Source organism: Rhinopithecus bieti, unplaced genomic scaffold (genome assembly GCF_001698545.2).
Source record: "Rhinopithecus bieti isolate Rb0 unplaced genomic scaffold, ASM169854v2 scaffold_65372, whole genome shotgun sequence".
Classification (NCBI taxonomy): Eukaryota; Metazoa; Chordata; class Mammalia; order Primates; family Cercopithecidae; genus Rhinopithecus; species Rhinopithecus bieti.
The window spans coordinates 225,179-288,611 of NW_016825415.1; the positions used below are offsets into that span (position 1 = coordinate 225,179).

The window sequence follows — 63,433 nt, forward strand, 5'->3', positions numbered from 1 at the left end:
TCCTTTGTAGGGACATGGATGCAGCTGGAAACCATCATTCTTAGCAAACTATCACAAGAACAGAAAACCAAACACCGCATGTTCTCACTCATAGGTGGGAACTGAACAATGAGATCACTTGGACTCGGGAAGGGGAACATCACACACTGGGGCCTATCATGGGGAGGGGGGAGGAGGGAGGGATTGCATTGGGGAGTTATACATGATATAAATGATGAATTGATGGGTGCTGACGAGTTGATGGGTGCAGCACACCAACATGGCACAAGGGTCAGTTCTTTCAATTATCAAAAATTCTGATGTTTTGTGATTACAAAACAAACCAGCTTTTAAAAAAAAGTAAGCCATTCTGAAATTTAACCATTTACCACATTTTAAATACTGTTGTATGATGAACATATTTGTAAATTTATAATGCTAACTTTATCTCACAACTCATATCACATAAAGATTATGACTATTGGCTGGGCATGGTGGCTCACGCCTGTATTCCCAGAACTTTTGGAGTCCAAGGTGGATTGACCAACTGAGATCAGGAGTTCGAGACCAGCCTGGCCAACATAGTGAAACCCTGTCTCTACTAAAAATGCAAAAATTAGCTGTGCATGGTGGCACATCCCTGTAATCCCAACTACTTGGGAGGCTGAGATGAGAGAATCTCTTGAACCAAGGAGGCAGAGGCTGCAGTGAGCCGAGATCATGCCACTGCATTCCAGCCCAGGTGACAGAGAGATGAGATGCTGTCTCAAAAAAAAAAAAAAAAAAAATAGATTACAACTATTGGCAGGTCATTGTAGCAATGCAATCTGCATATCTTACTCTAAATTACAATTTTTGTTAGAAATCTGTTCTTGAATCATAGCAAACAGAACAAACTGCATGCTTTAGGATGTAATGTCATGATATGTCATGCCATTCACAGTGGCCAGTGTGTGTGGAGGGAACCCAGGGATCTACATGGCTCTTCTGTCACTGTTCACTGTTCCAAAATTACATGTAAGCTTGAAAGTTGTTGAACATCAACCCCATCGTTCTCCTCTCGCTTAGTATTCAATTTGAGTAGAAGTAGCGTGATAAAGGAAGATGGTGATAAGGTTAAAAAGTGACTTAACATGAAATATGAAACAACTTCTTCAAACCTGGCATTCAAATGTAACTTCCAACTATAATAATATTTGGCAAATATTGTTATATTTGCTATTTATGGCTACTTTTGATAACCTCTAAGCATGGTAAAATTCTTTATGCTACATTTCTACTTGACTTTCAGTTCACACCAGAGGGTATACTATGTACACACACATTATATATAAAATATATATAATACGTATATCCATCCATCATATATATATAATATATATATATATAAATTAAAGCAAACCAAAAATAACAAAATCATGTCTTTCACAGAAATCATCCCATTTCACCTTTGAATGGGAATACTGACAAATTGCTTAAATGAAAATGCTGAGTACAGAGATGCTTTTTTACAAAGTGCTTCATCAGTCATTTTCCCCAGAGCATGTATCACCACCACAAGGCTTTGAGGTGAATCAACATTTTCAAATACAAGGGCATTGAGAATTATGTAATAGCTGGTAAAATACCAATCCATAAGGGAAAAACAGTGTAAGGAAAATGGCTGCACTTTAATCAGGAGTAAGCTGAGGTGGTGCTGCAAAACTGAATGGCCTTAGACATACTAACTGCTACCCAAGGAGGCACCTGTATCCTTTTAGGAACACAATGTTGTACCTTTATCCCTGACAATTGGCACAACATAACAGCAGCTCTGCAAGCAGTCTCATGGGAAATTAAGGTGGTTGATGGCCCCTTGCAGAGATGGTGGACATTCCTGGGCTCTGGCCTATGCTGGGCCCTAAAAGTCATAAGTAGTATAGCTGGGATCCTAGTAGTGAGCTGTTGCTCTCTGTATTGTTGTGTGTTATGGATCCAGGGCTCTGCCCTATGGGCATGTATCCCTACCTGAAAGATTCCCCTTGGCCTAGGGTGTAGAGTGTAAGGGAAATGGTTGTGCTTTAGTCAGAAGTAGGCCAAGGTAGCCTTCTGGTGCACCATGACCCAGCAGGTTTGGAGCACAGGCACACAACTCCAGACATTATGTAACCCTGCCACATGAGGCACATTAGGTGACCACTCACATGAGCTTGTGCTTGGCTTGGAGTCACTATTGTCTGTAAAAGGTACAACAATCCTGCTGATGCTGTACATATAGCTCGCACCCAGAGAAAGAATAAAGCCATGTCGAAACTGCCTATGATTCCTTGAGTGTTTTTCCAGCTACCGACCACCTGTCCACTGGCTCCCTCCGGACCTCAGCTTGGGCTAGAACCTGACAATTGATGCGGTGAGCAGGATCATGAGGTGAGTGAGCCTTTGGTCCCTGCTGATTCTGGGTCGGCCATGTGGCCAGAACATGGGCTGTGGTACCCAGTGGCAGCTGTACTGCTCGGATGGGCTCTGTTGGAAACCTGGGCAGTGTTAGATGGGTCATGCTTCAGGGCGTAGAGAAGGCACTGAAGCAGCTGGAAGCACAGAGCACCAACAAGGAGTGAGGCTTCGAGGCCTGGGTCTGTTGTCTTGGCTGAAGATCCTCACTCAGTCTGATACCGTGGAAGAGGGACCTCTGTTGTGGACTTGCTCAGTGGTCCATCAGAAGGTAGATCATGAACAGCCATTGGGGCCCCGAGGGTGGGCTCAGGGACCCCCTCCCAGAGTGGTAACACAACAAAATTCATATATTGCCTATACCCCAATGAGTTGCAGGAATTAGGCAAGTAGGGCTGCCAGCTTCCAGGGGAACCCCTGCCTACCTGGATGCTTCACTTGTGGGATGAGGGAGCAGATAGTATCTCCTGTTCTGCCTCTGGGATGGAAAAGCTGGCCTCCATCATGACTCGCCTCCATCATAACTCCTCTCCCTCCTTCAGTGGTTGCAAGTGAGCAGGTGGTTAGTGGCAGGGCAAAGTGACCACACCCTGATTGAGTGGCTTTGGGCAGCCATATGGACTGTGTGAAATGACATTGGTGAAATATCTGAAACTGTGAGTAAATGGCAGTCATGTGCTGATTTGGTGCAAGTCATCTGGGCAGTGGTTATGTGGTAGGCTATGTGTGATCTGAATATCCGGGGCCAGATGATGAATGTTTACCTCTGTATTTCCGAGTGCCTTTGGCTTCCTAGCTGCTGTCCTCACCCTGTAGGGAGGGCACCACATAAATGAAGTGACCACTGCTATGGCTGCTCTCTGGGAAGCAGAAGGCTGTCGGTGGTACTGAGGGATCCACATCATAAGGAAGAGGAAGGTGCCCTGTCCACAGAGGGCTCCCCCATGGGCAAAGAGGGGGCCCCAGTGAGTGACATGCTCACAGATGTGGATGGATTTGATTTTGGCCAGGGTTGACTAAGAAAAAAATCAATAAGCTGCCCAATGAAGTAGTCTTAACTTTGTGGAGACAGTTGTCTCCAGAGAAGCAATTCTGGAAAACACCAAGGGGAAGAAGGACATTGCTGCGTGACCCATTCCCTCTCAAGTGCTCCAACTCAAGGACTACTTGCTGCAGCCAGGTTGAAATGTAGCGCCTTTCCTGTTTGATTAGGGAACTGGCCAAAGTGCCCAGCTTGGGGGGACACCAGATGACCGGTGGCCACATGTAGAATTAGCAATTCACCGGTCCCCCACTAACTTAGAGCAGGTGCCAGTGCTGGTAAATATTGGCACAGATTGTAGCCTTGTGTATGGGAATCAGGTAAGTTTCCGGGCAATGCTGTTACATTGATGGTTGTGGAGGCTGGTCACTGAAAGTGAAACCTGTGTCTCTGTACCTCGGCACTGGTCGCTTGGCTCCCTATTTATATACTGTGTATGTCTCCCTCAGACCTGAATACATCCTGGGGGTGGACATTTTACATGGCCTGACGTTACAAACCCCGGCCAGGGAATTCAGACTTCGAGTGCATCTGGTGAAGCTGGTGCTGCACAGACATAAGCATCACCAGCCTCAGGTCCTGCCACAACCCTAACTGGTTACTTCCACCCACCAATGCCGTTTGCTGGGCAGGCATACGAAGATAACTGAGACAATTAAAAAGCTGGAGGAGGTGCAGATAGTGTGTGGCATCGACAGCTCCTACAATTCTCCAGTGTGGTCAGTTAGAAAGCTTGATGGAACTTGGCAGATGATGGTAAACTATCAGGAACTGAATAAAGTAACACCCCCTTTGTGTGCAGCTGTACCATCAATCATGGATTTGATGGAATGCTTGACAATGGAACTGGGACAGTATCACTATGCAGTGGACTTGGTCAATGCATTTTTCTCCATCGACATTGCTGCAAGAGCCAGGAACAGTTTGCCTGCACGTGGGAAGGGCAACAATGGACTTTTACAATGTTGCCACAGTGCTATGTGCATAGCCTCACCATGTGTCATGGTCTTGTTGTCACGGATTTAGTCACTTGGCAATGTCCAAAAGGGGTCCGCCTATTCCATTATATGGATGATATTATGTTAACCTCTGATTCTCTTGTAGATTTAGATGTGGCGGTGCTCCTCTAGTGACAACATTTGGCAGCATGCAGTTGGGCCATCAATGAATCCAAGGTCCTAGGGTCTGGATTATCTGCCAAATTCTTGGGAGTTACCTGGTTGGGTTAGATGATGGCCATACCAGAAGGTATTACTGACAAAACTCAGGCATAGCTCTGGCCCACCACAGTGAAGCAGTTGCAAACTTTTATGGGCCTCCTGGGGTATTGGTGAGCATTTCTACCCCATTTAGCTCAAATAATAAAACCGTTGCATGGTTAACAAAGAAGGGAGCTACCTGGAATTGGGATGATATGGCTGAGACTGCTTTCCTGGCAGCCAAGCAGGCTATTCAGCAGGCACAAGCCCTATGGGTAGTTGACCAGGGGCACCTGTTTGAGCTGGATGTGCATGTGACCACAGATGGTTTTGGTTGGGGCCTGTGACAGCACACAGAATGCCTGAGAACATTAGTAGGCTTTTGGTCCCAACTGTGGAAAGGAGCTGAGCTCCAACAGTCCTTGATAGAGAAACAGCTAGCAGTTGTATATGCTGCACTTCAGTCTTGTGAGAGTGTGACAGAATGGGCTACAGTCATAACATGGATGGCTTACCCAATAGCAGGATGGGTGTATTCATGGGTAATGTCCCCCTGGACTGGGATGGCGCAGACATCCACTTTGGCAAAGTGGGGCACCTACTTGGAGTAGGTTTGCTGAGTACAAGACCCTTAGCAGCAGAGTTGCAAGAGGTCTTGGAACCCATAGACCTAATGCAAGAGGCTGCAGGGCCTGAGGCACCCCTAGACCCCAAGCCATCACTGTTTAAGGAAGGGTAACCCCCATTCCCCATGGGGCATGGTACACAGATGGATCTAGTCAAGGAATCTATGCTGCCTGGGACCCTACTGCTGCAGTGCAACCCTAGTACAGACACCATATGATTGAAACCGGGTATGCAAAGTAGCCAATGGGCCCTGAACTTAGCAGAGCAGTATACGATGGTGATCACTAAGGGAGCAGACATCTATGGTAATCCTGTACCAAATAGTTCTGGGCAGCTCTCTCTAGGCTTAACCTTGTGGTTCTAAGCTAAACTTGGAAAATACAAATTGGCCTAGTCGGCCACTCACCTATGTGGAGGCCAAGGTGATGTGGACAAGACCACTCGGGAAATGGATCATCAGAAAAGATGTAACTATTTATCATGGTGTGCAGGTCATATGCCTTTGGCCCCTCTTGGTAATGTTGAGGCAGGCATGTCTTGACCAAGGTCCCAATGGTTTAGTCGCACCTACACAAGAATGTGGCCCTTGTGTCTACACAAGAAACGGGACATGCTGGGGGCAAAACTGATGTACAGGGCAATAAGCCCATGTGGAGGGTCCTGTCCCTGCCGGATGCACAGATATTTGGAGGCTCATCAGAAATGCCCAGCATGCTAGCTCAGTCCATCACCCTAGATGTGGACGCATCCTGCCCACCTTGTACACAAGTGAACAATAGGTGCGAGTTGACCTTGACCGGTGGTAGGTAGACCTACGTTGGGCTGCTGTCAAAATTGCAAGGAATACACATGTGCTAACAGCTGTGGACATGGTCACAGAACCTGCCCTGGTACATCTACCCTTGCAGGGTGGCCAATCAACAGCACCGGGTCTTGCAACACTTATGTACCCTGTATGGTTGCCCTCTGGCTGTAGAGAGTGATAGGGGAACCCACTTCACTGGACAACGGGTACAACAATGGGCACAACAAATGGACATAAAGTGGGGATTCCATGTGCCATACAATCCACAAGCTGTGGGTATGATTGAGTGATATAAAGGGCTCTTGAAGAATGGGTTATGGTTGCATGTCACACCCCTGTCTTTGCAGAGCTGGAGTTCCAAGCTGGACCTGGCGGTTCAAACCTTGAATGAATGGCCATGGAAAGATGGCCCAGCCCTTGCGGAGGCTTTGTTATACTGGGCCACCACCCCTATTCAGTTGCAGATACACACTAAGGATGACCTCCTCCGACCAGGTATGGGGACGAACGGTAACCTTTTGTTGGCTGCCCCAACGTCCCTGAAGGGAGGGGAACAGAAAACCTGGCTGTGGCCATGGACCCTCCAGGCTCCCCTGCTGGTGGTTGACCATTGTAGCTCCCTGTGGGGAGGGCCTACAGTATGACTTGCATGTCACTCCTTGGGCGTTCAATGCATGTCATCCTTGGTTGACTGTTCTTAGGGCAATGGCCAGGGAAGAAACACTCCTCTGGGAGACATAAGTACTGTCTGCATGGCCTACTATGAGCTCCTCCTTGACTTTGCTTGACTTTGGCATAGACACTGGACCCATAGGAACCATGAGGAGCTGAGAAGGTGTAGTACAATCGCCCAGGGCAGAAGCTCTTGGCAGCTGCATTGTTATCCATGGATGAAAAGTTAACCTGTATTTTGCCTGAGGGACATGATTTACCTGTTCGCAGCTCTGCCTGCTCTACCATTTTGGCCATAGGTTAACATGCTCCAACTGCATTGTAAACTGCACCCACACCTATGCTGAGGTGACCAATGTTTCCAACTTTTGGGTCTGCACTGCCCTTCCAGCAGCAGCTGCAGATGACTTGCCTTGGCATATACATTCAGTGACTGCAGAGAACTAGACCTGGCTGGAGATTTGGGGTCCCATGGTTGACAACTGGAATGCAACGTGGCAAGCTTTAGACAAAGGATGCTGCAAGATCCATGGTGCTCCCATTACCTGACTGGCCCACAGCATTTATGATGGCTGGGGCTGGCTAGTGGGGGAACATGTAGTACCCCCAGCCCAGGTGTCACAGTGCATAAAGCAACTTTGGGCTAACACTCCTGTGGGATGGGTACCCATCACGGCCTGTGTAAACATAACACATGTCACCATATTGAAGGTATGCTGGAACAAGCAGCCCCACCAAGGTTGGGCCCCAATGGACTTTGTGCCCCCGGCAGTTCATGGGTCTGTGGGGACACAGGGTGGCCTTACCTACCAGTGAACTGGACTAAATGTTGGACCTGGGGGTGGTCTTATGTACCTGCCACTGTTCTGTCCACACTGCCCAGACACTGCGTAACTGGGAGGTGCTACACTCTCGTTTCTGAGTGCGACGAGCCCCTTGGTGGTTCTACCCCTTGACAGTGACTATCCCTGGAGTGGGTGTCACAACTATAGAAGCACAAGTTACCTCTCTTGCAGAGCACACCACTCAGGCTCTGAATTACACCCAAGTGGCCCTCGTCCTGTTAATGGATGAGGCTCATCAGATGAGAAAGGTGGTGTTGCAAAACTGAATGTGCTTAGACACAATAACCTGCTGCACAAGGAGGCACCTGTGCTCTTTTAGGAACCTTTATCCCTGACAATTGGCAGAACATAACAGCAGCCCTGCAAGAGGTCTCATGGGAGATCAGGGTGGTTGAGAGCCTTACTGGTAACCCCCTGCAGAGATGGTAGACATCTCTGGGCTCTGGCCTACGCCGCGCCCTAATAGTCCTAAGTAGCATAGCTGGGATCCTAGTAAGGAGCTGTTGCTCTCTGTATTGTTGTTGTGGGTTATGAATTCAGGGCTCCACCCTATGGGCACGTATCCCTACCTGAAAGACTCCCCTCAGCCTAGGGGATGGAGTATAAGGGAAATGGCTGCATTTTAGTCAGGAGTAGGCTGAGGCAGCCTTCTGGCACAGGATGACTCAGTGGGTTTGGAACGCAGGCGCACAACTCTACACATTATGTAACCACGCCACCTGAGGCACATTAGGTGACCATTCACAGGAGCCTGTGCTTGGCTTGAATCCACTATTGTCTGTAAAAGGTTTAACTACCCCGCTGATGCTGTACATATGGCTCGCGCCCAGAGAGAGAATAAGGCCATGTCAAAACTGCCTACGATTCCACAAGTTTTTCCAGCTACCTGCCACCAGCCCACCAACTCCCCTTGGACCTCAGTTTGGGCTAGAATCTGACAAACAGTAACAAATAATTCTTTTTTCTTGAGTTCAAACCATGAATAATTATTTACTCTGCATTGTAATTATAGGGTTGTCATTCAGAAGACAAATTCTAGGTAAGTCGCAGGTATCTTCTAACGAAAGCATTTTTAAGTAATAATGCTCAAATATTTATAGACATTGCTGGCAGACTCAGGAGCTGTTATTTTATTGATTTTCATTTTGTTATTTTCTTATCAAATGTTTTATTTATAACACTGTCGTCTTTTTTCTTTATTCCTTTAAAAGGTGTATTTTCTCAGGAAGGAAGGTTTAGGATTAATTGAAAACTCCCATTTGGCAGGTAGATGATGAACTGAGGTAATGGTTAAGTGACTAGTTATAAAGTTTAACCCAGTAGAAGTTTCCAAAGTCTCTCTGTGAACTGCATTGTTAGTTATTTATGAAAATCATGGTAGACAAAACATTGAAAATAAAACTGTGAGGCCACAGAACACCTTCTGGTTATAAATACTTGAACTTTATCTGGGGTTATTTTGTGTGTATGTTTTCATGCCAAGGGAAAAACTCCACATTCCTAATAGATGGAGTTGTTTTCCTACTAACCATATATCCAGTAACGGACTTTACCCTCTTTCTTCTTTTTGATACAGATCATTTACACACACATATGTGTGTTGCTTCTGAAAAGATCATGCACCTTGCTTCCTGCAGATTGGGTATCCACGGATACTGCAAAGTTTCCAAAGAAACGCTGCCTAGAATTTTCAGCATGCCAGCCTCAAAGGCCTTCAAATGGAAAGTGATATTTGAATTAAAGGGACAAGCATCATTGCTCCACACCAAAATCTGTGGCAGGTTTGTGGAAATCGTATTCCTTTTTGCACTATTCAATGTAAGAGCAGATGGGGTGGATTATTTATCCTATGAAAGGGAGAAGAGAGGAAGAAATTGGGTTGATATATTCCCTACCTAACTCTCAATGACCCCAGTTCCTATTTACATTTCTTACAATCAAGCTCTCAAGATTTATAAGTCAGGGAGAAATATACAGAGGAATACAAGTTGCATTTTTATATGCCCCAGTTTATATCTCTAAATGACAAAAAGTACTGGAAAGAGGGGCAGAGCCTATTAGTAGGTTTACAAGCCTATGATTAGGAGTCTGAAGCAGTCTGCAGTGAAATTCAAAATCTGGCTCAAGAGAGTGAATCTGAATAAGGCAGCAATTTCATCTGGGGAGAGAATACATTACTAGTACATTTTCTTTTCTGGATTCTTATCACTAAATCAGCTGAAGAATCTGTTCTTACAAGCAATCATAATGAAATTTTCTATTGTTCAATGAATCTGGCCTTTGGGGATATTGGTAGTTAAGTCAGAATAAGATGATTTTAAATCTCCAATAAATTTTAAAACTCCAAAGTTTTAGGTGTTTAATATTTATTTATTTAGTTCATAAACAGGCACTGCCCCCTCCAGTCTTCATCCATGGCACTTTCGTGACCGCTTCCTGTTCTGTGGCTTCTTTTAGTGCCCAAGTTATATCACATTTCTTGCTGAAGTCCAGACAACTGAAAACAAACAGACTCACATCTAGGGAAATCAAGAGACCAACAATGGCAAAACACAATACAATGAAATGGAAAAATAATGGTGTTTACAGGAATGCAGCAATGTAGAGAGTGTCTCAGGAGTGTGGCTCACTGGCAGCTGCAGCTATGTTAGCGTTTCTTTCTGCCTCAAGTTCAGAAACAAGCTGGACTATCTCAGGGTGATTGAATTTTCCTGCAAAGCAAAAGAACAGCAAAAAATACATTCCCATATTGACAAGAGAGTACATTCATTTCCCCAGCTTGATCCCAGGGTTCACTGGGGGCTCTAGTCTGTGATCTGACCCATGCTTCACTCCAAAGCAGAAGGAGACTGCAGGTCCTGGGAAGCGGTCGAAGGGGACCACTTGGCATTTACGCTCTGTCACCCCAGGTGCAACTGAGAATAAGGATGAGACTCAGGCAACGAATCATCAATTAGGTAGAGCTAGGGGAAACTTCACCAGGCTCCTGAGTGCCTCTACCAGGAAATATGGGAAAACTCAGGTGTGAGAGCTCAGAAAGCTGAAGACAATCTCTGCCCATCCCAAACCTGTAATTAAGTAAGGAGAATGAAGCACCTACATATGAAAAGGCAAGGAGGAAGATCAGAGGGGCTAGGCCGGCTCAGGATGTAAACAAGGATGTAGGTGTCTCTCTTGTAAACACCTCTACACTTCAGTTGGCTGATCTGTACTGTCATCCCTGCTCCTCAGACCTCCCCAGATTTCTGCTTTGGTAGCAACCAAGCTCTAAGCTATCATAGGTCCATGACGGCTAGCATGGGGGACTGTTCACCCCAACATCTCTTCTCTCACAGTCTGTTCTTGCCTGTGTTTGTTGTTGCTTACTGTTCATTCCACATTAAACTCTATTCCATTTATTTCCTGTCCTCAACCTCTTACCCGAATGTTTCCTTCCCTTTGTTTTTAGATGCTCCACGTGAAAAGGTCAGATAAGGGTACTAACAGTGGGTTTCCCTAATGTTAACATTGGTCACTACACTGAGTAAGCCAAACTAAAACGGACTCCTGTTGAAAATGGTGTTAAGTACCTGCTGTGGAATCATAGAAGTCTTGCAGTCTTCCAGGTTCGTGTTCAAGGTCTTCATATTCAGATGCTTGAAGAATCATCTCACATTGGTCTAGCTGCTTCACAAATTTGGCTTCTGCACTAGATTGAGTCTCGTACTCCTAAGTAAAGGGACAATTAAAGCAGCATGATTAGCACTGCATAATAGGGTATCCTGGGAAAATTCTGACTCTGGTACCAGAAATCAGAGTGACAGCTACAAGTACATTCTGTATCGGCCCCATTTCTCTACTGTTTAGAAATCCTTCAGAGACACTTCTGTAATTTCACAGCCTAACACCAGGACTCTATACAAGAAAGATGTGCTCTCCATTCTAAGTATTCTGCCAGAAGCCGTGGAAGTCTCATATATTCATCTTACATACTTCCAAGATCTTTTCTTCCTGTTTAATACCTGTCTTCATTTTAAGATCGTTATTCTTTAGTCTACCTAAGTAGTTTAGATATTTTTGACTTCAAGCTGATGTTTCATCTTATGCCTCTCAAACTTGTATTTCCCTCTCCATTTCATGTCAGGTTTCCTTGTCATTTGTAAATGAATTTCTAGCTTTATCATTTACTTTTGGTTACCACTTCACCTGGGAATCTCTTTGCTTACTTTCCACATAGGGGTAGATTTAATTAAGTTTCTCTGGGTTAAGACTATTGAGGACACAGCTAAGATCTGAGGTTTACATGCACTGGTGTGTGCATGTGTTGCAGCGGGAAGGTGGTGAATGTGGTGGATGGGAGCAGTTTTTTTACTTTTCCCTTCCCACTGGTCCCTCCCTCTGCAGTGCAGACTTCGAACAAGAAGCTCCAGGAGGTCTGCTTCTTATAGAATTCGATGCTTGCCACCCAACAGCAAGTCCCAATTAATATTATATAGATTCATTCTTCTATTAAGACCAAAGTGCTCCCAAATGGTTTCCCTGCCAAGTTCTTGTTTGTAATTCTACCCCAGATGTGTTCAGATAATAAACCTGTCACGATTTCTTGGCAGGGTGATGTGATATGAATCACTTAAAGGTTTCTTAGTTTTTATTACATGCTTATTCTTATAAAGGCAGCTACTTGGATTTGATAAAGCTGAGAACTGTACAGGGGAATCATTTAAATATGGAACCAAATACACTTTGCTTTATGTCAAAGGCACTTAAAAATAATTTCATTTTATTTGTTTATTCACATTCACAGTTATATATTTATGTTTAATAAATTCAAGTTCATGATTTCACAAAAGGAAATGGAATACTTCAGGCATAGCAGTCTGGAATTTTTTTTTTTCTGTTGAAAGTTGAAAGTGAGAAAAATATTTAAAGACCATTAGGAAATACAATACATCTTATAACAAATTCTTGTGAACTTACAGATTTCTTTTAAAATAAATACAAATTATTGAAATTTTTCCTCAAAAAATAATGATATAGGCATTCTCCAATAAAAAGGCAAAGCACACAAAATAATACTACAGACAGAACTCTAGGGGTGAGAAGAAAGATTGGCATTTGGAGAAATTATTCCAAGTAGCTCTTAATGTCAGGAAGAGTTGGGTTCAGATTTGCATCTCAGAAAGGTCACTCTAACTACAGGTGGATACTATCTAGATTGGAAGCAGAGAGATCAGATTCTAAGACTGTAGCACTAGCAGAGATGTTATAGGAATCTGGTGTAAGATAGTAACAGTTAAAATGGAAAGAAGTGGTAGGATTTAAGAAATATTAAGGATAAAGAAGTGAACTAAAATATAAAAGTAAATGAGAAGGAAAACTGAAAATGACTGCCTAGTTTCTGGTTTGAGTAACTAGGTTCATGATAAAAGAGTCAGCAAAAGAGAAGAAACAGACAAAAACTGACACAGCAAAGAAATAGCAAAACCCAAACAAAAACTGGGGGACATGACATTCCAATCAAGTCCAAATATATTCCAGTAGAGACAAACCACCTCCAGTCGTAAGCCCTGCATGACACCAGCATGGGAGTAAGAAGATTAATGTCTGATGGACTTGAGAATAGGAGAATCTCAAAAGGGCCAAAAGGTTTTCTCTAGAAATCTCACATTTTAAGAACAGTAGTTGACACTGGGAGGGATCTTGCCCACTCTAGTAGTGGATGAGCACAAGGAGCTTACATCAAAGACAGCCCAGCCCTAGTGAATTTTCCAATCTGACCTGCTGGGACTCCTTTCCAGTAAAGGGCCCACATGAGGAGAAACTGCTGGGAAGAAAATCAAAATTGAGTGGGATACAAATAACACAGATGAAAAAAAGACCCAGATAAAAATGGGGAAGGGGAACAAAGCCAGGAGGACATCTCTAAAAGCAAGCCACCACATTTTTTTTTATGCCACATTAAAAAAAAAAAAAACACAACAACAACAAAAAAGCAGAAGCAGCTCTGAAGTTAAAAATGCAACTTGTTCTCACCACAAAATATAGTATGTGAGGTAATGCATATGTTAATTAGCTTGATTAGCCATTCCATATTTATGTATTTCAAAATATCATGTTGTAAGCCATAAATATAAACAATTTTGTCAATTTAAAATAAATAAAATAAAAAAACAAAGAAAACAGTAACCAAATTTCCTTTCAAAGTTCAGTAAAACTAATTGCCAATCAAAATAAGCAACTGAAAAGCAGAAAGGTCATATCCTATATAGCTATCCCATAAGATAAAAAGAATAAGAAGCAAAATAACATCTCACAGCCAATTTGTGTCAAAAGACATATCAAAATATACTACATTTTTAAAAGAGAACTCGAATCTATATTTCAGAAACAGATAAAAGACATTAAGAAAATGATACAAGACGAGATTCCCCGGGCAAGATGGCCGAATAAGAATAGCTCTGGTCTGCAGCTAGCTCCCAGCAAGACCAAAGCAGAAGGCAGGTGCTTTCTGCATTTCCAACTAGGGTACCCGGCTCATCTCATTGAGACTGGTTAGACAGTGGGTACAGCCCATGGAGGGCGAGCCGAAGCAGGATGAGGCGTCACCTCTCCCAGGAAACGCAAGGAGTCACGGAACTCCCTCCCCTAGCCAAGGGAAGCTGTGAGGGACTGTGCTGTGAGGAATGGTGCATTCTGGCCCAGACACTATGCTTTTCCCATAGTCTTTGCAACCCACAGACCAGGAGATTCCCGCAGATACCTCACTACAAGGGCCCTGGGTTTCAAGCACAAAACTGGGCAGCTGTTTGGGCAGACACTGAGCTAGCTGCAGGAGTTTTTTTTTTCATACCCCAGTGGCACCTGGAATGCCAGCGAGACACAACTGCTCACTCCCCTATAAAAGGGGCTGAAGTCGGGGAGCCAAGTGGTCTTGCACAGTGGATCCCACCTCCATGGAGCCCAGCAAGCTAAGATCCCCTGGCTTGAAATTCTCGCTGCCAGCACAGCAATGTGAAGTCAACCTGGGATGCTTGAGCTCGGTGAGGGTAGGGGCATCCACCATTACTGAGGCTTGAGTGTAAACAAAGCTGCTGGAAGTTTGAACTGGGTGGAGTCCACCACAGCGCTGCAAACCCGCTGTAGCAAGACTACCTCCCAAATTCCTCCTCTCTGGGCAGGGCATCTCTGAAAGAAAGGCCGCAGCCCTAGTCAGGGGCTTATAGATAAAACTCCCATCTCCTTGGGACAGACCACCTGGGGGAAGGGGCGGCTGTAGGTGCATCTTCAACAGACTTCAATGTTCCTGCCTGCTGACTCTGAAGGCAGTAGTGGATCTCCTAGCACAGTCTCAAGCTCTGCTAAGGGCAAGACTCTCTCCTCAAGTGGGTCCCTGACCTCCGTGCTTCCTGACTGGGAGATACCTCCCAGCAGGGGTCGACAGACACCATATACAGGAGAGCTCCAGCTGGCATCTAGGGGGTGCCCCTCTGGGATGACGCTTCCAGGGGAAGGAACAGGCAGCAATCTTTGCTGTTCTGCAGCCTCTGCTGGTGATACCCAGGCAAACAGAGTCTGGAGTGGACTCCCAGCAAACTCCAGCAGACCTGCAGAAGAGGGGCCTGACTGTTAGAAGGAAAACTAACAAACAGAAAGCAATAGCATGAACATCAACAGAAAGGACAACCGCACAAAAACTCCATCCAAAGGCCACCAACAGCAAAGACCAAAGGTAGATAAATCCATAAAGATGAGGAAAAAACAGCACAAAAAGGCTGAAAATTCAAAAAATCAGAATGCCCCTTCTCCTACAAAGGTTCACAATTCCTCACCAGCAAGGGAACAAAATTGGAGGGAGAATGAGTTTGACAAATTGACAGAAGTAGGATTCAGAAGGTGGGTAACAACAGACTCCTCTGAGCTGAAGGAGCATGTTCTAACCCAATGCAAGGAAGCTAAGAACTCTGATAAAAAGTTACAGGAATTGCTAACTAGAATAAACAGCTTAGAAAGGAGCATAAATGACCTGATGGAGTTGAAAAACACAGCATGAGAACTTCGTGAAGCATACACAAGTATCAAGAGCCAAATCAATCAAGGGGAAGAAACCATATCAGAGTTTGAAGATCAATTTAATGAAATACAGCGTGAAGACAAGATTAGAGAAAAAAGAATGAACAAAGCCTCCAAAAAATATGGGACTATGTGAAAAGACCAAATGTTTGATTGGTGTACCTGAAAGTGACGAGGAGAATGGAACCAAGTTGGAAAACACACTTCAAGATATTATCCAGGAGAACTTCCCCAACCGAGCCAGACAGGCCAACATTCAAATTCAGGAAATACAGAGAACACCACAACAATATTCCTCAAGAAAAGCAACCCCAAGACACATTAACTGTCAGATTCACCAAAGTTGAAATGGAGGAAAAAATGTCAAGGGCAGCCAGAGAGAAAGGTCGGGTTAGCCACAAAGGGAAGCCCATCAGACTAACAGCGGATCCTCTGCAGAAATCCTAAAAGTCAGAAGAGAGTCGGGGCCAATACTCAACATTCTTTAAAAAAAAGGGCCGGGCACAGTGGCTTATGCCTGTAATCCCAGCATTTTGGGAAGCCCAGGTGGGCAGATCATCTGAGGTCAGGAGTTCAAGATGAGCCTGGCCAACATGGTGAAACCCCATCTCTACTAAAAATACAAAAATTAGCCAGGCGGGGTGGTGGGCACCTGTCATCTCAGCTACTTGGGAGGCTGACGCAGGAGAATTGCTGGAACCCGGGAGGCAGAGATTGCAGTGAGCCGAGATTGTGCCATTGCACTCCAGCCTGGGCTGATAACAGCAAGATTCCATCTCAAAAAAAAAGGAAAAAGAAAAGAATTTTCAACCCATAGTTGCATATCCAGTCAAACTAAGCTTCATAAGTGAAGGAGAAATAAAATCCTTTACACAGAAGCAAATGCTGAGGGATTCTGTCACCACCAGGCCTGCCTTGCAAGACTTCCTGAAGGAAGCACTAAATATGCAAAGGAAAAACCAGTACCAGCCACTGCAAAAACAAACCAAAATGCAAAGACCATCGACACTATGAAGAAACTGCATCAACTAATGGGCAAAATAACCACCTAGCATCATAATGACATGATCAAATTCACACATAACAATAACAACCTTAAATGTAAATGTGCTAAATGCCCCAATCAAAAGGCACAGACTGGCAAATTGGATAAAGAGTCAAGACCCTTTGGTGTGCTGTATTCAGGAGACCCATCTCATGTGCAAAGACACACACAGGCTCAAAATAAAGGGATGAAGATTTACCAAGCAAATGGAAAGAAAAAAAAGCAGGGGTTGCAATCCTAGTCTCTGATAAAACAGACTTTAAACCAACAAGTATAAAAAAAGACAAAGAAGGGCATTACATAATGGTAAAGGGATGAATGCAACAAGAACACCTAACTATCCTAAATATAGGCTTCATCTTTGTGATGCAAGGCTGGTTCAACATATGCAAATCAATAAACATAATCCATCACATAAACAGAACCAATGATTATTTCAGCAGATACAGAAAAGGTCTTTGATAAAATTCAACAGCCCTTCATGCTAAAAACTCCCAATAAACCAGGTATCGATGGAACATATCTCAAAATAACAAGAGCTATTTATGACAAACCCACAGCCAATATCATACTGAATGGGCGAAAGCTGGAAGAATTCCCTTTGAAAACTGGCACAAGATAAGGATGCCCTCTCTCACCACTCCTATTCAACACAGTATTAGAAGTTCTGGCCAGGGCAATCAGGCAAGAAAAAGAAATAAAGGGTATTCAAATAGGAAAAGACGAAGTCAAATTACCTCTGTTTGCAGATGACATGATTGTCTATTTAGAAAACCCCATCATCTCAGCCCCAAAACTCTTAAGGTGATAAGCAACTTTAGCAAAGTCTCAGGATACAAAACCAATGTGCAAAAATCACAAGCATTCCTATACACCAATTAATTATAGACAAACAGAGAGCCAAATCATGAGCAAATTCTCATTCACAATTGCTAGAAAGAGAATAAAATACCTAGGAATACAACTTACAAGGAATGTGAAGGACCACTTCAAGAAGAACTACAAACTACTGCTCAAGGAAATAAGAGAGGACACAAACAAATGGAAAAACATTCCATGCTCATAAATAGGAAGAATCAATATTGTAAAAATGGCCATACTGGCCAAAGTAATTTATATATTCAATGCTACTCCCATTAAGCGACCACTGACTTTCTTCACAGAATTAGAAAAAAACTACTTTCATATGGAACCAAAAAAGAGCTCATATAGCCAAGACAATCTCAAGCAAAAAGAACAAAGCTGGAGGCATCATGCTACCTGACTTAAAACTATACTATAAGGCTACAGTAACCAAAACAGCATGGTACTGGTACCAAAACAGACATTTAAACCAATGGAACAGAACAGACGTCTCAGAAATAACAAGACACACACCTACAACCATCTGATCTTTGACAAACCTGACAAAAACAAGCAATGCGGAAAGGATTCCCTATTTAATAAATGGGAAAATGGCTAGTCATATGCAGAAAACTGAAACTGGACCCCTTACTTTCACCTTATACAAAAATTAACTCAAGATGGATTAAAGATTTAAACATAAGACCTAAAACCATAAAAACCCTAGAATAAAACCTAGGCAATACCATTCAGGACATAAGCATGGGCAAAGACTTCATGACTAAAACACCAAAAGCAATTGCAACAAAAGCCAAAATTGACAAATGGGATCTAATTAAACTAAAGAGCTTCTGCACAGCAAAAGAAACCATCATCAGAGTAAACAGGCAACCTACAGAATGGGAGAAAATTTCTGCAATCTATCCATCTGACAAAGGGCTAATATCCAGAATCCACCAGGAACTTGAACAAATTTACAAGAAAAAAACAAATAACCCCATCAAAAAGTGGGCAAAGGATATGAACAGTCACTTTTCAAACGAAGACATTTATGTGGCCAACTAACATATGAAAAAAAGCTCATCATCACTGGTCATTAGAGAAATGCAAATCAAAACCACAATGAGATACCATATCACGCCAGTTAGAATGGCAATCATTAAAAGTCAGGAAACAACAGATGCTGGAGAGGATGTGGAGAAATAGGAATGCTTCTACACTGTTGGTGGGAGTGTAAATTAGTTCAACCATTGTGGAAGACAATGTGGCGAATTCTCAAGGATCTAGAACTAGAAATACCATTTGACCCAGCCATCCCATTACTGGGAATATACCCAAAGGATTATAAATCATGCTGCTATAAAGACACATGCACACACATGTTTAATGGGGCAGTAGTCACAATAGCAAAGACTTGGAACCAACCCTAATGCCCATCAATGTTAGACTGGAAAAAGAAAATGTGGTACATATACACAATGGAATACTATGAAGGCATAAAAAAGAATGAGTTCATATCCTTCGCAGGGACATGGATGAAGCTGGAAACCATCATTCTCAGCAAACTAACACAGGAACAGAAAAACCAACCACCATATGTTCTCACTCGTAAGTGGGAATGGAACAATAAGAACATACTGGCACAGGGAGGGGAACATCACACACTGGGACCTGCCAGCGGGTGGGGAGCAAGGGGAGGGGTAGCATTAGGGGAAATACCTAATGTAGATGACAGGTTGGTGGGTGCAGGAAACCACCATGCCACATGTATACCTAGGTAACAAACCTGCACATTCTCCACATGTATCCCAGAACTTGAAGTATAAAAAAAAAAAAAAGAAAGAAAATGATATAAGACATAGAAGAACAACATAAAAACAGTGAAATGTAAGATAAAAGGTTGTTTTAGAAACTAAGCAATAAGGAACACAAGGGTAATTAAATATGATAAATAATGCCTTAAGAGAAATAGAAATGGAAAAGGAGGATAAGTTTAAAAGCTGAACAGAAATGAAGATGATATAAAGGGTTTGATATAAGGTGACAAATAGTGAAGACAGGCAAAGAAGAACCAACATGCAGATACAGAAAAGTCCCAGAAAAAAGAAAAGCAAAGCAAAAGGAAAACTATACCTCAAGAAAACCTTAAAATTAAATTTTTTAAAAAAAATTTCAAAGTATATATTGAAAATGCATGCTAAATACCTAAGGATATTAACCCAGAATGAGCAACATGAAGATACATTCTAATAACATTATCAGACTTAAAAGAGAAAAAATCCTTTGGACACCTATGTAAAAAGAGTATCTGGCATTTAAGGAAAATAAAATTATGATCAGACTTGGACAGCTTCTCCATATTGTCAGAAGTTCAGTCAACTGGAGATACACTTGGCTTAACAAGTACCCTTTTAAAAATGTCTCTCCCCATCTGTCCCTCAAAGTACAGGTGGGGCTTGATGTAGAGCAGTATAAGGATCCCGGGACCTTAAATCTTCAATCTGTTACTTCTATTTTGATATAAATAATCTGATTTAAGATATTCAAGAAAAGAAACTGGGAGCAAAGATTTTACATGTGGTGAAACTGACTTTCAAATATAAAGAACACAGAGAAACTATTAATAACATGCAAGAAGAAGGAATACTGTTCTGTGAGCCTTTCATGAGGAATCTACTTGGCAACAAGTCTCAGAAAACCAAAACTGTTGAGAAATTGACATAAGGACTGGTGATGAACATAACTATATGGTTACCTGTAGAAGTAAAACTAAATGCAGTTAAAAATGAAAAGGTTATAGTGTGTAATGGTGAAATGTTTTAGCAATGTAGATATAGTCCAACTATTTAAAAAAATAGGGTGACTCAGGGATAGTATTGGCAAAACCATTTTTAAAATTGTTTTCAGTAATCAGAATTAATGATGGTGGTGTATAAAACTGTCATTCTGAGACTGGTTCATGTGTAAAGAGGGATAAAGCAAATGAGTATGTATAAAACATTCTAATGCTAGCATCCTCTCTGTACTATAGAGCCAGAATTCCTGTTGTGGAAAAAAGGATATGTACCATAATAGAGAAGTGGTTAAGTAAAACCTCTGTAGTACTGAAGCTGAATTGAAAACATCAGTATGAACTCACAAGGTATTATATGTACAATGACCGTCCATAATGCTCATTATGTGGTCTTGAAATACCATTTTCTATTTTAAAATAAACAAACAAAAAGCAAAATAGGAGGTCAGGGTGGAATATGCTCAAGATGAAGCTGGAACGCCCTGCCATGTCTGCTATCGAAGAAGCATTATTTCCTATATGAACTGTAATCAGAGTAGATGAGAGTGAAGCACAAAATTATTTCAGCTAATAAATAAAAACAAAAATAAAATATTAGAATATTACCATTCTGAAGCCCTGAAGTATTAAGGAATGTAAGCATGAAGAAAAACTAGTCATTATGTAGTGCATGACAAAAGAATCCCATATGCCCCCCTAGTTTTGCCAAAAGGTTCCAACCTGAGTCTGATCCAGTCTGTGGATCCAGCCACCAATCTGTATAAAATAAGAGAACAGAGGAACGCGACCCGCACCACGAGTGTGCAACTGGGAAACTATGGGAAACTCTATAGGCCAAATGGTCTGGATTCAACAGGTAAATTATAAGAAAAAGAAAGAAATGAAGGGGGAGACTGTAGATTGAAGGAGATTTAAAAGACATTAAGCTTTAAAAAAAAGTGAGCGTGATTTAAACTAAAATTTCTAGAAATGAATAGTTAAGTGATTAAACCTTAAAGACATTCTAGGATATCTGTGAAAATCAGGGTAGTGGTTAATTTGGGTGGGGAGGGTGTTTGGATCAGGGCACAGGGAAGGGCTTCTGTGGTGAATGAAAAAGTTCTAAATCTTTACCTGAGTTGTAGTTAGAAGAAAGTTATCTTTCTAATAACTCATTATGCTACTCTTGGGCTTTTGCATGGTTTTGAGTTTTTTATTTCTCGATAAAAGGGTTTAAAAATAATATAAATGGCAGAAGAGAAGAGGTACAGGTGTGAAGCTGTTGAGTCGAGGTTCCTGTGCACGATTAGGTGGAGCTGTTCAGGAGGCTGCTGGATTTATGTGTCTGGGGTTTAGGAAGAAGGTTTTTCAGTAGAATCTATGGAGCAATCAGCACATGATTGCTGAAGCACAGGAGGGGTGTGGAGAGAAAAGAAGGCCAAGGACATGGCCCTGAGAGGAAGACACAGATTCTGAAGATGTAGGTTGAAGGAGGGGAACATTTGAAAAAAGAAACAGCCAGAAAGGCACAGAGAAAACCAGGAGAGGGCAATCTCACGACCTGAGGGATGAGGTTTTCAGCATGGGAGTGGCAACACCTCACGCTGCCACAGTGTCAGGCAGCACACAGGCAGAGCGGGATTGCCGGATTCAGCCACATGAAGGCCGGCTGTGACCTTGGCAAGCAGTGCCTGGTGGGCCTGTCAGTCACAGCATGGTGGCCGTGAGGAAGCAGAAGCGGGAAGTGCAGGCAACTCCTCACCTGTTTAGTTGTAAAGAGAAGTAGGGAAATGTGGCATTCAGGGAAAATTATTCCGAAATAGGGTTGTGTAAACATATTCGCAAGTCTTCTAAAAAGCTGGAAAACTTCCTATCTGACAGCGTCTATGTTCTCAAAGAAGGAATAGGCAAGAATACTTGCTATAAAATCGGGGAGAAGTGGCAAGGTAGATGCTTGAAGAGAGGGCTGAACAGCTGATGTGGGGCAGAGACAGGGGAGGGGGAGAGAGGGGCAGGGAGGTGACCTGGGGCCCACTGATGGGGTGCTAGCAACCCTGAGGCTCTGCAAAGCCTGGCGGCCAGGGCGGCTGTGACCCCAGTCCCCAGGCACAGAGACTCTGAATCAGTGTTTCACAGCCTTCTGGTAGGGTAGGAGAGGACATGTGACCAAATGACTCAGATTGGGGTTTTGAAGAGCAACAGAGGGGCAAGGAGTCCAAACAGGCTGGAGATTCAAATTCTAGGTCTTGAAAATGGAGGACTAAATAGGCAGAGGAAAGGAAAACAGTAAGATTAAACATTTCCTTCTTCCTGGGGAAAATGTTGGCCCTGAGTGAAGTGCTGATCTCTTGAAAGTTTATCTTTTGCATCTTCCCCTCTCCAACCTCCTAGCAACTCTCCCTCCAGGGTCCTGGGGTCCTCATGCTACTCTACATCAAGCCCCACCTGTACTTTGAAGAATGAATTGGGGGAGACATTTTTAAAAGGGTTCTTGTTAACTTAACTGTATCTCCAATTGACTGAACTTCTGACAATGTGGAGAGAAAACTTGGGGTTAGAAACAATCCAAGGACGGTGGGGAGTGCTAGGCATTTCACATGCAGGAGAGACTCCCCTCATGCCTTGGGGCTGAAAAGGACATTTCTTTAAGGCCAAACGCAGGTGGTGGAGTAGACATTTTCTGTGATACTTTCAGAAAAAAAAAAAAATGTTTTTTCTTGGCTTGGTGAAATGTGATTTCACCTTCTATGATAAAAGATAAATTATAATCAAGGATGTTTAATGGCTGCAAATAGATGTGATCCTCTGGGCTGAGAAACATTTTAAAGTGATAAATAGTTGTAATTAGCATTTCTAAAACCAATCAACTGTCATTTTCTATGTAACTAATGCTATTCTAAGCTCAATGGGTACAGAATGACCCTACTTTCTTAAACTAAAAACCATGATACATGGACTGGAGAGAGAGAAAAATAGAGCTTACTATGTGCCAGGCAGTATCCTCATTGCTTTATGTATATTAATTACTTTAATTCCTATAACCCTATAATTATTGCCATTTTACAGATGAGGAAATTGAGGCATAGAGATTAAGTAAATTGCTCAAGATCTCACAGCTAGTAAACAGGGGAGCCACTATTGGAATCCTGGAAGTCTGAAGCTTATGTACTAACAATAGACATGAAGTATCAAATGCATAAATTATTACAGAAACTTGTACTGTGTTGAATACTATGTTGAAAAATGTATGTACACCTACAACCTATAAATGTGACCTGTGAATGTAACCTTACTTGGAAACAGGGTCTCAACAGAAGTGATCAAGTTAAGATGTGGTCTTACTGGATGAGAGTGGACCCTTATTCAATAGAGGGAAATTTGGACATGGGTTCTGACATAGGGTCAATACCATGTAACTACAGGGAAGAGACTGGAGTGATGTGTCTGCGAGACAAGGACTGCGATAACCAAAAGCTACAAAGAGGCAAGGAAGAATCCTCCTTTTGCTTTTGGAGAGAAATCTTTATCAGGCTTCATTAATTCAACAAATGACATTTATAAGATAGTAAAATTGTTACCTGTTTAGGGGTTATCAAGTGTTTTAATTCACTGTGTTTTATATTTATTCAAATTCAAAGCCATTCTAAATAGCTTTTGTAGCATTTATCTTTGGAAGACACTACAGTAAATTCTGCAGTAGTTTTTCACCAGTTGCTGATAGCTAAGAAAATACTTTGATAGATAACTGCCACCATGTTTACAATAATTAGGCAAAAGGTACAAATTATTGTAGAAGTTTTTCAAATTATTAATACAAGAGTGTTTCCCCCTTAGGCGACAATACATGAGGTGCTATTGTTTTTCTTTTATGTATAAGATGCAACCTAACTCCACTCCGTTATTTTCCAACATATAAGGAATGTTCTGAAAGTTCATTTGAAAGTATATACTTTGAGACAAGGCCCACTTTTCTAAAGAAACCCTGCTATACCTAGTAGTAACAGGTACCATCTGAGCCAGGTTCCAAGTTAGATACCACACATACTTTGCCAGGTTTAATTTTCATGATTATTCAACGAGATAGGTATTGAAGGCCTACAATCTCTTATCTTAAACCCTGGGGCCAGAGCTTTGAGATTTCAGCATTTTCTTATTTTAGAAAAATAATATGGTACATGCGGTATATACTAAGTCACGCCTCTAGTGAGGTCTGGGATAGCACTCAGTTGCCGGATGAAGATTTCTGCATCAAAGCATACTAATTTTCATGCCAAGAGAGATGGATGAGGACTCTAAATAGCCTCACGTGGGTTCAGGTAAGATTTGCTGTCTAATGAGTTCAGGTCAGGTCAAATTTCCTAAAAACTGGTTCTCTGAACTTTTCGAATTTCATAACTGGGGATAAGGGTGTGGGAACCTGTATGACTCTCATTTTCTAGTGGAGAAAATGAGGTTAAATAGAGTCAAGTAACTCACACGTGAGTGTGTAAATAGGAGTTGGAATTCAAACTCAGGTCTCTGGCTGCAAGGCTCTGGTCTCTGCATCACACCTGAATGCCTTAAAATGGCTATTTCATCCCATCATCAACCCAAACCACAGAAAATGGCAGTGCCAGACAGAATCTGAGCATTACATGGCATTTCTAGGAGAGGGAGTTGTACAGGATTTCAACCCTGGGCACTTCCCCTCTCACTCCTAAGACAAGGGACGACCTGACCCAACACATGAGGCAGTAAGACAGGAAATTCTGCCAGCTTTGGCAGAGGCAAAGCGGGAAGGGGCCTGAGTGTAGAAAGGGAAGGTGGAAGATCAAGCTCTAAGACAGGAGGATGAATATGAACTTTGAAGAAAACGTGAAAAGTAAGAGTGGGAGGGAAGGCTATCCACGAATAAGAGGAAGTTTAGGGCTCAAGCAAGGAAGGGCCAGTGTGGACTGGCTGGAAGAGAGAAACTGTAATTAGAAATGGGAATTGTTTTTTTCCCCTTCACAAATGAAAGACAACAGCAGAAGACGGAAGCAATGGGAAAAAAGAGCTGAACCTGCCCTTTCCTTCCAGCCCAACCTCCCTTCACCGTCAGCAGCACTGGGAAGGGAGTGAGCACTGGTAGAGCCCTGTTCCATGCCACGCATCTCTGTGGCACTTCACCTTTGCCTCATCCAACCCTAACAACCCTCCAGGGTCTTACAGATGAGCAACAGACTCAGCGAGGGAAACGTGCCGAGGTCACAGAACTTCAAAGTGGAGAGGTGGGATTCAATCCCAGCTCTGAACTATCCCCAAGTCCATGTTCTTTTCAAGGACCAAAAATGGGTGGGTGTGGGCAAAGCAGCAAGAAATCCAGGGCTGTGAGTCAAGTGCCAGGAGTTGGGGTGGGGAGGGAAATGGGGAACTTGGAGAGATACAAAATTTCTATCCATCAGGAGAAATTTCTGCAGCAGCTGGGAAGTGACAGACATAAACCAGACAGTAATAAGTTAAGAGACTCCTTGTTAAGATCATCTAAGTCAACTACAGCATCAGGGAGCCATATAAATTCAGTTACAAATTAAAAACAGTAATGCATTATATATACTTACTTCCCAAAGTTCATAGAGCTCCTTTCTGAGGTCCTCTGGTAGTAGTTGGGTTATCTGCTTCATAGCTTCCTGAAATATCAAACTATTACTTTAATTATATTGACATTTATCAAAGTTAACAACTACTCTGCAAAAGACAAATAGTTCGGATTCTTACAAACAACTCCCACAGGGGCAGCAGAGTAACTGGCCTATATTGGACAATATTTATAGCTTGTAAGGAAGGCAGACAGTTGTATACCTTAAAAAAATAAGTGTAATCATTCATATGGGCTTTGCTTAGCACCTATTTTGTGATCTACAACACAACAGACATAGAAAAGGACAATGAAGAGGTCATGAGACAATTACAAAAATATCAGAGGTGTTCCAAGGATTTTACATCTGTGGATAAATCACAACATACCACATACATTTCAATCATAAGCATACGAGAGTTCAAAACAAACCTGAGTGTGGAGAATGGAAAAGGAATACTGAATTACAAAGCTCAAAGAGATTTTTTGTATATTCATTTTCTATTGTTAATATGTTTTCACTGCAAGATGTAAAGTACAACACAAATGAGCAATTATTGCCATTAACATAAATGAAGTTACATGATAGAATTTTGTAGACTCACAGACTCACAGGCTGAAAAGGGATTTTAAACAGCACTTAGCTAAACCATCCATGTAGTATCTGAACCCTTCAATAGCATCATGGAACACTTCTATTCTCTTTCCAAAAATGTATGCAGTGGGAGGGAGCCTAGTACCTCAAGAGGCTGCCTGCATGGCTTTCGGCAGTACTGGCAGAAATTACTTTCTTATATCAAGCTGAAAATTTTCCCTGTAGTTCTTCTACCACACCTAACCCATCCCTCCTGCTTTCCTCTCACCCACAAACACAATGTCAAACAGGTGGACAGTGACCCCACTGGGCTGGACTATCTGTGGCCACAGTGACTGGTCCAAGAGATAACCTTATAATTTAAACCAGGCCACTCAGGGGCCATCTGCATTTGTCAAGAAAAGGCTAGGAGAGAAGCCAAATTCCCCACCACAAGGAGAAGCGTGAGAGTTAGCCAAAACCTAATGAAAAGCAGAGACGAAATAAGAGAGTAGAGGTTGGCCTGTACTTCTAGGCTTTCTGTACTTTCTAGTCCCAAAGATTTCAGGAGCTACCCTTATCCACCAGTCTCCTCCTTTATTTATGAGTTACTCCAGTATCCTTCCTTTATTTCTGAATTACTCCAGTATTCTCAAATGGCTTCAAATTCTTTCACCACCTTCACTCCATACCTTTTAATCAGCCTCAGTTCTTCTAACCACAGAGGCTAGGCTCTTTGAACGGAATATGGCTATAAAAACCATTTTTGGCAATATAAAGGTCTTACATAAAATAAAACAGTGAGTTGCAGGAAAGCAATGAAACAAAATTGGACATTTGTGTGTATATTTATTTATTACTGGGAGAAAAAAATGTTACAGAATACAACCACTTCCAGAGCAAACCACATTTGCCAATGTCAACAATCCACTCTTAAAAATAACATCACCATCTTGAATGGCTTATTGAGTTACAGAGTGGTAGCATCACACTACCCTTAGTATGAAGAAATTTAGTGTTATGTTGTACATGCATTCTTCCTTGTTTCTTTTTCATAAATTTCAGCCAAGAATACTTGAGAAAATACTTTATATTTTCACAAATCAACTGTGTCTTTATAGATTGCTTTTCTCTACACTATTCCAGAAACACAAGTTTGCCAATTACTTCCAGTTGAAAAGAAAGAACTAAATCATATGTACATAAAGGTATATGAAAATCTCAACTTTAGAATGCAAATATGAAAGTCCTGCTCTGACAAGAGACTATTTTATTCTCTTTAAAACGACACACCCAGAACTGCATACAGTGATTTATGTATGATCCAAGGTGGAAGAAAATGGAATCATCACCTTCCTCATGCTAGATACTATATTCCTTTAAGAGCAGTGTAAGACTGATTTGGCTTTTTGGTGATGATGTCCAATTACTAAGTTATTAATAGGCTTCTTGTTGTTTACAATCACCATATTCTTTAAAAAACAAAACAGCAAATACATTGTTGCTCTCTTCCTGAAACCGAACTATGATTTCTGAATCTAGGCTGATTGGTATTTGTTATCACACAATCAGAACTGCATTTTTGCAACCCTGTAGAGAGTTAATATTCTTTGTTTGGCAGCATATACCAGAATCAAGCCTACCTTTTTAATTGGACCCTCTGATATCAACATGGCTCAGGTCCAGGGTACACAGCTAAGTATGCCAGTCTTTCCCTTCCTGGCAAGCAATGAGCCCTGCCACTTCCACTTCTATACTGAGTTTCACCTTGTTGTTCAGACATAGATTTAGAGTGACAGCTTCCCTAGCCTCTTCCTCTATTAGCAAAATATGTCAAAAATCTGCCTAAAGTGCTGAGCTGAATGAAGCTTTCGGCAAATATTTTGTGTCAGTTTTGTGACAAGTATCTGGAAGGTATTATTCATCATTCAGACATTGATGAGGCTGAAGAGTGTAGCAGTCAACTGAAGACCAGATCCAGACTGGGTTTCAAACCCAGCTCACCATTTATTAATACTAATTGTGGAACCCTGAGCAAGTCATTTGACCTCTTTGTCCTTCAGGTTTCTCATCTACACAATGGGGTCAAATAATGGTACCTACCTAAGAGGATCATAAGGATTAAGCAGTTAATACACATCAAGTGCTTATTATGTGCCAATACTAAGCACTTTATAAATCTGGCACATAATAAGCACTCTATACATGTTTGCTATGTTTTTCATTTTCTCCTTCTTGTCATGCTCACTCTATAATAAAGCTCCATTCTCACTGTAATCTCCCAGTTCTTTAGCAACTTTAACCCTCGCAGATATATGCATACCACGACTCTGCCTTCTGTTTCAATAAGGTTTTCCCTTTGCAAAGGAATATGACCTGCCACCGCTGTGTTCCAGCTTCAAGTTCCACTTCACTAGATCATGGTGATCCTTATCAGACATCATTTATCAACTCGCATTATAATATCAAGTGTATGTTAATATGTTTAGGAATGAGGCCAGACTATAAGTATTGCTTTTGGCCCCCTTTCTAAATTTGCTTCTTCTATGCCCTCATTCTCCCTTTCATCTTAATACCCACTTTTCTCCAAAACAATCAGCCCTCCAGGTTTATCAAGTACAGTTGGTCCTCCATATCTGTGGGTTTTGCATTAATGAATTCAACCAACCATAGATTAAAAAAAAAAAAATTGAAAAAAAGATACAAATAAAAAACAATAGTGTTACTATTTACATAGCATTTGCATTATATTAGGTATCATAAGTAAAACAGAGATGATAAAGTATATGGGAGGATATGTGCAGGTGATATACAAATATGACACCATTTTATCTTGAGCATCTGCAGATTTGGTTATCTATGGGGGTCCTGGAACCAATACTCCATAGATACTGAGGGACCACTGTATTTTTTCTCCCTCCTATATCAGTTTAGAGGCTCACTGATCTAGCCAGCAAGGGCAAATGAGGTTTCCTGGTTCTCATTAGGCAGATTCCACCAGGAGCCAAGAAATCCTCATTTAATTATCTTAATGCATGGTTCAGACATCCAAATCTTGTTCATAAACACCATCTGCACAAAGAATTGTTCACCTCTCTCATTTTCTTCTCTCTTTCCAAATCCTGACCAGCAGCAGGAAGAGGCAATAGAACATCAGTGCTCTCCAAACCTTTGGTTTCTTGTCCAAGACCTTGTGATTCTTTAAGATGTTTCCCCATTGCCTTCTGCTTATGACATTTATTCCCTTGTGAATCAGCAGGAGTGGGCAGCAGTCAGGAGGTTTAATGAGGCCTGAAAGGTTTTTCATCAAAGCCAGGATATAGCATCCTGGAAGGCAGCGGTACCCTCTCTGATTGCTCAGGTCCCCTCTGTGCCTGTCCATGGGGTGTCACCAGCCAGGACTCAGCTCTTGTAGGAACAGTCGTAGGTCTTCCTCACTTCCTGTTGTTGGAGATGGTTTACACTGACTGGTTCTTCTCCAGAAGGTTTTGACTTGCTCCTCTGTGGAGTGAATCTCAAATTCACTGTGTGCTTCCAGAGGGAAGTCTGTCTTTTTTCTCTGGGCCCCATTTCTCCTTGCCTTCTCTTCACTTTAAGGTCTTCGATGACTCACTGGTACTTTAGAATATGACTTCTCATCCACAATGTCCAGATTTACCCTTGAATAAAACTATCCTGCAATGAGCTGTATAACTGAGGAATTTTTTCCCTTCCTTTCCCTCTGTGTTATACTTCATTACTCACCATCCTCTGGTTCAGGTGCCAATTCCTTTCTGTAACTCAGAATCTCGAACTAATTGGTTTCTTTTTATATTAATTCTGCCAGGCAACAGAACAGTTCTTTATTCATAGCAGTGCAGACTCATATAGAGAAACATTTCCTTAGACTCCTCCCCTTTTCCTGTCTTGGTCAGCCTGTATCTTGGACCTAAACTTTGGCAGGAAGAACACATTCCTTATACGATTCCCCTTGTGCCTATACTTTTGGGTAGGTTGGAACTCTTAAACTGGGACCCTCATTCCTTGTGGCCCTTCTTACCTTTGGAGGGCAAAAATCCTGCTGGCTACTGAGCCCCTGTTAGTCTATAGGTATATTCAAAATACAGATCAAAATGGAGTTTCTTATGTCTTCCTTTTCTACATAGACACAGTAACAGTCTGATCTCTCTTTCCTTTCCCTACAAGCTCCAGTCTCCCCAGCTCTGAGAACAGACATTTAAGCCTACTTGCCCTGTTAAACTATCTCACTAAAGACTCCTACTACTCAGCAATTTAGGACCAATCTCTTAGGCCTCCAATAAAAGTAGCTAGCAATAACTCTTGAATTGAAAATCAACCATTCAGCATTCAAAAAACGCTTCCTTCATTTTCCAACTTCTGCTTCAAACACATCTTCCTCGTTTGCCCTGGGCTCTGGGTTTAGAGTCCAAATTGATGCTAATTTAATACATTATTGATGTTATTCATTTCTTTCTAATACAAATATTTGATTTTTCTTTACCTTCAACCCCTAAGTTAAAGGAGTAACTTAAAATTTACTAAATAATAATTATAATAATGATTCGATTTGTGATTTATAGAACTTCTCTCCAAAGAGCTTATTTAGCATCTAGAATTCCTACAACCTCATTTAAATTCCAGCTATTTCCACTATTCTAATGAAAGTTGTACTATCTAAATCTACATATTAGGGAGAACTGAAACCAATACAATTTTCTGTCCCTGTGTTAAACAAAGCTGGGAGCAGATATAACCCCTCTTACTGTGTTAAACAAGGATGAGACAAGTGATAGGGTTTGGATGTTTGTCCCCTCCAAATCTCATGCTGAAATGTGACCTCCAGCATCAGAGGTGGGGCCTAGAAGGAGGTATTGGATCATGGGAATGGATCCCTCATGAATGGTTTAATGCCATCCCCTTTGTAATGAGTGAGTTCTTGATCAATTAGTTCAAATGAGATGTGGTTGTTTCAAAGAGTATGACACCTCCCTACCCTCTCTCTCTTGCTCTCGCTCTTGCCATGTGATGCACTTGTTCCCCCTTTGCCTCCCATCATGATTAGAAGCTTCCCAAGGCCCTCAACAGGAGCAGATGCCGGCGCTATGCCTCCCATACAACCTGCAGAACTATGAGCCAATTAAACCTCTTTTCTTTATAAATTACTCTACTATTAAAAAGTCAAAAAAGACTTTTTTTTCTCCACAGCTGGTGAGGCTGTAGGGAAAAGGGAATGATTATACACTGTTGGTATGAATGTAAATTAGTCCAGTCAGTATGGAAAGCAGTCTAGAGATTTCTCAAAGAAATTACAGCTACCATTCAATCCATCAATCCCATTACTGAGTATATACCCAAAAGAAAATAAATCAGTCTACCAAAAAGACACATGTACTCATATCTTTACTGTTGCACTATTAACAACAGCAAAGACATGGAATCAACCTAGGCACCCATCACTGGTAGACTGGTTAAAGAAAATGTGGTATATATACACCATGGAATACTATGTAGCCATGAAAAAGAATGAAATCATGTCCTTTGCAGCACTGTGGATGGAGCTGGAGGTCATAATCTTAAGTAAATTAATACAGGATCAGAAAACCAAATACTGGATGTTCTCACTTGTAAGTGGAAGCTAAGTATTAAGCACACATACACATAATCAAGGGAACAACAGATACTGTGGACTACTAGAGGGGGGAGGGAGAGGGGGGTTAAAAAAACTACCTATTGGCTGGGCACGGTGGCTGAAGCCTGTAATCCCAGCACTTTGGGAGGCCGAGACGGGCGGATCACGAGGTCAGGAGATCGAGACCATCCTGGCTAACACAGTGAAACCCTGTCTCTACTAAAAATACAAAAAACTAGCCGGGCTAGGTGGCGGGGCCTGTAGTCCCAGCTACTCGGGAGGCTGAGGCAGGAGCATGGTGTGAGCCCGGGAGGCAGAGCTTGCAGTGAGCTGAGATCCGGCCACTGCACTTCAGCCTGGGCGACAGAGCGAGACTCCGTCCCAAAAAAAAAAAAAAAAAAACTACCTATTGGCTTACTATCAGGGTGACAGGATCTGTACTCCAAACCTCAGCATCGCACAATATTCCCATGTAACAAATCTACACATATATCCTGTATCTAAAATAAAAGTTGAAATTAACAAAATAAAATAAAATAAAATTACCTGGTCTCAGGTATTTCTTTATAAAAGCTACGAAAGAACAGATTAACACAACAAGCAAAATCCAATCTGCTGCTTACTCCAGAAAATCCCTGCTTCTGGAAGATAAGGCTGTAAACCCCCTAAAACAGAGTCAACACTAACAGTTTACTCTTCAAAGCTCATTACGACCTTCCTTCATATGTTTACTAATCTAAATCTATTATGTCCTAAACTGTGCAATCCCAGCTAGTTGCCTAACTTGTCAGATCCATCTTAACACTCTCCAGCCCAGGCCCTGAATCTCCAAAATTATCCTCCCCTGACCTTCCCCTTCCTAAGACACTACTAAGATATCAAGGCAGTATTCTCCCTAACTGCAACAGGTCTCATAAACTTAGCTTTGCTTCAGCAACAGGTTTTTCTGGTGGTTTTTTGCAGAGTCAACAGTCAACACTGACCTCTTCTCGCCTATGTTTTTCTTCCTTGGGGATGTTATCTGCTGGTGCTATGTCCCCAACGATGCATTCTGCCATATCATGAACCAGGGCTAGGCGTACACATCTGATCAGGCAAGAAATGTTGAATAATTACACAGAATTATATTCACTATAAGTTCCTTCTCTATACTCTTCCAAAATTGCATAAAATATATTTTTTTCTCCACTTCAAAGAGTATTTTAATGTAGTGTTTTCTAAAGTAGTTATATTCTGCCAGCCTACAACAGTTCTGATCAAAACTGTTAGTTCATATTCAATAAAATACATGTGAGTGTAGGGGAAATTGTTAGCATGAATTTTTTTTCTTAAATGGTTTGTCTCTGAAATCTCACTTTAAAAGGCTGATAAATAGGCCGGGTGTGGTGGCTGACACCTGTAATACCAGCACTTTGGGAAGCCGAGGCAGGAGGATCACCTGAAGTCAGGAGTTTGAGACCAGCCTAGCAATATGGTGAAACCCCATCTGTACTAAAAATACAAAAATTAGCCAGGTGTGGTGGCGCACACCTGTAATCCCAGCTACTCAGGAGGCTGAGGCAGGAGAATCGTCTGAATCTGGGAGGCGGAGGTTGCAGTGGGCTGACATTGCACCACAGCACTCTAGCCTGGGCAATAGAGTGAGACTCTGTCTCAAAAAAAAAAAAAATTATATTAACAACTTTCATGTTCCTGACACATGTGAATCATTCAGTAAGTGGTTATGACTATTAGTGGTTAAGGAACGGTAGTTGTGATAATTATCATCAAAACAGGAAGTCAAGTAATGAGATAAATGCCCGATCGGGCCAGTATGTTTTAGCCTCCCATACTACCCAGGCAATACAAGGCCCAACACTGTCCTATGAGATTTCCCTGCGTCTACTCTCTTTCTGGTCCAGTTCAAATCCCAGACTACTCCAAATTGCATCTCTATTGGACTTCACTTTCACTTTGTACTATTTGCCAAAAACTTCCTCAGCTCCACACCATCTGCTGAGTAACAGAGGACTACTCAGGCTTCCCCAATGAACCCTTTGCTGCAGTCAAGTTGATTTATTTCTCATTTGCAAAATACTCCTTTACTTTCCTACACTCAGGGCTTTGGTTTATTTGCCCTTCTCTTTGCATGCAGTGCCTTCTCCTACCTCTCTGACTATGTTAACCCTCTAGAGCTCAACTCAGATTGCACCTCCTTCATAAAGATCAACCAAGAACAGGTGATCTCCCCTACTCTTAAAATACTTAACATTTTCGACTATAACTTATGTTTCACTTCTTATAGAAGTTCTTTTGGGCCTGTGTAAGTCACTTGGGATTTATTTACTCTCTTATATGCTAGTAAACTTACTTTTGTTCTGTGCTCAAAAAGCATTTTAACACTTGTCAATTGAATGAAGGGGGAGAGGATACCTCTTTCTCAGCTGCCTCGCACATACAACTCCAAAAAGAGCCTCACGAATGTATGCTACTACATTCACAATGCTACTACATACATAAAAGGCACTAGAAAAGAGCACACAGTGTACTAATACAATGCTAGAATTTTAGACGTAACACACTCACCTTCAAGGCCCCAATATCACACTTAAGTCTCCTCTGATACCCTAGGCAGGCTCTATCACTTGCCAACAGAAAACCCAGACTGCAGTTTACAACAACCGAGGCAACACAACCCACAACCTAAATATGTATGGTTTGCTTCAAATAATTTTTATCGACCTATAAACTAACCTACAAGGATTTGACACGGGTCTCAGTGGTAAAAACGGGTGCACACCCATAGACCAGAATCCTTCACGGGCATCAAAGTCCAGCTCAGCTTACCGGTCTTTGTTAAGACGGTCATCTTTGATCACCATAGCCATAACTGCCATCCGGTACATGTGATCTGACACGCTCTCCGGCCTCTGGACATTTCTGTATACCCAGCCAGTCCGTGGGACTCTCTGATACATATGAAGAAGAAAAAAGTTTTTAAAAACAAATACTAACTATCTGCTATGCTCTTCAAGAGATGTCCAGGATACAACACACAGACGCTGGGTCCTAGTTTCAGAACCTACTACAAAATGTTTTGCTAAACTAGCTGAAATGATAGACATCTGGAATCAAATGAACTTGAGAGCTCAGAGAATGAAAGGGGGAGAAGACAGAGATAAGTCACAAAGTCCATTGGTCAAATTACTCAGTTACTGATGTATAATTACGGAACATATGCAAGTTCTTTAAAAAAAAAAAAACCTGCATTTTTCCTAACTACAAGAATTGCGGCTTTTTGCCTTCAAATAATCCTACACAAGCAGAAAACACTGTATTGAAGGCTCTGAACGTGAACGAGTGATAGGCTTCCAAATTCTGAGGCACAAGGGGTAAGGGCACTTCTAATTGCTTGATGCTACCACCAGCCAGGACTCTTCCTTTTATTCACATCATAACCTCATCTTGTGAAACTGCATTTCTTCCTCAGAATTCTACATCGCTAAGGATTGTTATAACTAGTAGAGTGGCATGAAACAGATAATTTACTTTGAACTTGGGAGAGAGACGGGGAAGATGCACGTGATGAAACTCGTGTGTATGACATTAAATCCTGTTTGGGGGGTGGCGGGGAGAAAAGTCTTGTTTCTGGAAGTAACTGTGAGACAGAGGTAAAGCGCTCCACTTAAAATCTGCAGAGCCGACAGATTCTATTCTTTCCACCCATGCTCAGAAGCAGCCCCACCCTACACACACACACACGCACACCCACGTGGTTCTGGGGTCTTGAGCCCCGGAAAAGCTCAGTGCAGGAAGGGCGAGGCCGGCTGCTCTCCCGGAACCGGCGCGGCTGCAGGGCGGACATCGCGGCCCCCGCAGGCCCCGCGGCCCGGGGCTCTAGGCTCAGACTCCGCGCCGTCCCAGCAGGCCCGGCTGCCCCTCCGGCTTCTTCCTCCGTCCACCGTCCGCGAGGCGCGGCCACATCCCCTGGACTGGGGCCTTTCCCGAATTCGGCGTGGCGGACCCAGCGCAGGAAGGGGAAAGGCCGCGGGCCCAGCGGGGAGCCGGAATCTCTACCGCCCCACAGTCCCGCCCGCGCGGCCGCGGCGTCGGGCCTGGTGCCCGCTCACCTTGAGCTGCCCCACCAGCCGCAGGAACTGCAGTAGGGACCGAGCCCCGTGGCCCAAGAAGGTAGCAGAGGAAACCGAAGCCATGCGGCCACGGACCCTGGCTGGGCGGAGCAGGCCGAGGCGAAGCTCCTCCCCGCCCTCCCCTTGTCTTTCTTCTACCTCCTCTTACTCTTCTTCCTCTTCCTCCTGCCCCTCTTATTCTGACTTCTGCCCCCTTCCTCCTCCAACTCCCTCCTCCTCATCCTCTTCTTCCTCCCCACTTCCGCTTTCTCCTCCCCTCTTCCTCCTGCCCCTCATCTTTTCTCCCCCTCCTTTTCTTCCTCCTGTTTTTATTCCTCATCTCCCTCCTCCATTTTCTCACGGTTTTCTCAGACCCTTCTGTCCAGACTTCCCCTTCCTGGCCTTGGTGACTGCTGCTTGGGCATTGCTCCATCAGTGGCAGACACCTTGCTTGGCACATACTGGACACTCAGTTTTATTTTTCTTCGTGAAAAATAAAGCTCTCCTTTCTAAATTTATGAACCTCGTTATTCTTCAGTTGACAATGTAAAACCATGAAATTGGATGAGGTAACCTGGCAAGAGGGTGTGAATGAAGGAGAAAAGACACCCAAGGCCTGAACCCCAACATTTAGACTTTGGAAGATCAAGCGAGCAGCCAGTGAGGTAGGAAGAGGATTAGTAGGTAGGATAGTTGTGTCTTAGAAGCCATGTACAAAAATATTTCAAGAAGGAAGGAATACAGTCAACCAAGTCAATGTTATGTCAGATCAGGACCAAGATTTGACTTCCAGACTTAGTAAATTCTGTATTATTGGTTACCCCAACAAAAGCAGTTTTCAGTGTAGTGGGACAAGCAGAACCTAGTGAGATAATTCTGAAGAGAATGGGAGCAAGTATTACAACACACTGGAGATGGGGTTGAGGTGCTGTTAACTATTGGAGATTCTTTAAAAACAGAAGATATTATGTATGTTTATTTACTGCTGAAGGGGGTCTAGTAGAAAGGGAAACATTGATTATATAAAAAACAAAGGAGAGAAATGTTTGAATGTCAGCCTTGAGTAAGGAAAAGTAGTTCCCATCTGGTGTACAAGATAAAAGACGGACTTTAGATAGGACTATGGAGAATTCAATTATTGGAGGAGGACAGAGTATACGGTGACTAATCAGTCACAGATGTAGTCATGGGAGGTTGTAGAAGTTATCTTCTGATTGCTTCTATTTTCTCACCAATTTAGGAAGTAAAGTATAGACTGGGATGTTATAATAACAAACAACCTCCTTATTTCCTGTATCTCAGCAGTTTAACACATCAAAGGTTTATTTCTCTCTCATGCTAAGTGTCCATTGTAGATCAGCTAGACGATGCTGCTTGCTCTAACCTCACTCAGGGAGCTAGGAGGCTTTCTTTGCTCTCTTTTGCCAAGATTGTAAAAAAAAGTGGCACTCTGGCTCTTAAAGCCTGTCTCTGGAAGTATATGACCTTTGGTCTACATTATCATTGGCAAAATAAGTAACATTGCCACATCTAACTTCAAAGGGGGCCTGTGGACTGCAATCTTGCTAGGCCTCTGGGAAGAAAGGAGGCTACAATATTTGTGAATAGAGGAGGAGGCATTTGAGATTTAAGGAGTGATATAGTTTGGCTCTGTGACCCCACCCAAATATCATGTCAAATTGTAATCCTCAAAGTTGGAGGAGGGGCCTGGTGGTGTGTCCAGAATTGGTGGGTTCTTGGTCTCGCTGACTTCAAGAATGAAGCCACAGACCCTCACGGTGAGTGTTACAGCTCGTAAAGGTGGCACATCTGGAGTTGTTCGTTCCTTCTGTCCGGAGTTGTTCATCTCTCCTGGTCGGTTCGTGGTCTTGCTGGCTTCAGGAGTGAAGCTGCAGACCTTTGCAGTGAGTGTTACAGCTCATAAAGGCAGACCCAAAGAGTGAGCAGCATCAAGATTTATTGCAAAGAGCAAAAGAACACATGTTCCACAATGTGGAAGCGGACCCAAGAGGCTTGCTGCTGCTAGGTCAGGCAGCCTGCTTTTATTCCCTTATCTAGCCCCACCCACATCCTGCTGATTGGTCCATTTTACAGAGAGCTGATTGGCCCATTTTACAGAGAACTGATTGGTCCGTTTTGATAGGGTGCTGATTGGTGCGTTTACAATCCTTTAGTTAGATGCAAAAGTTCTCCAAGTCCCTACCAGATTAGCTAGACACAGAGAGCTGATTGGTGCGTTTACAAACCTTTAGCTTGACACAGAGTGCTGATTGGTGAATTTACAATCCTTTAGCTAGACACAGAGTGCTGATTGGTGTGTTTACAATCCTTCAGCTAGACGCAAAAGTTCTCCAAGTCCTCACCCGACCCAGAAGCCCAGCCAGCTTTACCTCTCAATGGCACTTGCCACGGGACTTTGCATCACCTAGGCTGGGCACTCTGGTAGCCCAGAGGAAGCTTGTCCCCTGATCAAGCCCAGCAGGCACCGGCCAGCTGCAAAGAGTGCAGGGCCCACCAAACCCGTGCCCACCCAGAACCCATGCTGGCCCGTGAGTGCACATGCAGCCCCAGTCCCACCCACGTCTCTCCCTCCACACCTCCCTGCGAGCAGAGGGAGCCAGCTCCAGCCTCAGCTAGCCCCAGAGAGGGGCCCCCACGGCACAGTGGTGGGCTGAAGGACTCCTCCAGTGTGGCCAGAGCAGACACCAAGGCCAAGGAGGCGCTGAGAGCGAGCGAGGGCTGCTAGCATGTTTTCACCTCTCAATCCCCCCTCTAAACAGGACACCTCAACTATTGTTGGGAATTTGGCAGATGACCACCCTAGCTACTTCCTGCTGGACAGGGGTGATGAAAGGTCCCTGCAGTTGTAGTGTCCTCCAGCTGGGAGCTCTCTAGGCCAGTGAAAGTACCAGCAGGTCGGTCCAGGGGTCCTCGGTAGAAGTTGTTAGTTGAACTCATTCGGGGCTCCATTTATAAGACCATCTGTAGCTTGATGGCCTCGATTCTACAGGAAACAAATTTAACAAGGAGGTTAAAAATACAGGGTTCAAAGGCAAGTAACAGCAAGATGGCTGCCACGGGACCTAGAAAGGGGAGAAGCCACGTTGCCCAACTCCAGAGGTGGGTATAAGAATTTGAAAGGCGCTGCCTGATTTCAGAAGCCTTTTCCTGTAAACGCCAGACAGCATCTCATACTATCCCTCACTGGTTAGTGTAAAAACAACACTCTTCCGCTAAGAAGGTGCAGAGTCCTCCTTTCTCAGCAGCGAGGAGGTCTAGGCCTTGGTGGTTTTGGAGAGTCACTGCTGCCAAAGAGTCTATTTGGGATTGTAGAGTAAGGATAGATTTCGTTATCTCTTGCAAACTGAGAAAGAAAGTGTGTGGTAGTAGGATAACACATGTTACACTGTTAACTTTTAGCAAACTTTACTTTTGTTGAACACCTTGTAAGTTTGGGATTTTAATTATTCTTTGCTATTAATAAGAGCTCGTTCAGTTCATATTAACTTAAAATTGGTATATATGGCTCTTTCCTGATTCTGTAAGTACTTTAAAGTTTGGCTGAGTGCAAACAGCTCCCATGTTTGAGCAAACCAATTATTAGGCAATTTTCCTAATTCTGCTTCTACAAGACTGTCCTTATCACTTACTAAATACCCATTGTGTCTTTTTCCTTAATCCCCTGGGAGGAACCATCTATAGTCCTGTCCTGAAGGGAGTTCCTCCTTTGTCTGGTCAGACATTCAGATTTAGATCCCATTAGGAAACCTGCTGGGTTAAGAATTTTTGATAGGAAGGCTACCGGTTGTCAGTGGCCTCAGTGCTTTCAGGCTACACCCTTGTTTACACTGACAACAAGGTGGTATTGGAGTGTTTTAAGGTTGCAGAGAAGGCCTTCAATTATCAATTATAGGTTTTAACTTTACCCTGGCTTTTAAAGGAATAGGGTACACTGTTTTTTCTTTACTACTTCCATCTCTCTTTCTCTTTCACTTCTTCATTTCTCTCTTTCTGACTCCCTCTTTGTCTCTCTCTTCCTCTCTTTTTTTCTGACTCCCTCTTTGTCTCTCTTTCTCTCTTTCTGACTCCTTCTTTTTGTCTCTCTGTTTCTTCCTCTCTCTCTCTTTCTCTGACTTTCTGTCTCTTTCCTTTCTGCTGCCTCTGCCAGTTGCTCATGCTGCTGTTCTCCCCTCTCTTTCCCATTTTGCTGGCTTTGGCAGTGTAAGACTGCCACCTCCCTGGGTTTTTGCACTACGTGCAATAACGCCATAATTTCCTTGTAGTAGTTAATGGGGGTTCCCCCAGAGGTTAGGAACTCCCTTTATTTCCATATTGCAGCATGGGCATGTAGGATTAGATAAGCATACTTGCTATTTGTATACACATTTATTCTTTTTCCCTTTTCCCCAGTTCTAAGGCTCAGGTAAATGCCACTAGTTCTGCTAACCAGGCACTGGTCCCTGGGGGAAGAGGCTTACTTTCAAGTACAGTTACATCACTAACTATGGCATAACCTGCCCTTCGTATCCCGTTCTCCACAAATGAACTTCCATCTATATAAGTTAGGGTCAGGATTAGCCAAGGGGACTTCTAAGAGATCATCTCGGGTAGCATAAGTCTGAACTATAATTTGGTGGCAGTCGTGCTCAATTGGTTCCCCATCCTCTGGGAGAAAAGTGGCAGAGTTGAGGGCCATGCATGTGCGTATTTGAAGCACCAGTCTCTCAAGGAGTAGCGCCTGGTATTTAAGTAGGTGGTTGTCTGATAACCATAAACTTCCTTTGGTACCTAGCATGCCATTTACATCATGAGTAGTCCAGACAGAGAGATGCTTTCCTTGTATTGTTTTGATAGCCTCTGACACTAAGATGGCCACCGCCGCAACTACCCATAAACAGTGAGACCAGCCTTTTGCTACTACCTCAATTTCCTTACTTAGGTATGCCACTGGTTGTGGGGTTGTCCCACGAGTCTGAGTGAGGACTCCAAGAGCTATCCTTGCTCTCTCTGTGACTTATAAAGAGAAGTTTTGTCCTGTGGGAAGGCTTAAAGCTGGAGCTTGTACTAGGGCCTGCTTTAAGATTTTGAGGACTGTTTCTGCCTCTAGTTCCCACTCTACTAGCTGAGTATTTGCCCTCTGGGTTTCCTTGATTAGAGTATAGAGGGACCTGGCTATCTCACTGTATCTAGGGATCCACAGTTGGCAAAAGCCGGTGATTCCAAGGAACTCCCGCAACTGTTTTAATGTCTTAGGGTGAGGATAAGCCAGTACAGGCTGTATTCGTTCCTTGCTGAGGGCCCTGGTCCCTCTGGCTAAGATTAGTTCTAGATATTTAACCTGCTGTAAGCAAAGTTGGGCCTTCAACCTGGGTGCCTTGTACCCTTGATTAGCTAGAAAGTTCAAGAGATCTAGAGTAGCCTGCTGGCATGAGGCTTCCAAACTGGCAGCCAAAAGTAAATCATCCACATACTGAAGGACCAGAGTGCCTGAACTTGAGAAGTGGCCTAGATCTTGGGTCAGTGCCTGACCAAACAGGTGAGAGCTATCCCTAAACCCCTGGGGCAAGACCATCCACATAAGTTGGGATGTGTGGTCTGTGGGATCCTCAAAGGCAAAGAGAAACTGGGAGTCAGAGTGCAGGGAAATACAGAAGAAGGCATACTTGAGGTCCAGAACAGTGAACCATTCTACTTCCTCTGGTATTTGAGAGAGCAGGGTATAGGGGATGGGTACAACTGGATATAGAGGAATTACTGTCTCATTGTTGAGTCTAAGATCTTGCACTAGACTCCACTGACCGTTTGGTTTTGTACTCCTAGAATTGGGGTGTTGCAGGGACTGCTACATTTTCATACTAAACCTTGAGCTTTTAAATGTTTAACAATATCCTGTAAACCTTTATGAGCTTCAGGTCTTAAGGGATATTGCCTTTGATAAAGAAAAGTGGTGGGGTCTTTTAGCCTGATTTGGACGGGGTGGGCATTTTTTGCCCTTCCAAATTGTCCTTCCAATGCCCAGACTTCAGGGTTGATTCCCTCTGCAAGTAGGGGACAATGAATGGGTAACTTGTTCCCCATATTCATGTAGATAATAGCTCCAGCTTTGGCTAATATGTCTCTCCCTAATAAGTGTATGGGACTTTCAGGCATAACAAGAAAGGCATGTGAAAAGAGCAAANGAACAGTGAACCATTCTACTTCCTCTGGTATTTGAGAGAGCAGGGTATAGGGGATGGGTACAACTGGATATAGAGGAATTACTGTCTCATTGTTGAGTCTAAGATCTTGCACTAGACTCCACTGACCGTTTGGTTTTGTACTCCTAGAATTGGGGTGTTGCAGGGACTGCTACATTTTCATACTAAACCTTGAGCTTTTAAATGTTTAACAATATCCTGTAAACCTTTATGAGCTTCAGGTCTTAAGGGATATTGCCTTTGATAAAGAAAAGTGGTGGGGTCTTTTAGCCTGATTTGGACGGGGTGGGCATTTTTTGCCCTTCCAAATTGTCCTTCCAATGCCCAGACTTCAGGGTTGATTCCCTCTGCAAGTAGGGGACAATGAATGGGTAACTTGTTCCCCATATTCATGTAGATAATAGCTCCAGCTTTGGCTAATATGTCTCTCCCTAATAAGTGTATGGGACTTTCAGGCATAACAAGAAAGGCATGTGAAAAGAGCAAAGTCTCCCAATTACAACTGAGAAGGTGGGAGAAATACCAGGTTATAGGCTGTCCCAGGATTCCTCGGATGGTAACAAACCTTGAGGACAGTCCTTCAGGACAAGAGATTAACACTGAGAAGGCCGTGCCAGTATCCAGGAGGAAGTCAATTTCCTGGCCCTCAATGGTTAAGCATACCCGGGGCTCAGTGAGGGTGATGACATGAGCTGGCGCTTGCCCCGGGCACCCTCAGTCCTGTTTTTGGATCATCTGTTTGGGGGCTTCTGAACCAGAGAAGCTTTGTCCTCTGGAGCAGTGGCACCTTCCAGCGATTGCCTTGGCATAGTGGACATGGATGAGGCAGCGGCTTGTTTATCATTGGACAATCTTTTTTAAAGTGTCCCAGTAAACCACACTGATAACAAGCCCTACCAGGTGACTGGCCTGCTCCATTTTCTGTTCTCTCTGAACCACCAAGGTTTTTTTTGTCTGAGGGCCATGACTAAGGCTGTGGCCTTTCTCTGATCTCGCTTTTCATTTTGGACCTGTTCCTCTTGGTCCCTATTATAGAACACCAAGGTTGCCAGGTTTAATAATGCCTCCAGATTTTGTTCAGGGCCCAGGGCTTGCTTTTGGAGCTTTCTCCTGGTATCTTTGGCTGATTGGGTAATAAACTTATCTTTTAGAATCAATTGACCTTTGAGTGATTCAGGTGACAGGGAGTATATTTTCTTAAGGCCTCCTGTAGCTACTCAAGGAGGGCAGAAGGATTTTCTTCCTTTCCCTGAGTTATGGTGGACATCATTGAATAATTCATGGACTTCTTCCTAATTCTTCTTAGTCCTTCTAGAACACAGGTCAACAGATGTTTATGACTCCAGTCCCCATGATCGGAGTCAAGGCCCCAGTGGGGATCTATACTGGGGATGGCTTGCTGACCAGTGGGGAATTTGTCCCTTTCTTCAGCTGTCATTCTGTCATTTACTTGACTAAGATACCAAGTATCTCCAAATTCTCGGGCTGCAGCTAAAGCTGCATTCTTTCCATTAAAGGCCAGGGTATGATCTAACAGTAGCATGACATCTCTCCAAGCGAGGCCAGTTTGCCCTAAACCCTATAGGACATCTATGTATGAATCACGATCATCTGAAAACTTCCCCAGGTCTGCCTTGCTCTGCTTTAAATCAGAGAGGGCGAAGGGGACAGGTACCTGGGTTAGGCCAAATTCCCCTCCCCCTACAGCTTGAAGGGCACAAAACGGATAGCCTGGGCAGAGGTTTTGTGGTCCTTTGGAGATTTCTTTGCTTATTTCCTTTGGGGCAGGGGAGATTAGAGGAGGATTATCATTAATAGGAAGGGGAGCTATAGGGAGGCTAGGATATGGGGATAAGCTGAGAGGTCCTTCTATGGGACGTAAATTGCAAGCTTTGCATAGTTGTGTATTCTCCTTCAGTGAAAAGAAAGCTTGGACATAAGGTATTTCACTCCATTTACCTTCCCTCTAACAGAAAAGGTCAAGCTGCAGGATAGCATTGTAATTTGTACTTCCCATCAGAAAGAGAATATTGGGGCCAGGCCACAGGCAGAAAAAAATGAGCCACCTCTTTTTTAGGGTTTGCAGGTCAAATTGGTCCTAATGGCTTAGGATGTGTTTCAAGGGTGAGCCCGTTGATGCTAGAGTGTTTCCCATCTGAAAGACAAAATTGCCCACGGTTTTGGTTTGTTTTCTTTCTCCCCCTGCCCAAGAACCCACAATGGTCCCTGGACCCTGCTGATCGGAATAGTTGCGCTCACCGATGCAGCAGCAGCAACACTAGTTTTCCTCCCAGACCACAAGGCGGACCAAGGAAAGTTGGATTTAGTGGCCCTTACCGACACAGTCTCGAAAACCTGCACCCTTGCCTGTCCTCCTAGACCACGAGGACCAAGAAAAATCAGATTTAGTGGCCCTTACGGACACATTCTCAAAAACCTGTTAGAGTCCTAAGCATTGTCCTGTTAGTATTGGAACCTTACCCGTGTCCTATAAAGATGTTAGGCCCCAAAAACGAAGTGGAGGGCCATACCCTGAGGGAGGGAAGGGATCTCCAGAGTTGGAAGAGTGACACCTTTTGTCCACATTTACAGGAATAGGAAGGATAAAATTTCTGAGGCTTCCCATATTCTAGCTTCAGGAATAGCTTCTGTTAGGCCTGCTTGTCTGAGGAGGGATCCTAAAACTCCAGATAGTCCCCACTATGATGGGGCTTTGGACAAAATTATGTCTTTCTGATTGGTGAGCCTGGGTGCCTAAAGAAGGTAGCAGAGTCCTGGAGTTTATATTAAAAATCATTCTTATAGGAGAAACTAGAAAAGCACCAGAGACGGAGTGGTTTCTAGAAGCAGGACTAGCCTCAGAGAAGAGAGGTGAGAGGAAGTTTATCTGGCAGGCATTAGGACCCAGGAGGCAAAGGTCAGGGTAGATAGAAGAGCCTTGCTTGGCCAACATGCCTTTGAGAGTTCCACTCATGGCCGGAGGGTCAATCAACTTGCTGTCGGGACCCCGGAGCTGAATGGCTTTCCTCTCTGTTGACCCTCGGCTCAGCCCAGAAATACAGGAGAAGCAAAAGCCGGTTCCAGGCAAACCAATGATCCCAACTCCGAAGAGTTGGGGGTTGTCAAAGAGCCCTTTCCCAGAAAGCCTGACACCTGTGTCTTTAGTCCAGTGGCTGCACTAGTCGCTTTTAACTGGCCGACACGTGCCTGGTATTTAGCCCCTGAATTCTAAGGAAAAATAGGACAGAATAGCAAGCACAAGGGGTCCAATGGTACTCACCGTTTGGCGATAGGCGATAGTCTCACTGCTTGGCGATAGGCAATAGTCCATTCATGGTCGCCAAAATGTGTACAGAATTGGTGGGTTCTTGGTCTTGCTGACTTCAAGAATGAAGCCACAGACCCTCGTGGTGAGTGTTACATTCTTAAAGATGGTGTGACCAGAGTTTGTTTCTTCAGATGTTCAGAAGTGTCTGGAGTTTCTTCCTTCTGGCGGGTTCGTGGTCTCGCTGGCTTCAGGAGTGAAGCTGCATATCTTCACGGTGAGTGTTACAGCTCTTAAAGGCAGAACACCTGGAGTCATTTGTCCCTCCTGTCCGGAGTTGTTTGTCTCTCCTGGTGGGTTCGTGGTCTCGCTGGCTTCAGGAGTGAAGCTACATACCTTTGCAGTGAGTGTTACAGCTCATAAAGGTGGCACAGAACCAAAGAGTGAGCAGCATTGAGATTTATTGTGAAACAGCAAAGAACAAAGCTTCCACAACTTGGAAGGGGACCCAACTGGATTGCTGCTGCTGACTCAGGCAGCCCGCTTTTATTCCCTTATCTGACCCTACCCACATCCTGCTGATTGGTCCATTTTACAGAGAGCTGATTGGTCCGTTTTGACAGGGTCCTGATTGGTGCATTTACAGTCCTTTAGCTAGACACAGAGTGCTGATTGGTGCATTTACAACCCTTTAGCTAGACACAAAAGTTCTCCAAGTCCCCACCCAACCCAGAAGCCCAGCTAGCTTCACCTCTCAAGGGCACTTGCCACAGGACTTTGCAGCACCTAGCCCAGGCATTAGGGTAGCCCAGAGGGAGCTTGTCCCCTGATCAAGCCCAGCAGGCACCAGCTGGCCGCAAAGAGTGCAGGGCCTGCCAAGCCCATGTCCACCCGGAACCCACGCCAGCCCATGAGCACTGTGCAGCCCCAGCTCCCACCTGCGCCTCTCCCTCCACACCTTCCTGCCAGCAGAGGGAGCTGGCTCCAGCCTCGGCCAGCCCAAGAGAGGGGCCCCCACAGCGCAGTGGTGGGCTGAAGGGCTCCTCAAGCGTGGCTAGAGTGGACACAGAGGCTGAGGAGGCTCCAAGAGCAAGCAAGGGCTGTTAACATGTTGTCACCTCTCAGTGGGAGGTGATTGGATCATGGTGGCAGACTTCCCCCTTGCTGTTCTTGTGAGAGTGAGTGAATTCTCATGAGATCTGGTTAATGGAGTGTAGCACTTTCCCCCTTTGCTCTCTTTCTCTTCTCCTCCACCAGGTGAAGACGATGCCTGCTTCCCCTTCACCTTCTACCATGATTGTAGGTTTCTGCATCCATGCTTCCTGTACAACCAATGAAATCTCTTTTGTTTATAAATTACCTAGTCTCAGGTAGTTCTTTATGGCAATGCAAGAATGGACTAATACAAGGAGAAAAAAGGCATGGAATAGTTTTTTTTTGAAGACTGGTTCAGCAATAAGATTAAATATGACTAAGAACCAAATAAATGCCAAGGATATTGGGGCTTGTATTAAACGTGGTTAGGATAATGACCTGGAAGCCATTTTTATGATAATAAGTGGTGCTAAATAAAGGAAATATCAAGCCAGATGTGGTTTGTGCCTTTATCCCAGCTACTCAGGAGGTTTAGATGGGAGGATCACTTGATGCCAGGAGTTTGAAACTACAGTGAGTTATGATCATTCCAGTTTGGGAAACAGAACCTGTCTCTAAAAAATTAAAAATTAAAAAATGGAAAGATAAAAGATAAAAAAGAAGGATCAAGAATCAGAAGCAAAGTCAGACAGTCCACTGGAGGAACACAAAAGCAATGACCAAAAAGATCCAGGAGGATAAGGAAGATGAGGATGTTGGATTTGCAGAAGGATGTAATAAGGGGCTTTCTAGAGATTGCTGCCATGAAGCAATGGGGCTGCAAGCTAACTGGTGAATGTGCAGTGTAACCCTTATGGTTCCTTCTAAGCAGCCTTGTCTTCTTTTGCCAACAATGCATTGATTTCCTTTGAGCTCCTCCTGATTCGTGCAGGCTTGATTTAGTCTCCATGGGTATTTCTGTCTGTATTTGCAACTTTCTTTGCGAAATACATGTGAGTTATCTTAACTTTGTGTAGTGAGCTGTAAAGAATTTCTCCAGTTTCCTAACTGATCAGAAGTTGGAAGACGTCAAGTTGCTGAAAAATTATGAATTGAGTATAAATAGTTTTTGAGGGACACTATTTAAAGATGATATGAATTTTTGGAAGGAACATTACTATCTAAAAATAAATTGTTATTGTGAAAACTCAAAATATAGTGCCAACTTCTTGCTTTTGTGAACTGCATATGTACATCAGGGCTTGTAACATGATTTATTCCTACTATATCATTAAAGACACCAAGATGTTTGACTCTAGTAGGTAGACTAGTAGCCTCTTAAGGATATCTGTGCTAATTTTTCCAGAACTTGTAAATATTTCTATATTACATGGCAAAGGAGAATGGTAGCAAATGGAATTAACTTTGCTAATCAGCTGAACTTAAAATAGGGAGATTATCCTGGATTATCCCAATGAGTGAGAATTAATCTCAAGGGTTCTTAAAGGTGGAAAGGGGAAGAAGAAGAGTACATGCCAAAGGAATGTAATGGGAGAAAGACTCAACTGACCATTGCTGGCTTCGAAGATGGAAGGGGCCATAAGCCAAGGAATGCAGGCAGACTCTAAAGCTGAAAAAGACAGGAAAATTAGATTCTCCCTTAGAGCTACCAGGAGGGAATGCAGTGTGGCCTGCTCCTCGATTTTAGCTTAGTGAGGCACATTTTGACCTCCAGAGCTGTAAGATAATAAGTTTGTGCTAAGTTTATGGTAATTTGTTACAATAGTAATAGGAAACTAATACAGTGGATAATCATATTGAATGTCCTGAATCCCTTTTTACCAAATGCCCTTCTTTTCCTTTCTGCTGAGAAAGGGAAATTGGCAAGCCTGTTTCTATTTCACAAAACCAAAGACAGATTTCAATGATGTGTTGGACAAGCATCTTCCTCTAGCATTAGGTTAGAGGAAATAGGAATCAATTTATTTCCACAGAATGTGGTTCCATTTTAAAGCAGTGAGCAAGGAAGGAGATTTGGCACAATGTACTTGGGTCAATTGGAAGGAAAGATGTTTGAAATTGGAAGGCTGTCATTAGAGGGATTCTTTACTTGGACCCAATATACACTTTAGGGGAACCTGTGGATACCCTGAAATTGTCTACAAACTGTGTTGCTTATGAGAATTTTTTTTTGTTTAGAAGATTCTTAAAGTGATCTGTGGCCAGAACAGGGGCAAAATCTGCCACTATTGGGAAAGCTGCTATTTATCTGTGATGTAGCACACAAAACTCTGGACTCAGAGTGATCATAATCAAAGGTACAGCTGATTGAGCGTCTGTTAGTGTGAAGCATTGTTACATCTCTCATCTTGTTTTATTCTCTCAATATCACTCCAAGGTGTTAATGATTCCACGTTTCAGATGAGGAAACTGAGGTGCACCAAAGCTAAAGAATTGACCTCAGTTTTCAGAGCCAGGAAATGGTGCAAGAACTGAAGCTCTAGCCTGTCTCCTTCCAAAGCTTTCTTTTTGTGGCACTTGGTACTCCCCAGTGGCTATTAGTACCCACTTCTTAATGTTGTGGAAATTCAATGAAATTACATGTCTGAAATGGATTTTGTAAACTTATTTATGTGAAGAATTGGGCAAGAAAATAGGTAGCGGTAGATGGATCTGAGAAATTTTGTCAGAAAACATTCATAGGTACATTCTGGGAGATGACTAAAGAGTAGAGATCAAGTTTCACCAAAAATCCAAGTTCTGTTTTTTTCCTTTAAGCAAGGAAGAAGTGCTGCATCTTCCTTGATAAAAACGGTTGAATATGGTTTACATCAGTTATTCTCGACCGAGGTTCCTTTTACCCAAAAGGGACATTTGGCAATATCGGAATACACTTTTGGTTGTCGCAGAAATGGGGCAGAGGAGGGGAGGAGCAAATAAGAGGCAGAGGCCGGGGCTGCTGTTAAAATTCTTGCAGAGCACATGACAACCTTCTGCAACAAAGAATTATCCAGCACAAAACACCAATAATGCTAAGATTAGGAGACTGCACTCTATATGTTTAAAAATAAAATGCTTAAAATTACATTCCTTACATCATCAATGAATTATAATCAGGAGAAAATTGATGCTATGTTTATATTAAAATGAATGAGTTATAAGGTAAATAAGGTAAATAAGTTTCACATAGTATCTCCTCTTTTAATTAGTGTAGAAAAGCTCTCGAGCTTACTCCTGACAGAGACTGGAAAGATGAGAGGAATTAGAGGATGGCTTTGATCATTTATGTAACTAGGTTATAGTAGAGAAATTCAGCTCAAAGAAGATAAATGTAGGATATTAAGTCTGGGAGCAAAGGAACATCACAAAAGGAATGTTTATTCAAGGGAAAGAGATTGGGCTTTGTTCTATTTTGCCACTTTCTTGCCTGTGGCAAAGTATTGCAGCACAGCAAAAAAAAAAAAAGTCAAAGGGTGCATACTACTTTCCCCATAAAATCAGGCATTCACTAAAGAGCCAATGGAGGTCTTTNACCTTCCTGCCAGCAGAGGGAGCTGGCTCCAGCCTCGGCCAGCCCAAGAGAGGGGCCCCACAGCGCAGTGGTGGGCTGAAGGGCTCCTCAAGCGTGGCTAGAGTGGACACAGAGGCTGAGGAGGCTCCAAGAGCAAGCAAGGGCTGTTAACATGTTGTCACCTCTCAGTGGGAGGTGATTGGATCATGGTGGCAGACTTCCCCTTGCTGTTCTTGTGAGAGTGAGTGAATTCTCATGAGATCTGGTTAATGGAGTGTAGCACTTTCCCCTTTGCTCTCTTTCTCTTCTCCTCCACCAGGTGAAGACGATGCCTGCTTCCCCTTCACCTTCTACCATGATTGTAGGTTTCTGCATCCATGCTTCCTGTACAACCAATGAAATCTCTTTTGTTTATAAATTACCTAGTCTCAGGTAGTTCTTTATGGCAATGCAAGAATGGACTAATACAAGGAGAAAAAAGGCATGGAATAGTTTTTTTTTGAAGACTGGTTCAGCAATAAGATTAAATATGACTAAGAACCAAATAAATGCCAAGGATATTGGGGCTTGTATTAAACGTGGTTAGGATAATGACCTGGAAGCCATTTTATGATAATAAGTGGTGCTAAATAAAGGAAATATCAAGCCAGATGTGGTTTGTGCCTTTATCCCAGCTACTCAGGAGGTTTAGATGGGAGGATCACTTGATGCCAGGAGTTTGAAACTACAGTGAGTTATGATCATTCCAGTTTGGGAAACAGAACCTGTCTCTAAAAAATTAAAATTAAAAAATGGAAAGATAAAAGATAAAAAAGAAGGATCAAGAATCAGAAGCAAAGTCAGACAGTCCACTGGAGGAACACAAAAGCAATGACCAAAAGATCCAGGAGGATAAGGAAGATGAGGATGTTGGATTTGCAGAAGGATGTAATAAGGGGCTTTCTAGAGATTGCTGCCATGAAGCAATGGGGCTGCAAGCTAACTGGTGAATGTGCAGTGTAACCCTTATGGTTCCTTCTAAGCAGCCTTGTCTTCTTTTGCCAACAATGCATTGATTTCCTTTGAGCTCCTCCTGATTCGTGCAGGCTTGATTTAGTCTCCATGGGTATTTCTGTCTGTATTTGCAACTTTCTTTGCGAAATACATGTGAGTTATCTTAACTTTGTGTAGTGAGCTGTAAAGAATTTCTCCAGTTTCCTAACTGATCAGAAGTTGGAAGACGTCAAGTTGCTGAAAATTATGAATTGAGTATAAATAGTTTTGAGGGACACTATTTAAAGATGATATGAATTTTGGAAGGAACATTACTATCTAAAATAAATTGTTATTGTGAAAACTCAAAATATAGTGCCAACTTCTTGCTTTTGTGAACTGCATATGTACATCAGGGCTTGTAACATGATTTATTCCTACTATATCATTAAAGACACCAAGATGTTTGACTCTAGTAGGTAGACTAGTAGCCTCTTAAGGATATCTGTGCTAATTTTCCAGAACTTGTAAATATTTCTATATTACATGGCAAAGGAGAATGGTAGCAAATGGAATTAACTTTGCTAATCAGCTGAACTTAAAATAGGGAGATTATCCTGGATTATCCCAATGAGTGAGAATTAATCTCAAGGGTTCTTAAAGGTGGAAAGGGGAAGAAGAAGAGTACATGCCAAAGGAATGTAATGGGAGAAAGACTCAACTGACCATTGCTGGCTTCGAAGATGGAAGGGGCCATAAGCCAAGGAATGCAGGCAGACTCTAAAGCTGAAAAGACAGGAAAATTAGATTCTCCCTTAGAGCTACCAGGAGGGAATGCAGTGTGGCCTGCTCCTCGATTTTAGCTTAGTGAGGCACATTTTGACCTCCAGAGCTGTAAGATAATAAGTTTGTGCTAAGTTTATGGTAATTTGTTACAATAGTAATAGGAAACTAATACAGTGGATAATCATATTGAATGTCCTGAATCCCTTTTACCAAATGCCCTTCTTTTCCTTTCTGCTGAGAAAGGGAAATTGGCAAGCCTGTTTCTATTTCACAAAACCAAAGACAGATTTCAATGATGTGTTGGACAAGCATCTTCCTCTAGCATTAGGTTAGAGGAAATAGGAATCAATTTATTTCCACAGAATGTGGTTCCATTTTAAAGCAGTGAGCAAGGAAGGAGATTTGGCACAATGTACTTGGGTCAATTGGAAGGAAAGATGTTTGAAATTGGAAGGCTGTCATTAGAGGGATTCTTTACTTGGACCCAATATACACTTTAGGGGAACCTGTGGATACCCTGAAATTGTCTACAAACTGTGTTGCTTATGAGAATTTTTTTTTGTTTAGAAGATTCTTAAAGTGATCTGTGGCCAGAACAGGGGCAAAATCTGCCACTATTGGGAAAGCTGCTATTTATCTGTGATGTAGCACACAAAACTCTGGACTCAGAGTGATCATAATCAAAGGTACAGCTGATTGAGCGTCTGTTAGTGTGAAGCATTGTTACATCTCTCATCTTGTTTTATTCTCTCAATATCACTCCAAGGTGTTAATGATTCCACGTTTCAGATGAGGAAACTGAGGTGCACCAAAGCTAAAGAATTGACCTCAGTTTTCAGAGCCAGGAAATGGTGCAAGAACTGAAGCTCTAGCCTGTCTCCTTCCAAAGCTTTCTTTTGTGGCACTTGGTACTCCCCAGTGGCTATTAGTACCCACTTCTTAATGTTGTGGAAATTCAATGAAATTACATGTCTGAAATGGATTTTGTAAACTTATTTATGTGAAGAATTGGGCAAGAAAATAGGTAGCGGTAGATGGATCTGAGAAATTTTGTCAGAAAACATTCATAGGTACATTCTGGGAGATGACTAAAGAGTAGAGATCAAGTTTCACCAAAATCCAAGTTCTGTTTTTTTCCTTTAAGCAAGGAAGAAGTGCTGCATCTTCCTTGATAAAACGGTTGAATATGGTTTACATCAGTTATTCTCGACCGAGGTTCCTTTTACCCAAAAGGGACATTTGGCAATATCGGAATACACTTTTGGTTGTCGCAGAAATGGGGCAGAGGAGGGGAGGAGCAAATAAGAGGCAGAGGCCGGGGCTGCTGTTAAAATTCTTGCAGAGCACATGACAACCTTCTGCAACAAAGAATTATCCAGCACAAAACACCAATAATGCTAAGATTAGGAGACTGCACTCTATATGTTTAAAATAAAATGCTTAAAATTACATTCCTTACATCATCAATGAATTATAATCAGGAGAAAATTGATGCTATGTTTATATTAAAATGAATGAGTTATAAGGTAAATAAGGTAAATAAGTTTCACATAGTATCTCCTCTTTTAATTAGTGTAGAAAAGCTCTCGAGCTTACTCCTGACAGAGACTGGAAAGATGAGAGGAATTAGAGGATGGCTTTGATCATTTATGTAACTAGGTTATAGTAGAGAAATTCAGCTCAAAGAAGATAAATGTAGGATATTAAGTCTGGGAGCAAAGGAACATCACAAAAGGAATGTTTATTCAAGGGAAAGAGATTGGGCTTTGTTCTATTTTGCCACTTTCTTGCCTGTGGCAAAGTATTGCAGCACAGCAAAAAAAAAAAAAGTCAAAGGGTGCATACTACTTTCCCCATAAAATCAGGCATTCACTAAAGAGCCAATGGAGGTCTTTCTGTTCAAAGGAGCAGCAGCAGAGTGAACCAAGTCTCTGGTGGCTGAGAGTGATGGTGAAGACTTTGCTCTACAAAAGACAGGTCTTCCTTCCAGTTAACTTGAAGCTAAGCAAGGACAGTTTGGCCTTCAGGCTCGAAACCAATCACCATAAACAGATGTGTTAGAGTCACCTCTGGACACATCTGACTTACAGAGTGGAGAGGTTCTGCATATATAAAGACAACGTTACTGTTTTATCTTGTTTTAGTTCTCTGAGTCCATAATCTGTTACACCAGTGTTTTAGTGAGCCTTCAGAACTTCTCCATGGATGACCATCTTCAAAGACTATAGATTTTCGTAATCATACAACAGGCTTTAGCTACCCTACAACCCCATTTTTATTATATGGGATAGACTTGAACTTTTATCTTTTCAGAGTGACCAAAGCTACAGTTTGACTCTGCTTATCTACATGCATCATAAGGAATAAGGCAGGGTTTCAGGTGAATTTCACAGAGGACTTTGAGGTCTGCCACTGCCTCTGGCAGCTGCTATGTGATGAATCATCAGGTGTCTTAGACCTGGTGGCATAATCCTTCTCCAAACAGAGAAAAAGAAATGAAACAATGACATACACTCAGTAGTAGCATTTTCCTGTTATATAAAGGAATATGGTTACGCCTCAAAAACAGCAGAAAAGTTAAGTAATATGCCGAATGAGTTACATGAAATGAGAACTAGGAAAAATTTCTGAAAATATTCAGTTTCCAGTCATTTGGAATATTCCTTCTTCTAATCAAAGGAAATGCTGTTGTTGTTGTTGTTCTAGTGCATTTCTAAATATTAAAGAGTAGATGCACATTTTGCAGCAAAATCTTAGTTATCCTAGAGGCCAGAATTCCAGTGATATTATGCATCTGGGATGGCACAGAAACCAGAAAATTAAAGCGGGGGGGGGGGGGAGTGGGAGAGTTAAAAGTATGTCTAACAGAAAAAAAAATCTAGAGCATCCAGCAGTAAAACTATCAAACCAAAACAGGATTTGAATTTTGCCCAAATGACACTTGGCACTTAGTGGTCCCTTGGTTTGATGTCCAGAAAAGATAAAGCCACTGCAATGTTATAAGAGTCATAAAAGTCAAACCATGTCAGCATGCAAGCCAAGAAGTGTAGAAGTGTGGTGGAAAAGAGAAGAAAATAAGGAAGGGGAATGGCAAACAACAAAGGCAACAAGTGGGGAATATTGCGAGTAACAGATATTGACACAAGGAAAAAAATGAAATAAAAGAGCAGCTACTAAAATGGCAATGTTTGCTTCACTAAAAGTACAGGACAGTTGGGCACTCTTGTTGAAGGGACAGGAGTTGCAGGAGTGGCCAAGAGTTTCAGGGAGCGAGAAGTATTTATATGACAATGATAATATCTTTCTTTACACAACACCTATTGTGCCAGGCCCTTTGCTGGGATCTCTACCATATCATTTGAATCCATACAACCCTGCAGAATGCATTATCTGCTTTCCACAGGTATGGAAACAGCATAGAAAGGTTAAATAACTTGCCCCATGTTCCACATCTGTGTCAGGACTTAAACTTTGTTAACACCATGGATTATATATTTTCCAGTACCTGCATGGTCTCCTGGATTTTCCAAAATTGCAATGTGGAGATTCTGGCGATCATTAGGGTCTTCTGTGTGGGGATAACACTTCAATTGGAGAGGAGCTATGTTAGAATGTTATACTGTCATGTAAATACTGGGTGAATCTGAGGTGGCTGTCTTGCCAAGGAATCATATTTCAGAGCTTGCAAGGTAATACTGAGCAGAAATGTTATTCTATATAAAGTGCATATCAAGAAATATGTGTGTCTTTGGTTCATCCTAATTGAAAAGACAATTTTCTTAGCTTATATGTTAGGCAAAGTTTCATTTTTGATGACTGCCCTTGTCATTTCAAAGTGGGACTTGACTTTAGAAAGTGGAGATACCAAATGACAAACCATAAAGTTATAGAATTCTCTCACATTTTGGAACTGCATTTCTGATTTCATAGAGGATTTCTCAAGCAGTTTTATCATGATGGTGATACTAGACAGAAAGATTCTTAAGGGTAGACACTGTGTCTCATCCATCTTTTATCTCCAGAACCTAGAACCCAGTATGGCCTCCTCCAGACATGGTGATAAGAAAATTGTGGTGATGGTGGTGGATTAGAAAGGAGACACATTTCAGGGACAGAATCACCTTGTCCAAAGGCAAGGAGGTATGCACTATCAGGTGTTTGTAGAGCATCACAAATCAGGAGCTCAAAAATGTTCATTTAGCTGGGCCCAGTGGCTCACACCTATAATCCCAGCACTTTGGGAGGCCAAGGTGGGTGGATCACCTGAGGTCAGGAGTTTGATACCAGCCTGGTCAACATGGTAAAACCATGTTTCTACTAAAAATACAAAAAAAAAGAATTAGCTGGACCATGGTGGCAGGCGCTTGTAATCCCGCTACTGGGAGGCTGAGGCAGATATTGCTTGAACCCGGGAAGCGGAGGTTGCAGTGAGCTGAGATCGCAACCATTGACTCCATCCTGGGCAAACAGAGTGGGGGACACTCTGTCTCAAAAAAAAAAAAAAAAAAAGTTCATTTAATGAATAAAACCAAATATATTTGGGAGATGTTTCCCAAGTTCCATAAAATAGATGCTGCTGGTCCAAGGCTTGTGACTTTTCTTTTGTTTCTTTTCTTTTCTTTTAAGATGGAGTTTTGCTCTTGTTGCCCAGGCTGGAGTGCAATGGCACAATCTTGGCTCACCACAACCTCCACCTCCCAGGTTCAAGCAATTCTCCTGCCTCAGCTTTCCAAGTAGCTGGGATTACAGGCATGCACCATCACACCAGCTAATTTTGTATTTTCAGTAGAGATGGGGTTTCTCCATGTTGGTCAGGCTGGTCTCAAACTCCCAACCTCAGGTGATCCGCCCGCCTCCACCTCCCAAAGTGTTGGGATTACAGGCATGAGCCACCGTGCTCGGCCAGGTTGTGACATTTCTATAAAGCAAGCATATTCAGGATTGTGACACACCTGTCCCTCTCTTCTCCCATGTCCAGGTGAGGCTAGGGTGGCAGGGAGTTGGGGAGAAAGTATGTTACACTGCCAGAGATGATTCTTACTTGTCTCTAAGACCAGGGCACATTTATTGCCAGAGCCACAGCTGAACAACATCTGTTCTCTTCTAACTTTCTGTTTCTCCCCATTCTCTCTTCATTTGAGCTTTTAAACTGCCTTTAAAACAGGAGCCACAATGGCCCTGTATGTGCCTTCAGCTGTTTCTAATCCTCTCCCAGGCCCACTCTCTCCCAATAAATGACACATTGTAGAAGGTGTTTTATAGCCTGACTTGTTAACAGAGCCAGATCATTCTGTTACCAAACCAAACATGGCAATCAAGGTTAAAACACAAAATCACCAAAAGCTGAGTGAGATAAACATAGAACTATTTGTCATCTATAAAAGAAGGAGCTGAACCATCTAATTTAAAAAAATGCTTCTAATTCTAAAATTCTGACCTTTAAAACAAGATTCCCTCACAGTTGAAGCACACACGGATTTATACTTTGGCTATTGGATTTTTTTCCCTATTGGTGGGCTTAGTTTCCCTCCATAGATTCTACTATAAAGAAGTGAATGAATAATACAAGGATAATTAAATCTGCTTATTTTCTCTTTCCTAGGGATTTAGGACTGAATCAGATAATGTCTGTAGAGCACTTTAGGACTGCTTATTCAACACCATTGAGTGTAAAAGATAATTGTCAGCAAGTAGCTTCAGAAGCCACCATCAGATAAAACATTGCTCCTTATGCTTTCATAATTAATGATAAGCATTCCCCACCACCCACTCTGCTGGCCTTTCTTTTCAGACTGGGGAAAGAGAATTCTGAATGGTGATCAAGGCCACATTTTAACCTGCAAATGTCAAGAAGAATCTCATCATTCTTTGTTATTTTTGATTGATTAATATATTAGTTAATTGTTGACGAGTTGCTAATGAGCTAATTTATATGCGCAGAGAGGATCTAACTATGACATAGGAGTAGCATGCAAAGTTGCAAAGCCCTGCTAAACAGATCATGGGTGCTGGCCATGGCACCTCTCAGGGCAGGTTAGAGAGAAGAGTGTGGAAACATTGTGCCTATCTTCCCAACTACTCAATAAAGACAAGAGGGAAAACACATGGAGGCTCCTTTGGTCATGAACACTTCACTAAGTAGCCGTCTGTAGTATTACAAGACGACCACTAAGTGGCACCATCTCATTAGTGTTCTCTTTTATCAGGCTCACAAAACCTGCTGGGCCTTCTCTTCTGGACCACGGAATACATTTATTGTTCTGTGTTGGCTGATTTGGGTTTAGCAAAAGGGATCTGCTTTCAACATACCCCTCCGTTTTTTTTTTCTCCTTTCCCATGTTTTTGTTGGGAATCTGAGCCAATACTTAGGCATATACGTAGAGATGAAGGCCATCGTACTGGTAATAACCATAATGGACAACTTAAAGAAGAAGAATACTGATAGTGAGCTTTTTAATTTGTTTGTAGAGATGAGTTCCCACTATGTTTTCCAGGCTGGTCTCAAATTCCTGGCTGCAAGCGATCATCCTGCCTCAGCCTACCAAAGTCCTGGGATTACAGGCATGAGCCACTGCGCTTGGCCTTTTTTTTCTGCAACAATCCCCCAAAGCCTGATTTTTTTTATTTGTAAAAAATAGTGAGCTTTAATTGAAGGCTTTTATTTATATACTGGGGGCTTTCCAGGTATTATTTCCCAAACTCATCGGCAATCTGTAAGGTTGCCTACATTTTGTGAGCAAAAAAGCTGAGATTCAGAGAATTAAAGCAAACTTTTCAAAGATACCCAACGAGAGCGTAAGTGAGACACAACAGGAGTCCAAGCTTACATAATGTCAGAGCATTAATGATCTTTAAATCATTCATGTGACATAAATATTAGGTATAGTGAGAAAAGACAGAAAAAGTCTAACCCTTTGTGAAGTTCAAAATCAGAAAGGGAAAATAGAGTAAATGAACCAAATTATTTGTAATACAAAAACTGAGTTATGTATGAAATCCATAAAGTTTATAAAGGGTCTGAAATTATTGGGGACACTTACTAGGTACATGCCTCCAGTCCAGGAGACATCCTGAAACCAAATCTTCTCTTGAAGTAGAATTTTTCTGAAAGGGACACAGCTCTGAAGATGAGAGTGAGGAAGTTAGAATAAAATATATATATTCTCTGGTTTAGCCCTCAAACTCTTGAATCTTTACTGAAGATGATTTTGTTTCATGACACATTAATTTGTTCTATGTTATTTGAGGTGACATCTTAGCTCTGTAAATAAATAAAGGAGATCTAAGTAAATGTTTCAAGGGATAACAGGCCAAACTCTCCTAGATTGATTATCCCCCAGAACCATAGGAAAAGAAAAAGCCAGGAATCTCGTAATGTGAAGACAAACTAACATTGATGTGTTATGGGCTTGACCTCCCGCTTCGTGTCTTGCATGCATCACTGTACTTACAACAACCCAACAAACTATGTGTAATACTACATTCATATTCCATCAGGATGTTGAACTTAGGCAGGTTCAGCACTCACAAAAGGTCACACAGCTAGTGAGCGGTGAAGCTGGGATTCCATCCAAATTGGCAGGTCAAAGAGCTTGGCTTTTAACCTTTAAATACACTGCCTCCACTTGGCATGCTACATGGTGGTGAGCATATGCTTTGGCCATTGTAATACTAACTTAAACTTGATTTATGTTTCAAAGAAGTTTCAAGTACATTATTGAATTTGATGCTAAGAACAATCCAATGAGAAAGGCAGTTTAGATTTTCTTATTATCACACTTGCCCTCTAACATGTATGCGTGCGCGCACACACACACACCCCAGGAGAGTTTAAGTGACTTGGGTTAAACCACAGAGCTACTAAGTGGTTGGCCCTGAACTTGAACCTAAATGTTCTCATCCTCAGCCTACTATCTTCCTCCTGTGACAGCAACACCACTTTATAGTTTAAAAAAAAAAAAAAAAAGAGGTAAAATTTCCTCCATGTCTCTCAAAATATGACATTATCTCCAAAAGTTTCTGTTAAAAGTTAGGCAAGTGGCCAGGTGCGGTGGCTCACACCTATAATCCCAGCAGTTTGGGAGGCCGAGGTGGGTGGATCACTTGAGGTTATAAGTTTGAGACCAGCCTGACCAACATGATGAAACCCCATCTCCACTAAAAATACAAAAATTAGCTGGGCATGGTGGTACGTGCCTGTAGTCCGAGCTACTCACGAGGCAGAGGCAGGAGAATCGCTTGAACCCGGGAGGCAGAGGTTGCAGTGAGCCGAGATCGCACCACTGCACTCCAGCCTGGCTGACAGAGTGAGATCCTGTCTCAGAAAAAAACAAATAAATAAAAAGGCAAGTTACTTAGAAAATATTATATGAACATCAAATCATATTAATACATACAGGTGTATATTTTAAATCACTTAAAAGCACCCTATAAAGAAGAATCTAAAACTGCTTTTTCAAAATTTTTGCATGAATAAATTCAGACACACGTGCAGTGATTTACATAAGTTTATTCAGAAATCAACATCTGTGTTTTGTGTGTGTTATGGATAGAGAGATTTGTACTTTATTAGCACTAGCCACATACAACAAATGTATAAAGATAAAATATCTATTTAGATACAGTCTAAGATATCACAATTAGTTTTTATTTAGTCTCAATTTTCCAGTATCCTCTAAGCTGTAAAATCCTGGGAATCCAAAGAAAAGAGTTCAAAGGAAAGGGCCTGAGGGCAGCAGTCAGTGGCTGGGGAGTCAACAGGGTTGTCGTAGGAAGTCACTGCACCACTCTGAACCCCACATTCCTCACCGATAACACAAAGGGCTTAGAAGAACTCAAAGATCTCTAAAATGCTAAGGCATAATTCTTAACCTTGATAAAGTTTGAAGACTTGTTTTACTCTGTAAGGATCTACATTTTTAAATAAGTAGCTAAGAATTTTTTATTACCCTCTTTTAGTAGTGGATTCATGGTGCAAAACTATTGACACGGAAAACTCAGGGCTATTTTTCAGAGCGCAGGTTTATCCACCTCCTGTGTGCTTCCATTAAAACAGACACAATGCACAGTCTCAGGCACTTTCTCACTGTTTAATACAAAAGTAATTGGGTGAAGAGCAATGAGAAAATACTAGTGACTAGACGATTCACTCTTCCACTGGCCAATGGTTCCTCGGATTTTGGCCCACAGGGGGCCAGTTTGATTCACTGCTGAGAGGTGGCGCTCTTGACCAAAATATCTTCACATCAACACTGATGGTCTTGCCCTGTGTGGGCACTGAGGCTTCCCACTTTATGACTTCCTTATAATAGGCCACAGATATTCAGTGTAAATGACTGTGCAACACATTGATATCAAAAAATGATTATCACCGTACCCCATTCCCTTGGATGATGAATATCGTTCAGAATTACACAGGAGCAAGAAAAAGGAGGAGGAAGAGGGCAAAACCTCAAAAGACTTCCAATGTTTCAAGAAAATGTTGGACTTTTCTTGTGCGCCACTATCAAGCTTATTTCAAAATTTGGTTTCCAAATTACTATGGCAAAGAGGTGAGGTTAAAAGGTTTTGCTGTCTGCAGGCTGAAGGCATCTTTGTGCTGATATGTACCAGCATTCATGTAGAGCTCTAGAGAAAGAGACCCAAGTACACAGAGACTTTCAAATGTGCAAGTATTATTCTTAGTAATCAACCCCAAATTATTATACAGAGAAATTTTAAATTTAGGATTTAATAAACTCTAGTTCAAATTTAACAGAATCCTCAGAAAGCAAGGCATAAGGATTTGTTTCCCTGATTTAAACTGATGATATGACAGCATGCATCTCTTTATGCCCTCCAAATCATGAATCTTTTCATGGCCAAGAAACAAAACATGTTAGGGTTTTCTCTTGGCCTGGGGACAAACTGGCTGCCCTTCTGTTAGTCCCATAGATCAGGTCAATTCTCTATGGATATACCAGTACCCCCAGTTTCTGTCTGTCATGACAACTCACCTTGGACAATGCTTCATACTATTTGATAATTCTTATATTAAAACAAAATTTGTTTCCCTGAAGTGTTTATTTTAATTCATGAACAGGACAATACTTTAAGATTTTTTTGAGTATCTGCCACATGCCAGTCCCTGTGAGGACTTAGGAATAAAAAGATGAGGAATTTGTATGTAGTTTACCTGATCTTGTGGAATTTATAGTCCATTTCTCTGGTTCTCTGAATTTTTCCATCCTAATGCTCCTAAGAAATAGATCACATTCCCATTGTAACAGAGGCACTCTACAGCAGGGATATTAGCGTCTTAGCAGAGAAAGGGATTATAACCTGAGGAAGTCCCCAAGTGACTCTACTTACCACATGCCCCTCTTCCAGAATCACTGCTCCAATGGCTCTATATTCCTATAGAAGTTTAATCCTACATCAACAGGGTGGCAGGTCAAATATCTGAAGACAATTATTACACATCTTCTCCCCCAACCCTCAATTTTTGCATCTTCAGGCTTAACATGCCATAGAATTCAAACTATGATGATTGTGCTCTTGAAGAAAAAACTGACTGAAAAAAAAGCTATTGAGAACAGCTGTAAATGCATTTACATCTGTAGTTAAATGGAACTGAATCTATCAGGCAGAACCAATAGCTGAGGAGGAGAAAAGGTGATGAGAAGACAGAAGCCTGGGCTACGTGCAGTGCACTGAAATGTAGCCCAAAATGAGCAACCAAAAATGCGAGGAACGTGGAGAAGAGAAGGGGGACGCCTTGTCCCACCATCTTGTCTGTCTTCATTGTAAGACACAACAATAGATTTTTCCTTGCTGGGGGTTGGAAAGGAAGTATTATAGAATAAAGCATATTCTGTACGGATTGGTCAAACTTAAGATTTAAAGCGAGAGACAGAGAAGGAGGAGAAGGAGGAGGAGGAAGAGAAGAGGAGAAAAAAGAAATGCTAGGATAAAAATCATTCCCCCTTATAGAGCTGGAATGTGTATAATGTAAAGAGACAGTTGCGTTAAAGCATTAGGCCTCATGGCCTGATTAACATCATTTGATCTTTTCCTATTGAAACGGCCCTGTGTCTTTCTAAAGGCAGTGCCTTTTTAAATAAAACCAGAAGTCTGGGTGAGCAGAAAGCTGTTAGAAGAGAAAGCAACTTGTTTTATATTTAATCATCTTTTTATCCTACCTGCTTCATAATCTTCAGTTTCCTTCTCTCTGTCAGTAGGGGCTGCATGTGAAGTTAAAAATCTAGGCTCTCGGAGATCTAATATGACAAAAACCAACAAATAAAAAATCGCTATGACCTAAATTGGTCAGATCAGACTTTCGGGCTGCCTGCCTCCAGGAGCTTTTTTTTTTTTTTTTTTTTTTTTTTTTTTTTTTTTGTTTTTTTTTTTTTTTTTTTTTTTTTTTTTTG

The 63,433-nt window shown here is 42.3% G+C and overlaps 1 protein-coding gene and 1 long non-coding RNA gene across 4 annotated transcripts; both read right to left on the minus strand.

The window, feature by feature from the left end:
• Positions 1 to 9,948: 9,948 nt before the first annotated feature.
• On the minus strand, positions 9,949 to 36,485 carry HDDC2 (HD domain containing 2). 2 transcript variants are annotated; one of them, XM_017863033.1, is made up of 6 exons: positions 36,218 to 36,485; positions 34,935 to 35,056; positions 33,092 to 33,194; positions 25,889 to 25,957; positions 11,169 to 11,307; positions 9,949 to 10,310 (listed from the first exon to the last, which is right to left on the minus strand). In XM_017863033.1, exons 1-6 carry the CDS (start codon positions 36,299 to 36,301, stop codon positions 10,213 to 10,215), a joined length of 615 nt encoding a protein of 204 aa, XP_017718522.1. In that variant the 5' UTR covers positions 36,302 to 36,485; the 3' UTR covers positions 9,949 to 10,212. The 2 variants fall into 2 exon arrangements, with proteins under 2 accessions (XP_017718522.1, XP_017718523.1); XM_017863034.1 differs by lacking the exon at positions 33,092 to 33,194 and having other exon boundaries at positions 25,889 to 25,970.
• A 23,816-nt stretch (positions 36,486 to 60,301) lies between these two features.
• On the minus strand, positions 60,302 to 63,295 carry LOC108522657 (uncharacterized). 2 transcript variants are annotated; one of them, XR_001883563.1, is made up of 4 exons: positions 63,203 to 63,295; positions 62,373 to 62,433; positions 62,197 to 62,258; positions 60,302 to 60,336 (listed from the first exon to the last, which is right to left on the minus strand). It is a non-coding gene; the product is annotated as an uncharacterized LOC108522657 (long non-coding RNA). The 2 variants fall into 2 exon arrangements; XR_001883562.1 differs by lacking the exon at positions 60,302 to 60,336 and adding an exon at positions 60,561 to 61,649.
• Positions 63,296 to 63,433: the final 138 nt, after the last annotated feature.

What these genes read in the sequence shown, in the direction of transcription:
- HDDC2 (XM_017863033.1), bottom strand. Translation starts at nt 36,301, where the DNA reads ATGGCTTCGGTTTCCTCTGCTACCTTCTTGGGCCACGGGGCTCGGTCC. An exon ending in GGCTGGTGGGGCAGCTCAAG is followed by an intron (nt 35,057 to 36,217) that starts GTGAGCGGGCAC and finishes CATATGTATCAG; the next exon opens with AGAGTCCCACGGACTGGCTG. An exon ending in AGCTCTATGAACTTTGGGAA is followed by an intron (nt 11,308 to 25,888) that starts GTAAGTATATAT and finishes CCCTTTACTTAG; the next exon opens with GAGTACGAGACTCAATCTAG.